At 35.2% G+C, this 72089-nt stretch overlaps 1 protein-coding gene across 1 annotated transcript; it reads left to right on the top strand.

Annotated features, from left to right (window-relative positions):
- Window positions 1-27719: 27719 nt before the first annotated feature.
- On the top strand, window positions 27720-69225 carry LOC150106775 (TWiK family of potassium channels protein 18-like). The gene is made up of 3 exons (XM_090392694.1): window positions 27720-28976; window positions 68142-68344; window positions 68432-69225. Exons 1-3 carry the CDS (start codon window positions 28478-28480, stop codon window positions 69083-69085), a joined length of 1356 nt encoding a protein of 451 aa, XP_090248820.1. The 5' UTR covers window positions 27720-28477; the 3' UTR covers window positions 69086-69225.
- The last annotated feature ends 2864 nt before the right edge of the window (window positions 69226-72089 follow it).

The raw sequence follows: 72089 nt of genomic DNA, 5'->3' as shown, positions 1-72089 counted from the left end.
TGTTGTATAAACTAAGTAGCCAATCTAGGGCTAGGGAAGGAAGATGTTTGATCATAATTCCTTGTATGTTATCTGGTCCACATGATTTATTTATATCTAGTCTCTCCAAAGCATCTTTCAATTCAGAGATTGTACATGGATCTCAGAATAATTTGTTTTTATATTTTGGGAAATTTGCAGCGTTTTTCTGTTGTCGAGCCTATTTTGATATTTGATAGTCTTTCCTAGTATTCTTCTCTAGTTTGCTTATATTTTGAAAATGAAAGGCCAATGTATTTGCGATCTCCCTGTCTCCAATTTTGATATTTCCACCTGGATCTTTTAGCGCGTTAGTCTCACTTGTCTTTGGTAGATCTCTTTGTAACTTAGCAGTCAGTTTACAAAGTTTGGTATCTGAAGTGTTTGGATTTAAGTTGTGACAAAATTCTTGCCACCTAGTTCTTTGTAATATATTATATTTTCGTTTAATTTCAGAATTTATCTTGTTGTACTCGATCCTGGTTTCTGGAGAGCTTCCAATTTTTAAGACGTTAAATAATTCATTTCGTTTAGTTATTTTACTGGCAAGGTCCTAATGAACCTTTGTGTAGTTTGAAATAACTTTTATCCTGTAGCCTTTTGGGATACTTTTCTTTGCTGCATTTAGGATAGTATTCTTCCAAGTTATATAGTCTTTGTCTAAGTCATCATGGTATGTGTGACCTTTCAGCATTTTACTTATTCTTCCTTGTATTTCTCCCAATTTGCCTTCTGGAAGTTATTTTATTTTTTGGGTGGGTCTAGGTCATTTTTGGGTTCAGATTGATTAATATTGGGGTGTGGTCTCTTCCTACTGATTCCAAAACAGACCAAATAGCTTTGTTGTGAAGATCCGGAGACACCACAGTAATATCTAAAGCATCTTTTGTACCATAAGAATGAGACAGATAAGTGGGTTCTCCACTGTTCAGAGTTATTAGTCCTGTTTCATCGAAGAGATTACTCAGATTTTCTCCTCTTGGGTTTATTTCCTCAGAACCCCATAACAGGTGTTTGCTATTCATGTCTACTAAGATAATGGAGTTCTCTTCAATGAGATGGGATTGGCTGAAAAGATTTGGTCCAGGTTTGTCAGGAGGATGATAACAATTGAATATGTATAATAGCTTTTTAATTGGTTCCAGTATTTGGATTCCTTGTATTTCAGTTCCTTCTGCTATTATGTCTAGCTCAACAACTTTATATGACAAGTTTCAGATTAGGGTCAGAAGCCCTCCTCCATTTTGGTCAGTAGGCCTATCTTGTAGTATGATATCATAGTCTTTAATGTTTAGACTGCTGGTTTGTCGAAGTTTGGTTTCCTGGATGCAGATAATATCAGCATCATGTTTGTCATCTAGTAGTAATAGTTCATTTAGTTTTTCTTTGCTTGCTGGGGTAACGATACCATTTAAATTACATTGGATGATATTAACATTTCTTGTAATGGGTGGAATGATTTGCTCATTTCTCAACTGTGACATCATTTCCAAATCAAGAGTCTCCTTTAATTATGCCTACAGCTGCCCCGTACGCAGTACCATAGGTATAATCACTGAAATTTGTCTCCATGACGGGAAAAAAAGAAATGTTTCTGTCGTTAGATCATCCAGAGGGCACCACGAGCCTGGTTTCATTCTATGATTTCATTCAGATAAAAAAAATAAAAGATTATTATTGTTGTTCCTGATAATGTAGAGAATTTTATTAGCTTTTTCTGATGAAAGCTCTCTTTAAAGCAAATTTAAGAACGTCAAGTGTCAGATCTCTGTTTAGATTTTGAATGGCATCCTTGATGTCTTTTATGTTTTCCATTTTTGTTCACCGTGTATTGTTGGAGAATATTCCTGTGTCTGTAGATGAGCTGTAGACTTTAGAGGATCTACTGACAAAAATCCCGAAGATCTTTCGAACTTCCAGCTGAGTCCCATAAACAGACAAATGTGTCTACCAGCAAATCAATATCGAAGTTTAAAATACCCTAATAAGTGGGGAAGGAGTTTCGAGAATTCAATTGGCCACAGGATGAAAGCCTACCTCCCCAGAAAACCATAAATCCCCCACTAGTCCCATCGTGGGTGGAGCCTATACGGCCATCAAACCTGGTACATTTTTCATGCAGAAGGGGAGACAGTAGGAATCAAACTGTATCAGCGCCAGTGCAATGTGAGATTACCGGAAAACCTTCTTTGAAATCTAATCAGGCTGAATCTAAAAGAACACTCTGATCTCGTCAAAAGTCCAAGCGAAAAACCCCAATAAATCGATCAAAACACTGTATAATGCAATCTTATAAGGACTGGCTTAAAGGGGCAAAGCAAGAATGCTTTTCATATTCCCCGTTATCTGTAGAGGACAGTGTAGGGATAAGGTGGTATTGAGCTATTAAAGCTCTGATCATGGCAGGAGGGTAACAGCAATGTAGGGATAAGGTGTTATTGAGCTATTAAAGCTCTGATCATGGCAGGAGGGGTAACGGCAATGTAGGGATAAGGTGTTATTGAACTATATAAAGCTCTGATCATGGCAGGAGGGTAACAGCAATAGCCGAGCCTCAGTTAGAACTCAATTGGCTACAGCATTGCCATCCATTACCCTCCAAGGATTCTTAAAAGAACTGGGAGATGGACTGAGTCCTTGACTCTTTATCCCATCATCTGAATGAAGAAAATCTGTGTGGATGGGGTGTTATTGAATTAAAGGCTCTAGTCATGGCTGGGTAACGGCAATAGCCGAGTCTCAGTTAAAACTTCATTGGCTACAGCATTGCCAATGAAGTTACCCTGGAAATCCTAAAAAGGACTCTTAGTTCTCACCCTCCAAGAGTATTAATATTATTTACTATATGAATAACTACTATTAATAAATGTTATTGGTGTCTTAATTATTATGAAAAACCTTTCGGAAACTTTTCGATTTTTTCTAAAATTTAGAAAACTAAAAAGTAATAATTTTCACTTATTTAAAAATATCTTAAATATTCTTATTATTTTATAGATAGATGCTTGTTGTACTTCTCTTTCATTCGGCATGGCAGATTACTAAAAATATTATTATGTGTTCACTCTAATCGCTGAACTAGAGGAATTTAGACGTTTTTCAGCCAGTTCTGCGTTCTTCTTTGTTCTTCTTGCTCAGAAACTTGTGCATTTAACCCCACAACTCAAACATACATCAAATCACATTTTAAGAATATCATATATCGGAAACTGGCTGTTAATCTCTATCTCTTTTTATGAAATCTTTATCTTGCTGGAGATCATAACAACAACAACAGGTACAAATTAAGAGTGGAGATCGGCTACTTATCGATTTCTGAAAATTAGGTTGGGCTCCCTACTTCCTTTGAGGAATAAAATACGGAGAAATGTTTGCGTTTTATATGAAATATATTCTTAACAATTAATAAAGTTGCGCTTTGTGGGCTAATCTATCTACAGTGAGTTTAAACATCAATATTATGGACGAATCCCGTAACCGGTCTCGTTTAGTAATTCAACAGTAGTTGTCCTCGAAAGGCCAACTATTGTTCTCCATCATGTGGAATCTTCCCGAAATACTGAATCCATTGTTGAATAATATTTGAATATCTTGTTGATTTAGTCGAATAAAACAACAAAAAGAATCTATTTTTTGTGCGATTGTGATATGGAAATATCTAACATCTCCATGGTCGAAGAACATTCTAGACTTAATGGGAAAAACCGAAAAAGAGATTTGCATTTATAACTGGTTAGAACATAATTCGTTGGTTTATTTTTTAGCTTTGGTGAAATAATTATTTTTCAGTTACGTATTATTAATTAAGTACGTAATTCCGTCATAAACCTGAGTAAATAGGCCAGACACAGACACAAGCAAGTAGAGGGATTTCCTCCCTGAAACTCGGATTTTTCGTCCCTTAAAACAAACAAAACCGTCCCCCTGAATACGCATACCTACAAACACAGAATACTAACTGCGAGAGGGAAGAGATTTGAGCCACATCATCTTATTTTTCTACTGCACATTTTGGATCTTAGGTAGAGATCCCTAATAGTCAACCTGTTGGATGGAAACAGGACAGTGGAATCAACATGATCCACAAGCACTACATGAACTTTGATAAACAATTGAAGACACGCACTCGAGATAATAAGACCTAAGAAGAAACAACTCAATGGACTAAGAATTCGTGGAAAAGATTGCTATTTGTGCTTAACGAACGCTCAAAGTTAAAATATTAAGATAGAATCGGTATTTTCTATTGAAATCTTCAGTTTCATTAGCTTTCTGCTCATGGTCCGAATCTATAGACCTGAACCATTCGAATCATTCTTCTGAGTCAGAATTAACTCCATCAAACTCATGATTGATGACGTTGATGGAGTTTAAGATAGTAGGAATCAATTCCATCAGTGTCATGATTGATGGAATTGATCCATACTACCTTAAACTAATAGTTACAAGGGTTCATAAATTTGTACTTGTTTTAATAATAAATAAATTTATAAATTTCAATGTTTTTAAGTCGTCATTTTGTTTATTTAAAAGAGAGCCATGAATATCACAATTTCTACTGATAATGTGAAGTACTCCCTTTGTTACAATTTTCAAGTGTGGCAGATTCTAGGATTAAAGAAGGTATTTCTGTGAAAACAGACGTAAGAAAATCAACTGCACCCAAAGGTTTTAGAGAAAAATGGCAACATCCGAAAAATAAGCAGAAATTATTCTTATTATTTAAAGTGTAATAGCACTCTAAACTTTGTTGAGAACAACAGAGATCCTAATTTCAAAAGCACGCTTGAAAATGTACTCCAATTTTAAAATTTAGCTTGTAATTTCTGAGATTTAAAAGATGATCTGTTATACTTCTCTCACTTAAAGTATTTCGCCGAGGATATTGCTGCAGCGAATAAGTAGAATGAAATTACGAAACTACACTGATGAAAAGAGGTACCAGAAACTCTGGAACTAGAGTACAATGGATGGCATTAAAAAAAAATAGGGGGGTGGGAACTGTGTGCACCACATAAGCAAAATGCCATAAAAAGTAGTTTAAAGACAACAGAACAAAGTTTTCTTCAAAAATGTTAAGGATTTTGAATAGACATTTATATAACTATATTTTTTTTAAATTTCAGTTCATTGTGTTCATAATTTTATAAAGTAACGTTTTTGATAATGTGATTCATAAGGTTAAATTTCAGAAAATAAAGAAATGAATGTTATGTTAAATATTTTCAGGATTTGCGAAAGAATCTTATGTATCCCTTTACACCGTTTTGCAAATCAACGTAACAAATTTAAGCATATCAATATGTTCGAACAAAGATCCTTTACACAAATTGAATTTTGTAGGTCTGCGTAAAAGTACTGAAGTTACATCACTACTTTGTGAGGTCGATACCGGAGTTTTGTTGGAAAACAATTTCTTTTAAATTCTGCAATAACTTGGATTCTGTTCAGTCTGCCGAAGTAAAGAATATAGTCTACTTTTTATTGTTCATTTTATTCAACGATGCTCTTTTATGTGATTTAGAAATCCAGATGAGCCATCTTGGAAGTTTTTCTCAATCCGGTCAAAATATACTTACAGGAAAAAAATATATATTTACGGAAAGATCACTGAAAGTTACGGAGATCAGTTGCACAACACGGTAATGAAAACAAAAGTATACAAAAAATTAAAGAGTAATAAAAATTTGCCGGCCTAATTGGCAGTGTGGATTTATATATCCGCTTTTCAACTAACAGATCGCAGGTTCGAATCCCGTTCATGGGCATCGATGTTTTTGATTTGAGATCCACGCCCGCTTATTGGAGTCCTGCAGTGGCTTGAAAAAGATTCACGTTTGGTGTCTAAAGCAGGATTTACGAACTAAGTAATAGTAAATTTAAACAATACAAAACTAAATAAAATAATACAAAATGATAAAAAGAAAAATTCTTTAGTTGGCCGCGGTACTAAAGGATTACATCATTTCATCGGTGGGAGACACATAAAGAAAAAGAAAACATCAACTTGGGGGGGGAGAATAGCTATTCTTCTTTTTCTCTAAACCACAAACTTAACCATATAAATCATCATATTTAATAATTATGCAGTTTATCTCGTTTATGCATTTTCTAAAGCAATATTTCTCACCGATAATGAGAAAAAAAATAGAAAATTCTACAGCTTGTTAGTCCAGGTGAGAACTACTGTAAAGACAGCCTTCCAAAAAATTAAGTTCAGGATTTGAGGCATCACCTAGTGCGGTACAAAGAGAAGTGAACGAAGGTTTCAAATGCTTCGCGGTATTGGTTAAAGAGGATTCATGTAATAAGATAATAAACATGTGAACCACTAAACTGGAAGATAGGCATAAGCAATCCACTAAGCTTAATACTAATTTAAGGACTCTCTCTCTAATGTTAGTTAAGGTCATGAGAAAACTAGTGCTCAGATCGGGAGATATCGTAGTCTAAAGATCTAAAGAAATGAAATACAGAAAAAATGAAACTATATTAGTTAGGCCTTACTTGCATAAACAAAACCCAATTGTCTATTGACTGCTTTAGCAAATTATACAAGAGAGAGATGTCATCGATTGGCAATTTGTGGATTGGAGATTTTGCTTCCAATCGAAGTTATTCACTGTCTTTTGATTCGATTTCTTCATCTCTAAATAATAAACTGCTATGAGTGCTATAGTTATGATTATTGACAAATTGCAATAATTTCAGGTACGTTCAGCATATTATACAGTCATTCACATTTAAAGTATGTTCCACATATTACTATGTGGAACATTCTTTAAATGTGAATGAGTTTGAGTGAGTGAATAAGTTTTTGAATGAATTGATAAAATTAAAGAAATGCCACAGGAGTGGCATTTCTTAAATTTTATCAATGCTCTCGAATCACATCAATATATATCGAGAGGTTTAGAAAGAATATATTCAGGAAGTTAGGTGGAATCCTTCAGGGATTCCTGTATATTACTACTGACTTAGATAGTCAGTCGTCTTAAGACGTAACTGATGGTTCGTCATGAAGTTTCCGGCAACATCCATGAGAGGTACCTCTCATTAATTACACCAGATGGTCTGAAATGTGGAAATCAAACGTCTTCGTGATATCATCAAGATTCTATACGCTTTCAGACATTTGTAAAGTCCACAATGTTACATAGTTTCATTGTCTTAAACTCCACGTGCGTGGGTAATCTTATCGTTCATTTAATCGTAATTGGCATCCTCGGCATAAGTCAGTTCCATACGATGTAGCAATTATCTGATGAGCAGCCTGAAGGAAACTGTCTAACAAGAATCTCTCGCGCTTTTCGAATGAAACCGATTGATACGAATAAGTTGTGAGAAAGTCTCTCTCTCCATACATTAGTCACCCCCCCCTCAGGCTAAAGCTCTTTGACGTTAATGGTTAATAAGTAAATACTAAAATGCGTTTAGAGCTCAGCTCATACACGTGAACAAATATTCATAAGCATAACTCAACTGATGTTTTGTGAACATCGAACAGCCTACGGATTATAGCTTGCAGAGAAAGTCAAGCAACAGTCGAATTGCGGATTATACTTTCATATATTTCTTTCCGTGTTTGAACACTAATGCACTGCAATATTTTCTCTTATCAAATTCAAAACTATTTAATTACAACTAACTAAAGAACGAAAGGATAATAAACTGGGATGATCCTGTGATCTAGAAATAAACAAGAATCCGAGCTTCCAAACCTCATAGCAGTCGACGACTAGAGACATAAAAACATAAAATAGTTTATCACTCTGATGCATGATGCCGTTAGAGCCTTCCTAGCTCAGTCAGTATGGACGAAGCCGTTTGGTCGGAAACGCCTGGGTTCGTTTCCCGTCCATGACGATAGGAACTTTTATCTGGTCTCTTTCGACTAAAGGTGAGTTAGCCGCTCTCATACGGAAATAAGGGTTTTTCACCCAGGAACTCGGATTTGTTGTCTCTCAAGAACAGGCAAACCGGCCCTGTGACCACACAAAACACGGACTTACAATTATGAGATACATATACGTATTAATCCCACATTAGATGGGCTTCTTTTCCAATGTTTTTATAGACACAGGGCCCGGCTCTACCGACGGTGCAAGACGTGCATTGGCACGCGGCGACAAGTTTCTTGGGGTGACAGAATTCGCATAAACTATACGAAAAATAAGGATTGTAGACGTAAGGGGCGACAAAATTCCCAGGGACGGGAATTTTGTCGCCCATAAATTTCATACTTAGCATATCCGGATAATGATTTTATTGTTTACTAATTTCCAAGTTATTATAGTTTGTAGGAATCAGTAAATTTATTTACATGAAATTTGTAATACAATTTTTCTGTGAAATCAACTACCCTTAAAGGACCAAATAGAAAACAAAATGGCTACCTATTAGGTCATCAAGGAAGCAAGTTAATACCAAGCCGTAATCCAATATAGGATACTAGCGGTTGTAGGCAACCATTCTTCGATATCTTTATCGAATAATGATTGCCTACAACCATATATATATATATATATATATATATATATATATATATATATATATATATATATATATATATATATATATATATATATATATATATATATATATATATATATATATATATATATATATATATAAACGAACCCAATAAAAAAAAAATATATATATATATATTTTTTTTTTTTGAAAAGAAAATTGCGGAATCCAGGGAAATCCTCCTTAATCCTGAACATTTTAACAGCAATTTAAGTTGCAACATCCCTGATAGCCATACTGCAGTTGTTCAATACTGGCGTTCACGAGAACTTGCAAGCACGCATGCAACAAACAATAGCGCGTTAGATAGAACAATTTGAAAAATACAACGTTTTCTGTGTCAATTATGTATTGCATTTTTTGCCTGTAATTCTCAGTTTTTTGTATCTTCAACTTTAATTATTTTGTTCTACCTTTAGTGAATACCTGAAGAAGGCTGTAAAAGGCTGAAACTAGTTGTATCATTCTCATTAAAACTTAATATTTAATCTCGATTTAAAGTCATTAAATATCTATTTTTAATACATATATATACATTTAATTTTCCGATTTGGATTTCAATATCCTCTTAACAAACGAAACTATGTATGGTATACTAAAACAAATAAATATATCCTGGAACTGAAATTAAGTTAACCGACTGACTGCCTGTCTTAAAAAAAAGAAAAAAAGTAGTTTATCAAAGATTGGCGACCACGAATACGACAGTCAGGAAAAGTAGGGAGGAGAATGAACAAATGGTATGTATGGCAGAACGATATTAAAAAGGAAGATATTAAAAAGAAAGAAACTTTACATTTTTAATATTCAAGATCACGTAAGCAGAGCTAATTTAATGTGGTTTGGTCGCTAAACAGAATAAGAGATTAAAGATTAACAAAAACAGGTGTTTCACGGAAGAATGGCAACGAAAAAAATCTAACGGAAAGCCAAGTTATAAATCGATTGATGCAGTTAGGATAATCTTAGACGGCAGAAGAACAAAAGCTCATCAAGTTGGACGTAAAGAATAATAAATGAAGTTTTTTTTTGGGGGGGGGAAGATTATTGATAAGAAACTAGTGCAATCTTAAAGGTTGAACTACCACAACATTCAGCGTATACATAGAAAAGAAGACAAAATTGAAATAGAAATGAAATAGGCAAAATAGAAAATAACACAAAATTGATCATTTTATGATAGTTTTATTTTGTATATAAATAATAAATTCACCTGGATTCCAAGTATTGTAATAAATAATAATAAAAGCATTTGCTTTGCCTTCTGCGCATAAATTTCCTACGTAATAATATTTCTAACATTTCTAACAGAAACACCCATTGAATGTAAACCCAAAGTAGTATTTTATGACTTAAACATTACAATTTATGTAAGCGTAAAATTTAACTTGATTCTAAAATTTATAATAATAATATTCAAGAAAATATAAGGTGTTTTAATTTATTAATATTTATTTATTAAAATATCAAAAAATAATTAATTTTACTTAATATAAAAGCAATTATATATTTTTATAAAATATAAACTATACAATTTTATAAATTTTTAAAAGGAGCGAGATCGGAGAGGCTGTCGTGTCTTTCTATCTTTTTGTTGATGACAAAGTGATTTGAAAATTTACTTAGTTTTCATAACCTTCAAGTGAGTACGTCATCGGCGGCCTAAAAGCTTGCTCTTAAACTTGATTGGTCACTCAGGGATTATTTGCCTCCCAAATGATGTATTTTTCATGCATTTAATATCTTACTTTCATTGCTCATCTAACAAGATATAAATCTGCATTTGCCAAAATGCCATAATTCGCAAGTCACAAATACTTAAAAGCTTTTCTTGGAAACATGCCGAAAAAATAATTAAATTTAACATCGAGAAAATTTAAAACGAGAGCGTTCATGAGCTACAGGATTCCAGCAACTTAGAATAAATTGATTGATTGCTTAAAAAAAAAGAAAAAGAACTCAATGGGCATTTTAATGAAGCCATAAGGAGGGGTGGAGTTAAATTTAAAACCAGGCAATGATAACTATGATTTATAATAAGGAATTCTTAAAATTCTCACGAATAATATCAAAAGAATTGAATTAAAATGAAAGAATAAGAAATGGTTGATTATTACGGATTACTTAATCGGGAAAATCTGCTACGTAGAATTAAGAAACACGCGCGATATTCAACTCCGAACTTTCATAGATTATATTTACTCGGTAAATATTAAGCTAATTAAAGTTGGAACGACTTGAGGATGTCGAAATAGGATAGCCTATGTTAGAACCTTATCAGAAGAGTCCATTTTAGTTAAACATAATACGGATTTTGCTTACGTAAATATTTTATAAGATCGTCGAGTTAAAGTCCGTTTTATTAAGAGCGGCACTTGAATGTCAGAAAGTTGCCTTGATCATTTGAAGAATCGATGCTTTTTAATTAAAGCCAGAGGTAAGGTCAAGGCGGCAATCATAGGTCATGAGGTCATAGATGTTGTTGCTGTATGGGAGTATCCAGGATACCAGTATTGGCATTCGGATCCGAGATAAGGTATTGGTCCCAAATTGGGACCATTGCGAGCTATCATTATTTCCTGAAGTGTTCTGTGTCTGTAGATCTGTGTGAGAGATTAAAAAAAAAAAAAATCGAGTTTCTAAGAGAAAAAACCTCCACCTTCGTATGAGGCAAGCTAACTCACCTTTAGTTGAAAAGACCTGATAAAGAAATACATTAAATTTACAGACATCTCGCAGTGTCACAAACTGAAATATTTAATAAGATCATATGAACAGTTCCATCAAAATCCACAATTTACGCCTAGTGAGGAATACGAATGACGTGTCCCTCCACTTGCAGAATGCTTTTGACTTCAACTTTTATTTATAGAAAACAGTACCTCAAGAAACACATACAGGATTTTCTAATTTAAGCTTGAAGAGAAGAGATTCCCTCTGTTCATTCATGCTCAAACTATCGAACTTTGAAAAAAAAAAAAAAGCAATTTATACGAGAGACTTGACAGATTTTTTGTGTAAACGGGTATGCATCGCTGGCATTGTTAATGAGGTAACAGTTCGAAACAGGAGTTCGTTCGAAATAATAGGAATATGGACTAAACATATTCGTGGACAGCTGGCAGAAGGTTAGGAAATACAGACGAATAAAATGCAAAAACACGTGGGAAAGGTTGGAAAACTGGTTCTGTGGAGACTTAACTCGAAGCCTACCAAGGAAACGTATTTCGATACGATCGCGTTCAGTGTGTGTGGGTGTAATGAGGAGCGTTCTACCTGGCGAGTGCATATTTTATTGATAGGTAGTAACGTCATCGTTAAAAAAGGCGTTTATTCGAATTATTTTGTAACAAACCACACGTGGAATATCAAAACACCTCGTCAGACTTTTACTTCCAATGTGGATTGAAACGGTATTTGAGAGACCTCATTTGTCGAGGATAATAGTACGTCTGTTATTTGTACTTGGGATTTATATGGAATATGCTTCAAGGATTTAGAATAAACAGACATTTCCTGTGGTTCATATTGCTTGTTAACCTTGCCTAAGTTTTCTTTTGGTGGAGTATGGGGGAGGGAATGTTCTAGACTCAGATATGTTGATCTGAGGAGTCTACCAAAGAGTTACGTAGGCTCCTCAGATCACGTATACTGGAGGAAGCAGACCTTTTCTCTTTACTGTTTTTTCGTTTGATCTTCTCTTTTCTATCAATACCAGCCAGACGCATATCTCAGAGGGGAAAAAATCTGATAGTTTTGTTTATAAATTCATTTTCTATAATCATAGTTCGGAAGCATATAACCTTGAAAGAGCCGATATTCAAAATCCAAACAAAGACGCAAAAAGACTTTTATAAGAAGCTCTCTCAGTGGAGGTGTTAATCAGTCATACGGAGAGGGCTACGTAAAGCGTTTTGATTCCACAATACAGACAAACTCGCAGGAGAATATACGCATTGGCAGTCATAACATACCATCTAGACAGGATTAACATGATCTATCAGAGGATTCATTAAGTTTACATGAAACCAACTTACTTGGTCATGACGGGCCAACCGAAGGAAGATAAGATAATAGCTTTCTCATTCTAGATCTAGAAGCTGATTGATTGATTTCTCTCCAGAAAGACAACAGATGTTAAGTGACGTTAAATTCTACACGAGGATTCCAAGTTCACACAAATTTGTATTCAAAGAACAAATAAGTCCTTATAAGGACTAGCTTAAAGGGGCGAAGCAAGAATGCTTTTTTATCTTCCCCGTTATCTGTAGAGGACAGTGTAGGGATAAGATGTTATTGAGCTATTAAAGCTGTGATCATGGCAGGAGGGTAACAGCAATAGCCGAACCTCAGTTAGAACTTCATTGGTTACAGCATTGCCATCCATTACCCTCCAAGGGTATTCAAACACCCACATCAAGAACAAATAAATCTATTAAAAATTAAATATGTATAATTAATATATTAAAACTTTTTAGGTGTACTGTTCAAGCTAATTATTTTTAAACTTTTCTACAATTATTATATAAAATTCACAGTAAATTTATAAATATTTTAAATATCTAATATAAATTTATATAAATTATGCATTTTTTAAAATTAAATGTTTTATTTAATGAATATTTTATTTAATTTTATTTTTAATCCAGCACTAAAACAGTGCCTACGTACTATGATCCCACATGTGGGATCAGAAGAGGCCTGGGCCCCAACAATATCCTGTGTTATCCAACTCCAGACTTGGGTATTCGAGAAGTCATTCTATGTCGCCGGTATGCCCTGCAAGGCACGCAAAGAAGTATCTTAAAAGCAGCCTGAACAGTCCAAAACTAACACTACAGATATCATACTGCTTTAAAAAAATACAGTTGTGGAGATAAATGTTGGTTCGATGTGATGTTCTTCCAGAAGTAGCACTACCAAGTTGTAGAGCTGTCTACTATGGGGGAAACCAAGACTTATTCTTGGTTTTCAGTATAGTAGTCAGCTTTTTCATGATAAAGAGTAGCGAGTGGTCTCCCAGCATCCACAATTTGTACGTCATTGAAGAACGAACATTGGTAACAGAAACAGTACAACCCCAATCCTAAAGTGGGGTTGTACTGTTTCTGTTACCAATGTTCGTTCTTCAATGACCCCCTCACTACTGTCTGTCTTCTGACATTGAGCAACATGAGCCAAAGTTTCTATACTCTGGCAGCCGGCTCTACTCACCACTTCTTCCCAGCTTAAGTCAACAGAGCATTGATTCTTGCCCTAATTAAATCTACATAACCGAAACCAGCGAGTTCTATCTGGTATGTGGTATCTGGAAGGAAATTACTTCGTTGAACTGCTTACTAGTCATAGCGCTTACAAAAATTATCTTAAGGATGTGCTTCTATTCTTCACAAAAATAATATTTACTTATTCTTATGTTTTGCATAGAGACAGCAATCTCTAATATAATATTTATTAATATTCGCACGTAATACAGTCTTTTTTAATTGGATTTAGCGATAGTTTAATATATTGAGAAATATTGAAATAATTTTATTTTTTTTATTTAATTAAAAAATATTTTCCTTTAAAATATTTAATAACATTTTATTTTATTTTATTGCTATCACTGCTGCCGATCTAATTTATGATATATTCATGGAGATGTTTGGAAGAGAGCTAAACCAATACGAATGTGATTATCTTTTGTGATTCTTGTTATGAATATCCCTCAGATGATTATGAAGGATTGATGAAAGATGCATTTCATATCTAGCAGTTTCTGGTTGGGTAACAGCCTACTAATCTATCTACGATATTGAATACAAAAGAAGGGAGACGTCCTCTCTTCATCTGGTTATGAAGAGGCCTAGCAATAAAACATCAAACGTTATGGGATAAATCTGAACTATTACACCGTTGTTATCTTGTATAACTACAGGAAGAATTTGAGAATCCTTACAAATGGCATTGAATACAAACACTAAAATGTAAACCCTAATATCGACTACTGACAATACATCCTACCCATAAATAACCTCACACGTGTACCTTAACGCGTAAACATGCGCACAACAATGTAACGCACAATTAGAAATATATTTTAAAGCATCAGATTCGTTTATCACTACATATATAAATCCGATGTAATTAGGATCAAACGTTGTAGTTTTAGTATGTAACGGACCTACGAGGGAGTCTGGAACGTTTTGATAAACACCTAGAACAAAAATGATATTAAAGCAACTGATATAACCAAAAAGAAAAAAAAAGAACATATCTTAAAACCCTTTAATCCCATCCCCCATGTTTCATCAAATTATAATAATTTGTTCTTTTTCTTTTAGGATGTGGAAGGCATAAAAAGACCACAATTCCTTCATGGTCATTATCACAACTTTTCATCACACCCTCGACTGTATGAACTTCTTATACCTTGCTAAAATAGAATTGTGTATAATAACTTCATATAATCAAACACATCTCACTTATTAATTTTCAGCTGGGAGAGCCGATACTTTGGATTGAAACGTTTTTTACGAGTTTTCTTATAAATATTAAATATTAATATTGAGAAGATGTTTCAACGTGTTCTTGCAATCTTAGTTGGGTTCTATTTAATCCTGGAGATACATATAACAAATGAACGAATTTCAATCTCATCGAAGTAAACAAGAAATTATTATTATTATTATTATTATTATTATTATTATTATTATTATTATGTTTTTTTTAAATATTTTTATTATTATTATTGCATTTGCTAAGCCAAAGTGGAGTGTTTAAAAATAAAATTCTACAAAAAATGAAATTATAAATAAAACCTTCAAAATTATTGAAAATTACGAAATTATAAATTATCAGTTACGAAATTATAATTGAACATTTTCATTACGGGAATGAGATTAAATAAAACCATTGACTTGTCTGAAAAGTGTTATTGTGCCCACTTTATTCCAAATTAATGTACAGCGTTTCAGCAGTTGAATATTCCATTAGCAAACGACACCATCAGTTGAAAAGTGACAGCTTAGTGCTGCCATCTACACGCCGTGATTTACTACTGCAGCATTAAATTACGAAATGGTGTCATATTAACATTTTACTATTTCGGAATCTGATTATGAAAGCAACAATATAAAATTGACACGATTTTATAATACCGTTCTTAAGGGCTGATTACAAAATAAAATGCATTAATAAAGATAAGTGAGGTTAAAAAATGACATAATAAAAGTAATTTTTAACCAAAAATGCTACTGAATTTGATACTTATATATAATTCATAACTATTAATAGCCGTTTGACAAAAAATATATAAAAAATTGTGTTGTCTATAAATGAATAACCATTTTAGTATAAATGATGACATTCAGGTGGCGCCACCATGCAAACCATATCGACCCTAGGCATAATATGAAACGTTTGCATCAAATAATAGTCACAAACTATGCTTTACAGAATTCGCATTTCAGCCGAAGTAAATCGGATTATACATGATTGAAGATATACATAATATCAGAAAAGTTCTGTTGAATGAATAATATCAGAAGGATTTTAAATAATATTAACACAATTCTAAAGAAAACGTTCGTTGATATTCTCCCAGATATCTGTCATCACGTAATACAAATAAGCAAATCCTAAGAAACGATTGAAGCGCCACCACTGTTTTGGTACTTGACTGAGTGTTTTTATTTATTTATTTTATTTATTTATTTTGTGTAATGAATTTTGTGAATCATGCAGGCTACTAGTTTAATATTCTTATATTTTTATTACTGCTTTTCACAAACATTAGTCAACGTTTCTCATTACTGTTAATGAATAAAATATGAATTTTTCTCAACCTCTTTTCAAGTATGCTTGCATAAATCTTATTAATGAATAAAATATGAATACTGTACAGCGTTACGAATTTATAATTTGTCTTAATTAAAAATGATAAATTGACAGTTCTCTTATACACTTACATGAAAAAAAAAAAAAAAGGTTCGTTTTGGGCAATCGCCGGTTAAAAATCCCTGCAATTGGTTGACAGTTGATGTCTGGATGAAAGCCAATGAATTACCCAAATTCATACTTTACACTGAACTACGTGTGAATACTACAAAATATCATCGGAAAGGATTTTGTATTTGATAGAAAAAACTGGAGTAGGCAAACCTGCTCTGCAGTCGGACACCGACTAACACAATGTTGAGGGAGAAGGAGAACCGCAGGCGAACAACATAGTGAGTTCTTGTTGGAATTCTGGCAGACACAACTTCAGATATGAGACCAGCGTTATGTGTGTTAACTGTGTATGTTTTGGATGGTCTGCATAGATGTCCTAATTCTCCTTCAATTCAAATTGTATGATAAAGGTTTTCACGTCCTACATAAGATTCGAACCCAGATCTTTCATTCTAAGGGCATTGTCGATACTGAATCAGCTATGGAGGGTTCTGTATTATTTTATGTGACCCCATGACAGAATCTAAACCTATAGTACGTTTAATACTGTGGGTAGACTAACGCTTTAGTAATTATTATTTTTAATATATATTTTTTTTTATACAATCCTTAATGAAACTCTATTCTCGAGACCAGGTTTTTCAAGTTCCTTCAAAACTCTAGGAAGCAAGGAGATGGTCTGACATCTGGCAATGAAATTTATCTTCCATCACAATCATCCACCACGGAATTCCAACCAGCAGCAGGTTGGTTGGAAAACGAGCATGTTGACTACTCAGCCAACTAGAACGGCGCTTCCTCTGTAATGAGTATTGACCACTGTGATGAAACTGACACTCATACCAGAAAATCCGCCCATGTAGAGGTTTATTCATATTCCTTCATGGATTATTTCTTCCTCTCCTTGAATCTTCTCGCGTGGTGTTTTATATATATTTATTTTTATATATTTATACACAAACATATAACAGTACAGATATACTCAACGTTCTAAATCAGACAATGATTAAACATAATCAAATGAAATGATTAAACATCAACGTTAAGTTTGGTAGTAATAGACATCCTTCGCTTACCATTACTATAAAGTTGATCCTTTATATTTAATATATAAAAATATATACAAACAACAGTCAGAGACAATCTGGAAGGATGGATCTATATCCATGGGAATAAAGTTGAGGATTTTGGATACTGTTGTTTTTTCAATAGCGACTAATGGATATGAGATTTAGCGCCTAAAGAAGTCCGATAAGAAAAGGATAGCTGCTTTTGAAATGTGGTGTCACAAAAGGCTGTTGAGGGTATCATATACTGAAAGGCGTGCAAATGAATGGGTGTTAGAAAAGATCAGTAGAACTTTAAGGCTTCTTAATGATATTGACAGAAGAAAGTTAAAATATTTTGGACATTGAAAGGATGGAAGGAGGACTTCTCAGAACAGTAATAGAAGGTAAAGTTCCTGGAAAAAGAGGAAGGAGAAGACCGTCAATGAGATGGATGGTGTGTGTGTGTGTGTGTGTGTGTGTGTGTGTGTGTGTGTGTGTGTGTGTGTGTGTGTGTGTGTGTGTGTGTGTGTGTGTGTGTGTGTGTGTGTGTGTGTGTGTGTGTGTGTGTGTGTGTGTGTGTGTGTGTGTGTGTGTGTGTGTGTGTGTGTGTGTGTTTTCTGGAGACCTCAACTCTTTGAAGAGCTGAGGTCTCCAGAAAAGCAAACAACAGGGCCACATGGCGAAGAATGGTGTGGCACATGACCGATCATCGGAGTGACCATACGGCATCTGTGGATTCCCAGTGAACAGATGGTGATATTATGATGATGATGTAAAAATCGGGAACTACATGAAACTTTATTTTCTGAATATTCTAAATAAAACACAATCATTACACATAAATGTTAATTAACTTCTCCTTCAATCATGACAACTATTTCATTCTGTGTTATAGTGACATAAATATCAATACTTCTATAAACAGCAACTGAAGACAATTTCTCATATTTCCCTAAGAGTTAAAACGAACTCTGCATATTTTTTAACCTACTACCCCATTGCGTTTTTATTGTTCCTCTAGTATAGTTCAGCAATGTACAGCAAGCTCCCAAATTTATATCATATGCTCTGTACTAATTTATAAGCTAAAATTTAATCTTCTCTCCATCTTCCGATAGGAAACTTCATTGGAATGCATCTATCCAACTGATTATCATAACTATCACGATACAGTCCCTCTACGCACTTAATAATTCTTCTGTGAATACCCTGTTTTCCTAACACCCATTAAAACCTTCAGAGCTATGAAGCACAATCCAAACTTTGCCTCACTAAAGACTTGTATAACGGCATCACTACTTTTTTTTCTCCACGACAGACGCTTCTTTTAATCAAGCACGATCTTCTAATATTTACTGTGATAAAAAGATATCACCAGTGTTCTCTCCGGTGTTACTTCACTAGGTAAAGAAATAGATCGAAAGACGCAAGATTTATACTTATAAAGGTAACTCTTTTACTAACCTAATTATCACCTACCGAACTAATTCTGTCAACGACAATGCCTTTCGAAAATGATGTGATAGGAAAATTTAATTATATTAATCATGTTAATTAAAATTTTAAATTGAACAAAATGCAGTATTATCAAAATATTAACTAAACGTGCGTTTTGCAGGTTTCAGAGAACCGAATTTCATCACATTAAAATTTATAATGACTCTTAATACACATGCCACTCTTAATATTAGCATTAATTCAGCTGTTTCAAGAATGATGGAAAGTTAAATATGGCGTTAGTGAATTTATTTAGAAAATAAACTAGACGAAAAAATGTTTCTAACTACTGCCGGTAGATGGCAGCAAGTATTAATATGTATTCTGAGAAGTTCAATACAATATTTTTCATTTAGAATAGAAAAAGAACTAAGAAAATAAAATAAAAAAGGTGTGCTATTATAATAAATTTTATTATAAAGAATGGAATAATATCATTACTTGATATTTTTTCTCATTTTATAGAATATTCCTTAAACTGTAATATTTTCTTACTATAGGAAAAATATATATATTTCACCTCGTCAGTTAGGGATACTTGTGACAGAAGATTACCCTTGGAGGATAATGCATGGCAATGTTGTAGCCAATGAAGTTCTAACTGAGGCTCGGCTATTGCTGTTACCCTCCTGCCATGATCAGAGCTTTAATTTAATTTAATTTAATAGCTCATAACACCTTATCCCTACACCGTCCTCTACAGATAACGGGGAAGATGAAAAGCATTCTTGCTTCGTCCCTTTAAGCCAGTCCTTATAAGGACTAGGGATACTTGTGACTGTTATTGCATACATATATAAACATATTGCATATACTGCATAAACAAGATGTTTACTTAAATAACAATAAATGTTTTGATGGTATAATTTGTATAAAATGCATTTTGTGATTGCACATATTATATGAAAGTTACGCAACTGGCAACACTGCCTAATTAAAATAAATATTCTAAGAACACCAGAGAACTTTTGATGCGTTTCTGTAGTCGAAGATAGATTGAATCAATTACGGAAAACCTCGAGAAGACTGAAGATCTAATTTTGTACTTCGAACCCCATCCATTCTAATTCAGCGAACATTTATGACCCTCCACGCCCACTGCCAACAATTCGCAGCCTCATCAGACGACACCCAGACTGGCTTTCCCGCCAAATCACCCAGCATGACGGACATTCTGCCTGCCTTATTATCTGAAGGGGATATTTCTCTTTTTCGTTTACTTCTTTGACACTGAATAAAAGGGTGGAGGTTTGATAAGGATGTTCGCTTCTGAGTTGTTGCCAAATAGCAGGCTTGTTATTGTACAATGATCTCTTTGTTTGATGGAGGGAGAAGTTCGATGTAGACAGACAGAGGATGGGACGACGATGACCCCGCATTGAAGCAGGAGAGTCCTTTGATCGAGTTTGAGGGTGCGAGAAGTATAAAATTAGAAGTGATTCAGTTGGATGAGTTCCAATATTAAGAGGATTATTTTCGATCAAGTTTTGAAGATCAAATAATATCTCTATTTATAGAGTGCGGAAACTGCAGATATTACTGCTTGCCAATCACGCAGTTGTAGCCCTTTCTAGAAATATAGGTCCTGTAATGTTAGAAATTAGTACACCAATCTATAAATACTTTTATAAAATAAATTATACATTTGTATAATTTAAAAGACAAATTTCATTTAGATTTCTTTTTATTAAAAATTTCTAAATTATTTCCCACACCTTTTATTTATCTACTATTCTTTTTAATATATATCAAGTGTGGTTGCCGGATTAGGGATGAGGGCGGTGATTGATTCATTCAATCGAATACCCTTGGAGGGTAATGGATGGCAATGCTGTAGCCAGTGAAGTTCTAACTGAGGCTCGGCTATTGCTGTTACCCTCCTGCCATGATCAGAGCTTTAATTGCTCAATAACACATTATCCCTACACTGTCCTCTACAGATAACGGGGAATAAGAAAAGCATTCTTGCTTCGCCCCTTTAAGCCAGTCCTTATAAGGACTATTGAAATTTCAATGAGAATTAGACCTTGATAAACCCTTGGAGGGTAATGGATGGCAATGCTGTACCAATGAAGTTTAACTGAGGTTCGGCTGTTGCTGTTACCCCATTGGGCGCTGAGATTCGAGAGTTATGAGTATGCTCTCTTAAGACGGCTTTACCTTTAAATATGGCAATGCTGCGGCCAGTGAAGTTCTAACTGAGGCTCGGCTATTGCTGTTACCCTCCTGCCATGATATGATCAAAGCTTTAATAGCCCAATAACACCTTATCCCCACACTGTCCTCTACAGATAACGGGGAAGATGAAAAGCATTCTTGCTTTGCCTCTTTAAGCCAATCCTTATAAGGACATCATCTTCAAGCATTTGAGAAGTAATATTTGTTTCACGTATGTTATCATGTAAAGGGTTATAAAATGGCAGAAGAAAAATTTGCCATTTATAATTTTTCGAAATAGTTTTATTTTGACTTAGAAGCAAAACACGTAAATCGCCGTTTTCAATGCTGTCACTGTTTATGTATTTGTCTTATTGTTACACCAAGGTATTCTTATCAAGCGTCTTTATTCAGGATTCTCCTTCAATGAGAAATCACTGGATGCGGACTACGCTATACCATAAATGCCAGCGAATTTTCCATTAAGTATGTTGTCTGTTAATTGCCTAGGTTCTGGCTAGTTTTCCTGTATTGCAATTATTAGATAAACGGTTTTTGTTGTCATGAGATTATTTTTTATCACTAGAAAATGGTAGTGTTAGGTACGTGTATTTGCTTCAAGCTATTATTAGGAATTATTATTTTTAACATTTATTAAGTTTAGAATTGCCTAAGAAATATTTTTATACTTTCATTAGTTAATAAATAAAGTATTTTCGAACACAACGTTAAAAATGTCTTAAAGAAAGACACAATGATGGTATTGTTTCTAATTTTAATTTAATTTTAAAATATTTTAATAAAGAATAGAATTGCTTGTAGAAACATTTCTGGCACTATAATGCTAAAACGTCAGAAAGAAAGAACGTTGGAGGTTCAATTCTAGTCACCAGAGGAACTCCCCCCCCCAACCTAGTATTCTTAAAAACTAGTATTTTAATCCCACAACGTCTAAAATCGAACGCAAAATTCCAGTTATTTCAGACAACAATAGGAGTCTGTGTTTAAGATAATAAGATGATGGCAGTTATCTGACGTACTCTTTCTCCCAGGATATGGTAACTATAGCCATGAGTTCAGCTATCATTGATAGCTAAGTTTTGAGACTGATTGCTTGCTGATTTTTTCCCAAAAAAGTTAGAAAAGCTTCATTTATACGAATCCCCCCCCCCCACACACACACAAAAAAAAAGATTGTGATTATTTCTGTGTGTTGTCAGATGGTAAAAAAGAATGGTAGAACTTGTTGATATGTTTCTTGAACAACTGAAGATTGTGGTTCTTAAGGGAATCTATTGTCGGAGAAAAAATTATTCCACAGCAAACACGTAAATGGAATGAAAAATGCAGACAAGAAGCGGGTTCGATATATTTGGAGTATAAACGTCGACATGTAGCTGCTTGTGTTCTTACAACTTAAGGGAAAAACGAAGAAATAATGACAGCGAACATACCTAAAAGAAAATATCTATGAAAATACGTAAAAGAAGCATGTGCCGGAAACAAAATGCTTGAGAGAATGACTTGAGTAAGTTTGTGAAAGACGCCTTATCAATTAACTAGATTGCCCTCTAGTGGACAGCATAGAGCATTTTTTAAATGGTTCTCATCAGTCCAGACGTGAGAACAATATTCGTGGGTGGAACCCACTTGATATTTATACAAGATTAGAAGCTGCAAAAAAATACACTTAGTTTTTTGGAGGTGGAGGGAGAGGGGGGGGTGAATGTGATGATCGTGTATTAGGAGAGTATAAAGGTATAAGGCAGTCCAAGAGAAGATATCTGTAAGGCACATTTACGAAAGCTCTCATCAATTGGGATATATACGTACTGCAAAGTTTGTCAAACTGTGCACAGGATTTGAGGCTTAGTAACAGAGAGTTTGATGTATGGCTTTTATCTACTTTTTGGGGGATGGTTGAATACAAGCCTGTCTCCATACTGGAGACTAGATTCCGCATGAATACAAAAAAAGTTATAGGATGGGAATTAATTCATAAGCATATGCTTTTAGCAATATTGATAGATACTATACCAGAAAAGACCTCTCGGCTAGAAGAGTACAGACTCCCTGAAAGACATAAAACACTGACCTCAGAGACTTACTTGCTCCGTGTGTAATTCAAAACAACAACAGCTTTCTCTCAATTATACCAAAGCAAACAGTATACAGTCTAAAAATCATACTGACTCTAAATAGAGTACGTGGCGCCATCTATCATTATGGGTTTTTTTGGTTTTTTTTGTTAGAGCCTATGTAGCTCAGTGGAAGTGGCGTTTGCACTCTATAGTACTAGACCACTAGATCAGTTTTCGAGTTAGTCGATCTCTGTCACCAGCTAGTGAATTTTTCTCCCGGAAAATTCTGATTTTGCGTGCTGTAAACTCAAGCAAATAGATCGTAGAACCCAGATTATTCCAGACAATAAATATAGTGTTAGGATTAGTGACCACGAGATGGTGGCGTTTATCAGCCGTCTCTTCACTGAATGCCGTATATAATTAGAGATAGTCTGGCGCTGACTATCTCTGATTGGCTAGCGTTGAAGACTGAATCCCCCCCTCAGTCTCAAAAAGTTAGATCAGACTGAAATGGCCTCACCTATTTATATATTATTAAATATATATTTTATTCTTATTTGCAGTAGAACTGTTTCTGCGTTAATTTGAAATGCATGCGATATTCAAACATATTACAATGCCTTTCAATCTTCAGTTACGTAGTGGTGTATCCGATGATGGTAACTACCTTTCAAGCTTCAGACTCCATTATAAATATTCTTTGCCAAACACGCAATGATATTTCATCAGGAGTGGGAGGGCTGCATTAGCTGTATACTGTTCTTGTGATCTGGATCTCCAAATTAGACTAAAAGCGTAATTCTAATTGAAATACTAAGTATAATGGGTTTTTTATAACTTTTTTTCCTACTTCAAATAACATATAGGGTTATATAAGTGGAGTTCCACTAAGTTGTACACAGAGAGAAAGATAAAGAGAGAGAGAGAAAGAGAAAGAATTGAAAAGCATAGGTTGCCAAATTAGAATGATGTTCTGTCTCTGATCAATCACTGTCACCATGAAGACAATGAAGAATGTCTTATGCCAAACGTCATGCTTGGCAGTGCATGCAACTTCTCTGAAAGACTGGGGTGGCCTCAGTTGAGAAACATAAGCACACACAATTAGGAATACAAAAGCATGTTGTCCAAAAATCATAAGCATCGGTACCAGTTCTTGACCTTTCGTTCAGGCTTTTTCAAGATATTTCGTACATCCTTGGATTAAATTAGTTCACTCCAAACTGACGCGGCAACATCGGCTGGAATGTTGCTGATAAATATGAAGCACGAGACCAAAATAACCGTCGAAAGCAAAACAAATCGAAATGTATGCACACCGAGCAACCCTGGATGAAAGATTAGGATGTTTCTATTTCTAGAAGGGTGTGTTTATTATTGAATTTCAATGGATTCTTATATATTTCGTTACTTTTAATGAAAATTCTTTCTTGAATGTGATAAATGAAGCTAATTTTCTAGTATATTTTATTAATATTCCTCGGTGAATATTATGAAAGTTACACATTTAAAAATTATACCGGCCAAGTGCAATTAGCACTTGCTCCGAACTACACATTTAGAAAACCTATTGGAAAAACACCAGAATATGCTTCAACGCTCAAGTTCAAATGGCCAACTGTGGAATAAAGGCATTTAAAGACAAATAAAAAGTTGCCTTTGTTGGCTCTATAAAAATTATATCATTATCATCATCAAAAACCATGGGTCCAATGCTCGTAGGTGTCTGATGTCATCATGATATGATTCTTCCATTGCATTCTATTTTGTGTAAGATGACTCAGTTTGTGTATAGAGTTTCCACACCATTTGACAATGTCATCGTCCCATTCTCTGTTTGGTCTTCCCTTTTTGTTCTTTCCTTCAATCATTCCAAACAGCAGCATTTTTATTTTCCTCTCATCATTCATTCTACATACGAACAGAGAGACTTAGAGTCAAAGAGACGTAGTTTCCTTTTGATTATTTTCTGGAGCAGATTTTTTTTTTGTTGTATTCATCTATAGATTTACTTATTGTTCACTTTAAAAATTATATAATAACGGTCATTTCGCATTTTAGAAATGCCCCTTAACGACTTTAATTTACCACGATTATTGTCTTCATAATATAGTCTGTAACGAAGAACTGTTTGGTTGAAAAGAACTATCTCGATCCGAATTAAAATCAGATTTAATCCCTTTAAAACAGTAAACTCAAAGAGGTTTTGAAAAATTAAAATGATATTTACATTTAGGGTCCATGGTATAATCGCCTCACAGTATTGCTCGCTATAGCGATTTTTCTAAAAGACCAAAAGCTGTCATGATTGAGTACTCTCTTCTTTAATCTTGATCTTCTCTGATGGAAGGAACTCCGCAATGTTTCCCAACATTTACGATCTTCTGAATTCGTTCTCGATGGATCCCAGCTACTCTGCTGATGACATATTTCATCCTCGTCTTGGCCAACCACTTCACTTCTCTTTGGTACACATCTCGTCCCTTCTTTTGCATTGAAGTTCGAAAGCCAAACTTCAATTCATAAATATGAGGTTTGTTAAATACCAAGCAAAATAGACTGAATAATGTAATAATTAAAGGAAGTTATGTGAAGACGATATTATATAACTTATAAGTATCGTATAATACGTTTGCAAGTTGTCCATTTGTAGTAATGCACCTTAAGGTCATTGAGTAAAATGAACTTTGCAATAGAACCACAGACCAGCTGAACGAATTCTCTCGCTATTTCCTATGGTGTTCTATATTTTGAGGGTGGAACGATGCCCTTAAACAAGCTGAGAGACCAGTGACTGTCTCAGTTTCTCCGCATGAAGCCTGTCATCTTTGGTTCAACTCCAAAGTAAGCCACCCCCTCCCACCTTCTTTTCGCTATCCACCATATAACTTGGAAACTTTCCTAATTGGTAAGGGACCAACTTTTGAGTCACCCTTTCTCTCTCTCTAGGGTTGATTTATGGAACTTTAATACACCACATACATACTTAAGAAATACTGTAACTGGATTCTTCAACCATAACCTTACTAATCACCCACACAAACACTTTAAGTGTATGCTCTACGATAAATAATTGCCTGGAGGATTTTAGAGAGGGGAAATGAAGTAATATAATGACAGCGGTAGTAGTGGTAGTAAATGATGATATTAACATAAAAAGAAATGTTTATAGTAAATAATGTTATGTCATTCTTTTACACAAAGGCCATTTTATTTAAAAAAAAAAATATATGCGAATGTCACCCACAAGGGTGTAGATGAGCTGGATTATTTTCAATTACGACTGAAGCTATGAGACTAGGGCATAAATGTTTTGTTAATTTTCTGTGTGTGTGTGTGTGTGTGAGAGAGAGAGAGAGAGAGAGAGAGAGAGAAAATAGAGCGGCTAACTTACAGTTGAGAAACTTAGAAAATTCAATCTGCTTAGAGATCATTACACATCTTATGGTGGGTAATGATGCTGGTCATTCTTTCACCAACAGATACTGAACTATCTTTCCTGACTGGTCGACTGAGTGGTTAGCGTATCTGTTCTGCAAAAAAGGCCAGGTTCGGATCCCACCGTGGACTTGGATTTCCGTGATTGTTTTCACGTGAGAGATGAAATTTGTCTCCTAGTGTGAGACCACTGATCCGATTGGTGAAGGAGACTTAAAAAGAGGTTCGTGTTTGGTCTCTACAATAGGGTTCCCGGATTATATAGAAATAAATATAACAATCCTTCTTAGGATTGTCGTTAAACACCCGAAGCCCTCTTTGCAATTCTACAGAAAATGACATAAGTGCAATGAAGATCTAGGACTGCATTACTATTATAAGAAAAGACACCATTATACAGTATATACAAATCAAGTAATTGCATTATGCATATTCAATGGAGAACATTGAATATAAATTTGCCTATTTCATATAAATATTTAGACATTTTAATATAGATATTTACTTTCACATAAAATTTATATACGCATATTTCATTTATACTCAAATCAAAAACTAGAATCATTTTATTTATCCCTTTTTTGTTCTGCAAATTTTTCTTTTTGCCAGACTTTTCTCCCAACCCTTTTCTGTAGTTACAAACTACTACAATAAGAATACTCTTTTAAACCCATTTAGGTTACTTTGCCCCGGGCTGGGATAAGACAGTTGACGAGAAGAAAGTGCCAAAATAAACACTTCGTGTTGATCCAAGATAGCAGATCCTCGCATCAGACATTATCCTCCTTCCCCATCCTTTCGCTCTTAGGGACCGCACGCGCTCCCATCACGTTGCCGCTGATGCTCAGGGCTGTCACTCATTAGTCCCTGTTGAGCTTAGGAAAAGTGTCAGGGAAATGTATCCAGAGATAGAAGAACGTGTAGCAATTTGTTTAGTAGCACAATATCCTTGCATCTGACAAAATTGCTTGTTTCGGTATCTCTCCTGTGTATCGTAAAGAATCTAAGCACGCATCTATTTTAAAATGGAGACATTCAATTGTTTCTTTAACCGAACCAATGAAAACAAGACGTAATTCAAAGAAAAACAAATAATAAGACATATTTTCCAAACAATTACTGTTTCATTGATATTTGAAGCCTTCATAAAAGCACGTCATCCACCATCATATACTTTTGATCGATGTGAGTATATATTTAACTCTCTGTATTCTTTTCCGCTTCGGTTAATTAAGAGGGTGGTTTATAAAGGGGGGAAAGAGAATAATGTTCTTATAGTGACACGATGCCAACTCTCTGAGACAAATGCTTTCTTTATAAAAATCTACGAACTGCTGCCGACCCACATTCACCTGGCTCTGTTATTGGACAGACAGAGGGAGGAGCAAACTTGGGACACATTCGGAGTCACGTGATCGAGAGTCTGTAGCGTCGGAAGAATACGAAGAATAACTATAGCAGTTCCGGCAGACACTTAAAACCACGCGAGGCCAAATTGGCGTGCAGTATTGGTGGGGGCATCACTGGCGTGGAATATGCCCAACTGTAACGAACAGGAAACAAACGCAACGAATGACACCAAATAACCCGACACTACTCATGACCTTTGCGCCGACGATTCCGAAAGCTCCTTATTTCTTCTTTCATGTGATCTTTATAGTCTTCCGAAGCGGGATGAAGTCCTTAATAGAGATATCACTTCGTCTAAGAGTGTGCTGATTTATCTTTGCTGATAGAATGCTGTCTGATCCTCAAGTACCTTAAATCATGGCAACCGGAAGACTCCGAAATCCACCCTTCCACCCCTATGAGGTGGAATGGCTTCCTCCTGACCAACCAGAGATTACTGTCGTTAATCCCATGCATATTGTGACCTTGGTGGAAAAGAAACCGACTTTGGGTGTCCGTATAGCTACTCGTATTAAGGAAATCTCCGAGAAATGGTTTTCTCATATTCTCTTGATGGTGATATTGGCGTTGTATGCTGTACTTGGGGCAATCGCTCTTAGAATCATCGAAGCCCCTCAAGAGAGCAAGCATAAGAAGTCGATAATAGATCACAGGGAGGTCATGATGAGAGAATTATGGGACGCCAAAGAAATATACGACAAGAACGGATGGCTCAGTTTTGCTAATGAGAAACTCAAACACTACGAATCGACAGTTCAGTCATCTTGCAGAGAAGGAGTAATTACCGAATCGGACACGGATCAGTGGACTTTTCTAGGGGCCCTTTTCTTTTGTGGTACTGTCTTTACTACCATAGGTAAGTGCCTTACTTACTTTATATAAATACCGATAGAGAGAGGAGTTGTAGTAATTTTTTCCCACTTAACAAGCAAATATTAGTTTTATTTGATTAGTATAATAAGATACAACTTCTTGGAATTAATGTTTCTAATTGGAATTTGAATCCGGAAGGAGGAACTGCACTGTTCGAAAACATCTTGATAAAGAAAGTAGGGAGAGAATTGCCATTTTTAAACCTAAACTTTCGATCTTTGGTCAGCATTTTCTCAAACTACTTAAATGAGACTTTTACGCGTTGCCACAGTAGAGCATGAAAGAGTAATCACTCACATCAAAAATAGAAACTTTGATCTACCTTTCTTGCTTCTCTATCGATACATAAATGGTCATGGGTTTTTGGACCTGACTATTACTTATGAGAATAGAAGAATCAACTTTGTCAAAAACATTAACATACTTCATCAGCATGTCTGAACCACTTTATTCCAGTTTATTCCAAAACTGCATAGAAGTCCAAAGATATAAAATCGGGCTGTACTAGTGAGACCGATTATGAATGCAGTGAGCTCATCAGATTACAAAATCTCATGGGTTCAGGTAGTTAGAATTGTGGCAGAAGAAAATAAGGTTATGAGGATGGTATGTTATGTTTGTTAGCTTCGTTTTCAGGATGGTTTTTTTCTGTTTTCAGTGATGAAAAATCTCAGTTTGCACTAGGAGAAAAATCTCTTCTCGAAATATAAAGAACCACAGAGGAAGAACCGTTCATATTAGAAATTTGAAACATTTCATAACATAAATTCACGATCTCTGTTTGACAAGCTGAGATCGTTTATCACGGCTGAAGAATGACATGCATACTACCATACGCTAGCCCTGCAACATCTATTGAACAAGGAAATCTTTAAGTAAGGAGCTGCCGTCTAATACTGCAAAGTGGATAATTGGAGATTAACCCAAATTAATGGTTAGCGATGCGATCACTGTTGTCACCACTCCACCTTAATTTCTTCTTTTCGAATAACGTTTGTAGTGATATCATTCCTATATCTTAATAACAATCGTCAAAACGTTTGTGCACAAGAACTCGAAATATATATTTTTTTACTTTTCTTTTATTCAATGAAGACCCTTGGCTTTCACTGAGGCACGAAACCAGCTTGAGGTATTAGCTTTCATTTTGTAGGGCACAGTGGAGAACAGAACGACTTGAATCTGAGCAAATGACGTGATCCATAACTCGTAGAGGGCAGACCCTCCCGAGTTCCTGCATTTCCCTAATGGATCTTGATGTTTGTCGTTTAAACATTTTTCCGTTTTAGAAAACTCCACGCATGCCCATAGTGGGCTTGTGTAATTTATAGTTTCAGAGTGAGTCAACCTATAGGGGCCCTCAAGGAAAGAACTTTTATTTCCTTCTGCGTAAGCCCAAGCTGTTTTAAGTCCTTATAACTATCTGCATCCCATGCGCAATGTAAAGAGATGGTGGCTCTGGTAAACCTCGGAGTTGTCCCATGCTCCTCCCGTATCTTACTAACTAGATCTTGGTTATTTTTATAATAATTTACTTTATTATTATGGCTATAGGCTAGTGGGCGCTCTGTTCCCACCACCTGGGCATCAACTACCCAAACGTCACCACCTCTTTTAATTACTAAGTCTGGCTTACGCAAACCCGGGGAGGTCCTATAATGTGGTTCCACCGCAGTCTCCCAACTTTTGTTCTTAAAGCGGTTGTTCAGAATGGAGACCACGGCATCATGCCTCCTCACGCGGACCCCATGGGTGCGGAAGCAACACTGGGCTATATGAGACAATGACTCACTGCAGTGGCAGCCAGCACTACATTTAGCCGTTGGGCTGTGAGGGCTCGAGTAGGCAGGGCATTGATCCTAGTCCTGATAAGGTCAATATACTCGAACCCGGGGAGGAGTCTGGTGCCATCCTTTACCCAATCATGCTGGGGAGGCACCAGATATGACTCTTTTAAAGGAGCACCATCTATAGAACAGTGCAACAGAGATGCCCATCTCTTGTGTTCTGCTGGGTGCTGACTCGATTAAAGTACCTTGATAATGGGCCCAGCCTTTAGCTCGCCTAAAGTCTTCTTGTATTAATGAGCTATAGAAAGCCTCTCTGCAGAGGCTTTCTATAGCTCCTTGCAGACTCAGATCCCCCGTATACCACTTTTTGATATCTATCAGTACCTCCCCACCATGGTTAACATTTCTTTTTTCATTTGTTACTAATGATGAGAATTTTAATTTTATTATTACTCATTTATTACCTTCCTTTAGTGGAAATCTGAGATGGCATAGCAGTACGTGCATTAGCTGATTAAAAATGTGATAGTCTTTAAAAACATACAGGTTTGAAGACTCAAGAATTATATTTACCCAAATGAGAGTACACTCATTTGCAATTCATGAGATAAAATAAACACCCTCTGTAACATGATGCAAGAGGCGAGATTCAAATTGTATATTTCTAAACGAAGGATAAATGTCCCAATGCCCTTGATGTGTGTGTGTTTCAAACCAAACCGTTGGTATTCATCTATCGACTTTAAGAGTTGTGCTCATGAGCTGTCTATCCATACTAAGATGGGACAGTTAAATGCAAATCTCTGTATTTGTCGGTACGCAAATAATAGTCCGTGAGTAGCGTTTGCTGTGAATTTAAGAACATCCCTCGTTACGAAGTCCAAAGAAGTAGCTACTCAGGCAAGTTGCGAGTTGGTATGCTTCTCCGTCCACTTTTCTAGAGGTATTTCAAAAACGTATTGCGTTCAGGAGCTCGGAATTACATATATCATTTTATACTTCGATTATATGTATAAAAATCAAAAATAGGCACACTAATGTAATTTAAGTTATAATTTAATTACCGCATATCTAGATAATTAAACAGATACCTCTAATTTCCCCCCCCACACCCAAACGAAAAGCGAATATTTGGTGTATACATACAAATACAGAAATGATGGTCCTGTTTACCTCTGCGATGTAAACAATAATAGTGGATTTGTCATACTTTAGTAAACTTCTCTTCCACAACTTTCCACAACTTGAAGAATGTCCTGCTATCAGTTTTAGTTACAGGATGTAATCCCATGGAGCAAACTTTGGATGCCTATCTCCATAATAATCATTTGGGTATAGGACCAGTTTTTTGGCCTTTGCGTAGTCTAGTTTCTTTTCATCCTAGCAATTGTTTTGATTTCTATAGTTATCGTATACTATAGATAACGTATAGACATCAAACACAATTACTTGCAAGTGAAGAAAAAAACAAATGAAATATGCGATAACTGCAGTTATATCTGAACTGGCAATGCACTTTGTTACCGGCTGCACAAAGAGCTCGCGTTAGCGTTGTCACCGTTCCTCTAATTGATAAAAAAAAAACCATTTAACGCTTTCATTCTCAAATGAGCAGGTGCAAACTCAGTTAGTCTTAAGAAACGTTTTTTTTTTTTTAATTTGGAGGCAAACCGGTCTCCATCCTTAAAGATCACTAAGAGTTGAGCTCGCTGCAAAGAACTGAAGGCTTCGGTCGCAACAGTTTGGCAGATAACAGCTACCACCACAAGTTCCTAAACCATAACTAGAAAAATTGTCTGAAATTGTAGGGATTATATGGTTCATTATTAACAAGGTGATTTAAAAAATCCCAGTTTCTGGAAAGCACAAAAGATTTCCTGACTCAGGAACCGGCTAAATAATAATAATAATAATAATAATAATAATAATAATAATAATAATAATAATAATAATAATAATAATAATAATAATAATAATAATAATAATAATAATAATAATAATAATGGCTGAATGTTCATCTATATTATTTACAATGTTGTACTTTTACTCAAAATTAATTGGCTACAATGCTTTTACACAAATACATAAATGCCCATGAATTTAATTTTAATTGTTTGATACGACTTAACTGGAAAATGTAGAATGCAGAGAAGCTTTATTTCTAGACTTAAGGATGTACTTATTTCGAATCAAAAATATTGAGACTCGCTTTCTTATTAAATCATCAGCCTTTCCGATATATCATTTACAATTATGTCATAAATGATATAATTCATCTCTCTCTCTCTCTCTCTCTCTCTCTCTCTCTCTCTGGGTTTAATGTTTTAAATATTTTAAGAACTATTTTATAAAAGGAAAATTATCTTAAATATTCCGAGAAGTTTTCATCGCCGCCATTTTCAACTACTTGTGTTCTGCACAGAACACAAGTAGTTGAAAATGGGATTATTGCTGTTATTCAGCAGAACGCAAGTAGTCAGACCACTGACTACTTGCGTTCTGCTGGACCACTCACTGTGGTAGAAATACAAACTGCTCCTGTCCACTCAGTGACATGTAAAGTGTTCTGCAGCGTTCAAATCGAAAGAAAACAAAACAGGAGGCTTTATTTTCTTACTTCATCTCTTATCTTAATCTTAGGAATACGTTTGTTGTTGGTCTGCTCGATATCAAGTCTGGATCTCCCTTCTCGGATTGACACTTAGCCTTTCACTGGCATAATTCCATCACTTGAATAGCATCCTCAATTTCAAAAAGTTAAAAGTTTTTAAGGTAGTATTTTTCCCTCAAAACGTTACTTTTCGTCTGTTATGTTCCTAAAAAAAAAAAAATCAGCTAACGCCTTTTTTTATTCCCGTATACGGGGAGTAGGCGAGGCCATTTAGCCCTATCTAACTTTTGGAGACTGAGTGGGCAGTTCAATCTCCACTGGTACCAATCAGAGATAGATGGCCCAAGGCTATCACTTTGAAACTTTTATCACTAATACTGTGAAAATCACAATTTTTCCCAACACTGTCCTCACATTTTAGATTGTGAATGTAACACTTTCTAAAATTTCTTGACCAGTATCAAGAGGGAGAAACTCTTCTAAAGAGAATCAATATGGAAACTGTCAATGGGCTTTTATTCATATCAATGAGTGTTATTGCTGTTATTCAGCAGAATTTGCATCTATCATATATCCGATTCCTTAACCTATGGGTAAAATGAGCCATAGTTGCTCAGCATCCTTTTAGAATTGAACATGAATCTCTTACTCCCATTCATCTTTCATTTCATCTACCTTTATTTCCAGATGTATTCAGATAAGTTGATACTTGCGTTAATATGTAGATGTTTATGATCTAATGCCATTTCCAAAGACTCAGATTTTTCTCTCTGTTGTATCATAGCAACGGTGTAATAGTTCCGATTTATCTCATGAAAGTGATGTCTCATTTGCGAAACGTCTTGTGGGTCAGCTAAAGAGAGCACATTACAAAGCTGAGGCTTCACTCTTATGGTATTCAATATATCGAACATATTCTTCAATACGTTGCTCGATTGATTTTTCTGTCTGTCCATAGCAAGATGACTGGCAATCACAGCATGGCCTATAAACATCCGGATATAGAAGTGTGGCTATGTCGAAGGTTTTGTGGATCAGATAGCGATGTCATCTTGATAAAGGGGGTAAATACTACTTGGATTTTATATTCCTTCGGTACTTTTACTAGTTTTATGGAAATAGAGCTAATATATGGAAGATGACGAATCCTCTGTTTTCTTCTTGATTAGAAATTTCTCTGGTCTCTTGTCAGTTGAGTTAGTGTGGAGATTGTGTGGTCATTATAATCATTTTGAAGGAAAGTGTTTCTTAAATGGTAAAGTTCTTTGGCTAGTTCGTCCTTGTCAGTGATGAGTCAGCGGGCTCTTGCTTCTAGTGTGGAAATAATAACCAATTTTTGAGGTCTATAATGATGAGATGAGGCATTTAGTTAGCTGTCGGTATGTGTAAGCTTTCAAAATATAGACTTTTAATTTTCCCGATTTCTTAGTTAGTCGAAGGTTCAGAAATGGGAGTGAACCATTAGATTCTAATTTACAGGTGAATTTTATATTACGGTGTTGACGATTCGGGGTACTCGTGAAAAAATATAAGTGATGGTAATCCATGGGTCTAAACTAAGAATATAACGTCAACGTACCTTTTTCATAATTTTCGTTTATGACTATATTCTTCTAGGACCTTTTTTTTTCCAAATTCTTCCATATAAAGATTTGCTAAACTAGCGAAAGAGTACTGGCCATGGTTAGACTGGTGTTCTGTTAGTATATAGTATTTTTATATTTGAAGTATCCAGATGAAATACACTGTTTGAGGAGTGCCATAACCTTCTTAAAGGGTTTTATCTTATAGCAGTGCAAGTAGATCATCAGTAGGAACATTGGTAAACGGATTAACTATATAAAAATTGCTAAAATGTCATGGTCATCAAGGATAATATTGCTGATGTTGGAAACATAATGTGCGAAGTTTTTAACAAAGGATGGTGATTGTCCTATCAAGCCCTTAAGTGGTTTAGATACACATTTGACAAGAAGGTATGTAGGAGAATACTAATCCTTCTGGTAGTGGACGTTAGCGGTTCATCTTCTTTATGAATTTGTGGAGTCTGCTATAGATGTAGGGAAAGAGGTTGAAGGGATAGGAGAGCTAGTTTGTTTCCTCTATTAAACTCATAGATTGTTTTCCAAAGGTTATTGGTGCGATTTTGAAGCTCTTTAGTGGGGTCATGATCCACAACGGACTAAGTGTCAGTATTAAAAAGCGGTTTTGTTTATATCTGAAAAAATCCTGTGCAATTAGAGAATGAAACGTCGTGTTGTCAGTTAAAATAAAGGTTATCATCTTCTTCCGATGTTCTACATTATAAACTTTTAGTGACACACACAAACACACACACACACGTTGGGTTCAAGATGGAAGTCTAGATATTTAATACTACTAAATTCTATATGCTTTTGAAAAGTATTCATAAGCCCACATAAAAGTTCGTTTTTAATTAGATGGAGAATTTTTTTATAGATTTCAGTTAATTAGATGGAACTGTGCATTCTTGCAAAATATTTCTGATACAGTATCCTAGTTATCCTCTCCTAAATAATGTAGCGTTTTAAGGCTCTGACTATGGTTACAAGCTAACAGAAATATTGTAATAACACCAGAGCAGAACCTGTAGCAAACAACACACACACACACACACACACACACACACACACACACACACACACACACACACACACACACACACACACACACACACACACACACACACACACACACACACACACACACACACACTTATTTTGAATAAAGAAGTTAATGAGCGTCGTATAAAAGGGTGCGCAGCCTACAGACGAAGCCCCAAAATAACCATGTTTCTCTGTACACCATAAACGTTAAAAATATCTCGCAATCAATGAGGTTTCCGCAGCTAATGAATCCCTTTTCCGTCCAGAACTTCGCCCCATGTGGGAATAGTGACCTTCTGTTTACAAAGAACACAGAGAGCTGGCCAGGGATATTTTGGAACCCGCGTGTTTAACTGAAGCGTTATGGCATGATGTATAAGGGAAGAGTTTTCTGTGAAGGTAAGAGGGATGAATGTATATTTTCCCAATTAACATGAACCAAAACTCGAAGACAAATTGAACCAAACAAGCTCTAGTAAAAATTTCCACCTTTCCTTCTTGAAAGTATAATGCAGTCGTATTTTACCGTGAATATATTCATTCCATTCATCCCCCCCCACACACACACTTAAACTCTTTCGGAAGTGTTGACAGGAAATTAATTATAGAATAATGAGTTAGCGATGAGCAATGCACTGTTAGTGAATGTTAGTGTAGGAACAACGTTACTAACACTCTGTAAACCTAAACCCAACATTTGGTAACCGAAAACCGTGAGTCCACAAAACGCAGTTTACAAGAATTTTTCTAGAAATCATGGAAATTATATAATTTGTAAAAAGAAAAGCATTTGTCCCATGTGCAATAAAAACGATGAGCGGCAAACCTGCATTTGCCCATCGTAGAAATATGAATTTATGTATGCAGAAATTCTCTGTAGAAAAAAGTATGTGTGTATATATATATATATATATATATACTGTATATATATATATTATATTATATTATATTATATTAGGATAACCAAGTAATTTTATAAGTTTGGTTATTTTTACTCCTAATCCCAAGTAAGCAAACAATTAAGTTTGCGCCTGAAACAAAGTTCAAGTCTAAAGGTGGTAAAGGTGAGTAAAGCTCTGATCACTATTCTTAGTATTTTTTCCCATAATGTAAAATAAAGCACATCTCACTAAAAGATGTATACTGCAATACATTATGGGTAGGGTCACTACCCAGACAGGTTTCAACCTTTTCTGAGGTATCCTTAGTGAGTAGCTAGACCCTAAATACCAATGTTGACAATTGACAATTGACATTTATGACTTTAGGGGTGAAGCAATATGCTTTTCATATTTCCCGCTATCTGTTGTGGTTACAGTGAGGGTTAAATTTATGAGCAGATTGCTCGCCCTGAATGGGCATGGAGATTATGCATCACTAAAGGAGGCTAATATAGCTTTTGGTCTTCTATATTTGAATATGTTCGTTGGATCGTATGCTGCAGCTTGCTGAACCAAATCGTTGGGATGTGTGCACGTCTTTCGGAAAAACTTGGATGCTAAGGATTGCAGAAAAGAGAAAATATAAAGAATATTTGTGTCTCTGTGGAGTTGATTGTTTCTAACATACCACGGGGCGTTCGGAATCATTCTCAAGCACTTATTCTGCACTCGCTGTATTTTGATAATGTTAGCATTAGAGGTGTGGCTCCAGGCTGGAGAGGCATAGGTGATTATAGGACGAATCATCATCTGGTATAGCTGCAATTTCATTCTGTTGCTCAGCTTGCTATTTCTATTAATTAGCGGATAGATCCGAGCTATGGCTTTAGATGCTTTTGTGCACGCAGACTTAGTATGCTGATTGAAAGATAGATTTTTGTCGAGAATCACACCCAGGTAATTTGTTTCTGTCTGCCAGGGAATTTTAGTATTGAATAGTAACACATCTCCTACAGGAGACATTGGCCTTTTTAAGAAAAGAACGGCTGAGCTTTTCTGGGGGTTGACTTCCAATTTCCACTTTGAGAACCAACCCTCCAGCTTTAGAAGGTTTTCTTGAAGCTTTCTGGTAATGAAATGGGGTTTGAGAGATCTGGTTAGTATTGCCGTATCGTCTGCATACAGGGCCAAAATGGAAATCATCGATGTCTGTCTCTATATACATATCAGACATCGATACAGCAATGGAGCCAGTAGAGATCCCTGCGGCACTCCAGCAAAGATGTGGCGCTGGGAGGATGTAGAACCGTTGATTTTTACTTGTATTGATCTATTCTGAAGATATGAATGGATTAAGTGAATCATTTTTAGTGAGGTACCGGCTGAGATAAGTTTGTGCAGGAGTCCAAAATGCCAGATTTTGTCAAATGTTTTGGATAACCTTTTATTTGCTTTTGGGTGTCTCTATTATCGGAGGTCTCCGACTGTGGCCGCTGAGTCTCAGGTTTTGATGACTGAGCCTCTGGTGTTCTTGTACTGAAGGAGGAGGGCTGATTGATTGCCTCCATCCGTCTGTTCTTTGGGTGCTGAGTACATCCTTTGTAGTTCGCAGGATGAGGGCCACTACAGTTGGCATATTTGGCCGAGGTGGTCCTCGTCTTTGTGCAGGTATTGGTTGGGTGGCTGTTTTCACATTTTAAACATCTATATTCTGCTCTGCATAGATTCTGTGCATGGACAAACTTCTGGCACCTGTGGCACTGCCCAGAAGATGATCTTTTACGGAGTGGTTCCGGTGTGACGATGAGACCACAGACTGTTTTTAAGTTGTAAATATCCTTGTATATTTTATGAATCTTAACAAGGACTAATGGCATGGGAGTCTTGTCTGCTTAGATTGGAAAAACAGTTCTATGCCTTACATCGAGAATGACTACAGACACAGAACTTTCAAAGATGCAGCAGTGGCGCTGCGCACAGGCAATAATTTAAATTGAAATCAAGGTGCTATTCTTAACCCCTTAACATAACAATTAAAAATCAGAAAGCGGTCGCTTTTCTGCCAAATTTTGGGCGAGTTTCGGGCGAGGGTGATTTACTGGATCAAATTCAGCATTATTTGAAAAATAATGATGAATGTTTGCAAACGCAAACGAAAAAGCCGATGCACGCCGTTGGGAACTGTTCTCGGCTGAAAGGAAATGGGCATAAGATTGTCTGGCGTCTATATTTGATTGTATTGATATGTGAAACCAAAATTGAAAATCAATTTTGGTGCAATAAACAAAAGACGTGTCACGGACGTCTTTGTATGTTAAGGGGTTAAAGACATATAAAAATATCTCATCAATTCTCTCAGCTTAACAGAACTACAATATGCGAAAAACTGCACAACACGGTGGTCATGTAGAGAATTCTGACTGAAGCATTTGAATGCATGCACTCCATCAAACACGAATTATCAAATGTAAAGGCCTAGCAGTTACTAAAGTGTATGTTTTCATGTAACTTGAAAATGCTTGACAGTAGCTAGTGAAACTTGTTGGTGGCTCTTTGTATTTGTAATCATTAAATTTATGGTCTTTTAACAATAAAAGTCTTAGAGATGTTATTTGTTTATAATTTGCAGTAACCTATGGTCTGAAACGCACTTACTTCATCTTTATCGCTATAAATTTGAACTTTTATTGAAAGAAAGCACTGAAATCTTGCTTCCCCGTTAGAACTTAAGGGAGAGCCTTATTCTAATCATATATCCTTATTTTCTTAATATAGCTGCTACTAAAGATTCTGTTATTTAAAAATAAAGGATACTACTTTTGTGGTGCATCTGTTATCAAACAAGAGGCTCTGGTGACCAAGTATCGGCGGTAGAACCGAAAATCTGCATCAAAGCAGAAACTTGTGCTTAACACCAGACACCAGAACAGGAACAATGCGGGCTAATAGCTCACAAGTTTCAAAATATGTAGATATTGTTTTCAAGTCAGATAAATGGAGAAATCGGAACAATTTCTTGATTACAACTAAAGCTTATATGAGGAATAAAATCGGCCAATGAAATATTTAAAATATACGCTCTATTAAACAGAAACTATAAAAAAGAGATGGAACAATATAAGATTAGATTGCGTGTTTAGTGAAGTAAGATGGAATGATATTCGTAGAATAAATTGTCCCCATGGGAATGTATTTCTTTATCCTGGGATGCCAAATATAAGGGATCCACATGAATACGAACTTGAAATTCTCGTAAGTAAAAAGTGTAGTTGAACAGTGATCTGATGTGAGCCAATTTCAAAAAGAATAATAACTGCAAAGCTTAAAATTAAATTTGGAAGTCTATGCCCTGTTGTACTATGCTCCAAATGAGAATGCATACTTAGAAGAAAAAGAAGGGGAAATCTTTTATAGTTCATTTGATAAGACTTCGATGATGACTCTTGGTAAAGACTGCATTTTTCTTGAGAGACTTTAATTCTAAAGTTTGTGAAGTACTGGTGGAACTAGGTGGTAAATATAATTTGGTAATAGACAGCACAATCGTTCAGCATAAGCATTTACATAACGTGATATGGTGTCACTGGATGGCAAAGCACGGATTCAAATACACGATATTGTTATTTGCCAAAGTGCAGAAAAAATTTATTAGATGTCCAATATAAAATAAATGTTGATATTGGATCACGTTATCATCTAATAATTAGACATATGCAGTTATGTATTCGAAAAAATAAGCAGGGACAAGCAGGTAATGGACAGAAATTTGATGTTGCCAAATTACAAAATGCTGAAGTGTGTAAGGAGTTTAAAATAAAGTAAAAAAAAAAACAATTGGTAGGTTTGAATGGGCAAGAGAATGAAACTTGATAGTATAAAGGCTAACAGATGAAAAACAACAACAAGAACAACTGAAAAACAGTACAAAGAATCACTGAAAGTTGGCTTAAAAATAAATACAAACAAAACGAAAGCAATGGGAATTCAGTTGGAGGAATAAACGTGGTAGATTATGGAGAATGAGCATTAATTATACATTATATAAATTTATATGAATGTGAAATTTGCTTGATTTCAAAGGAAATACAAACGTTCATTAACCAATATTTATGGAGTACATGTTGAATCCGGTGGGCTCAAAGTAATGACGAGTTTTGGGAAAGAAAATCCATAAAAAGTCAACATGGAAATTAGAAACCAAAATTCAACGGAGTGGGAATGGTACCTACAAACTACGGGAAAACTTAGCCATCATACAAGGACACTAGAACTGGCTAAACAGAATGTGAAAAGATAATTTCAAGTTTCTGATGTTATCATACTACAACGTGGAGGAAAGAAACAGAATCACGCGTATAAATTTAAGGTGTATGCTAACTCTGTTTATTTTTGAAAACAAAAACAAATTAATTATTTTTACTTAATTTATATAATGTTTTAAAAAGTATATTATATCCTTAAGAAAATAATTCTTTATCCTTAGATCTATCTAAATCACTTTATTTAATTCAAATTTATTTTGTCATTACACGTGGTTGGGGCTCTATTCGTTTGGAAAGCTTTCGTAAAGAAATACTATGAAGTATTGAAGAAACTACCATGAAGTATTGAAGAAAGTACTGTCATTACTGTTTTCCAGTATCTTTCACTCTACAGTTGAAATTAAACAGTTTTTCTTTTGAATGTTGTAAGTATCACAATTATGTTCCTTGGTGCTTTCCAAAAATAAATCCAAAGCTACGTCCTTGGTATGAAGATCTGGATATTATCAGAGATGAGGAAAGGTGAAAGGTTTTGCCTTCTTTTTTCTGAACAAATTTATATCTTAGCTTCTAAAGTTAGGGTTTTTGTTTTTTAGTTGACTGTCATAGTAAGACGTGTGGGATGGTTTTATGTATCTTAAGATGACTTATTAACATTGGGAAAGTTTCGGAACGAGTTGTCATTGATAAGTGGTTGAATGAAACTAATATCAGCTACTGGAAATGTTTTCTCGGAATCTTCTTTTAACAAATGATACAATAATGCTAAATTCTCCCTCCTATGACGTCAATGTCACTTTCTTAGTTGAGCATTACGTCATTCAGGTAATTCCACTTTAGTCTGATTTCATCTTTTCTCACACCTCCGGAGAAAGGGAAATCCAATTCTTTGCCAGAAGAACGACTTTCATCAATCTTCAACTGTATTTTGGACATCTTCCAGAAAGGACGATTCGACAGACACACACACACACACACGTGGGTGGTTCAACGATACGTAAGTCTCTTTCTGTCGGAAGTGGACCTGCGGAGACGATGTGGAAACGAAATATCGGACGACTATTGCCGAAAATATGAAAAAAAAAAAAAAAAAAAAGACGAAGGAGAAATTTCTTTGCAATCACCAGCTGTTGACTTAAGTGAGTCATCCAGAACTTAATATAATCGTGAACTGTTTCTATTTCCGTAAACAGGTTTTACCATTTTGCTGTACAGTCGACAACGTATGGAGGAATATTAGGAATATGTTAATACAAGATTCCAGAGGAAACGGATCTGTAAAGTGGATGTTGAAAGACAAATGGAATCACTTTGTTTTTGGAGGTGGAGGGAAGCATTTATTCATTTAGAAAGAAGCCTGTAGGATATCTTTCTCGACAGAAGCTATGTTGCCATCTTGGGCAGAATGGCTAACACTGCATGGGATGTTGCACTTTTCCCTTTTGGAAATAAAATCATGCGCTAGTGTCTGCAAATTTATTAGAAAATACAAAATCTAGTAGTAGTAATACAGTTTTATACGTATATATAGATAAAATACCATATTGATAAATTCCTATTAGGTTTTTTTTTTTTTATCATTTACTTGCATAGATAGTAATCTTCAAAGACAGTCTTTAGCCTTTTAATTATTCAGTAACTCTAATATTTTCATTTTCATGAATTTTAAAATGGAGGTTTTCATATGATTAGTATTATTTATTATTGCAACTATTATGATTTATTTAAATTAAATAGATTGATTTACAATTCTTTAATACTATTTTAAAAATTAAAATTAAATGAGACACTGTTCAGATTTTTATGTGAATATACATAATAATTGCAAAGATATAATACTGAGTATATAGATATATAGAGGGAGTGCTTTCCGAATCGACCGTGAGATGCAGTGATTAATACCCTTGGAGGGTAATGGATGGCAATGCTGTAGCCAATGAAGTTCTAACTGAGGCTCGGTTATTGCTGTTACCCTCCTGCCGTGATCAGAGCTTTAATAACTCATTAACCTTATCCCTACACTGTCCTCTACAGATAACGGGGAAGATGAAAAGCATTCTTTGCTTATATATATATATATATATATATGGGGGTGATTAATACCCTTGTATGGGGGGGTGATTAATATCCTTGGAGGGTAATGGGAAGGTCCAAACATGGTAGAACATTTGGTTAACAAGACTGTTCAGAATATCCAACCATTTTAGCAATAGCTCTCGTACGAAAAGGCAGGCAAATTACTAATATCGCCATCATCTGTTGTTCTGCTTATACAGCCATGCATGATGCGCCGAAAGATCGCAAAATTTGTGCTGTTTGAGTTTCCAAAGACCTCATAAATAACCACAAACAAGCGTGTTGAGTTTATACAACTTCCTGTCGAAAACGAAAAATAGATGCACCATATGGTTCTGTCTGGATGAGTTTTATATTGTAGAATAGCTATATTATTTGCATGGAGATGTACATAATTGATTTGTATTTATTTTTGTAAATTGGTCATATGCATTTTAGTATTAAAAGAGCCTTACTCTTAACGAATTTCTTAACTCATTCAACAAGATTGGCATTTGTTTACACTTAGTACACTTGTACAGCAATGTTAATACTTCGCATCTTCTGGTACAGTCCTTTCATTTCATTCATTGTTATCAACGATCATGTGGCACCTATCAAAGAAACCGTTTTTTGTTTACCAAGTTCCCCATTGTTAGCTGCACACAATTTGCACGAAAAGAAAGTCTTCCTGTCTCGAGCACCAACACACCGCTCGTATTGCGTGCAGTGTCGACTTTAGAAACAAACAGAGACGGTACAGAAAAATAGAGTTATATTTAGCACTCTGACAACCTATTTGGATTGCCTTCAGGCCATTTTCACGCTTTCCTCGTCCAATTATCCGGTGACTTGAGAGTGAAACTATTGTCATGTTATATTTGAAGAGAATGATAACAGCCACGGCATGTTTGACCCAGCTGTATACCCTTAATAAGTACAACTTGATAAACAGAGCTCATGGGAACTACAATATACACTTACATCTTTTGGCAACAAACTGACATCTGGGTATACATTTTTGGTGAGGAGCTTCTGCCAAAAAAAGACTCCTTGTGTGAACATTGCAAGCATTACAACAAGAGACACCCTTTCATTACATTATTTGCGTTCTTTTCCGGCTTCTGGAATTGTTGGTTTTAATATTTAAATGACCATCGACTTTCGAGATAAATAAATAAATACACAAATAAATTTTTATTCATTTATTCACACGATATATATTTATTTATATTCAGTTTTATCAGTATTTATATGATTGAAAATTTCATCAATTATAAGACCACTTCCTGTTTCAGCGGTAACCGGAAATGACGTTTCCATGATGTAACAGTTAAACTTTTAGGATAGAAAAAATTAAAATTTCATCAATTATAAGCCCACTTCCTGTTTCAGCGGTAACCGGAAATGACGTTTCCATGATGTAACAGTAAAACTTTGAGGATAGAAAAAATTGCGCCTGTATAGCTTTTGTATAATTAATGATGAAATGTTCCTTCCTTTAGGATGATATTTTAGGAAAGCGTTTAGGGAAGGTTTCACACAAACAGTGCTAGTCATTTAATCTTCAATTACTTTTTTTAATGAATTTTTTTGTTTAACATGGCAGCTTCATTCGGCTGACATCTCTAGCAGAAAGTTGATGACGTAAATTAGAAACAAGAAGCAAGCTTGTAATTACATTGAAATTGAACACTAGGAATGAACATTTAGCAACTCCTTTTAAACTTGTCAGCTCATAAAATCTTTCTTGCATCGTCGCAATCCAAACTTGCTTTATGAAAATTGTTAATTCAAATGTTAGCTTGTTTAGATTGGCTAAACAAACATTGAAAAATAATAATGAAGCCTACTAAGGTAATTATAATTACTCATGGAGTAATTAATTAATTTATTAATTATTAACACTTCACAGAATACTAAGACTACTTTAAAGCTTTAAAGATACCAAGCAATTTTATAAACTTGGTTTTAATTCTGTTTCCCAAGTAAGCAAACAAGCAGGTAAGTCAAGTTTGCGACTGAAGTATTTTCAGGTCTGAGACAACTAGTGGTGAAGGTGGAGTAAGCTCTGATTACTTTCCTTAGTATCTCTGATAATGCAAAGCACATCTCCTTCCGGACATGTATGATGCTATACATTAAGGGAAGGGCCACTACCCAGACTGGTTTCGACCTTTATTGTGGTCTCGTCAGTGGGAGCCAAACCCTGAGATGCCAAGGTTGAAGTAATGCAGAACTTATAAATTTTACTTATACAAGTTGCCACAAGGTGCTTTGACCTTATTAAATAAAAAAAAAACCTGTTTGTTTGCTTACTTGGGAAAAAGGATTAAAACCAAGTTTATAAAATTGCTTGGTATCTTTAACGTATAGTATATCCAAGGTAAATAACTTTCTACATACCATGAGTACTGTTTATTTGTTGCATCAGCTGAGCTTTCCAATATTATACATATTAGTTGAGGCATTCAGCTTTTGATGGTTGTTGTTGTGTGGTTTTTCTGGTTATCGTTATTTATGGCTCTGCAGAAACTGATTTTTCCGAATTTTGACAGTTGTCAAGGTTTTGTGATGCGGCCTGTATTTGACAATTTATGACTTCGATAAGCATCTGTATGCGTAGTAGTTGCTGGCCTTATGATGTACGTTCTAATAGGCCAACTACAGAATAAACAGAATGAATACCCGATCATATTCCAGATTCTCCCTTTAAAAATACTGTAAAATCCGTTACTATAATACTTTTCAAAGAATAATCTGCAAACAGTTTCCAGTCTGACATTGAATCGCTGGTTTCCAGTAAAATGAATTAACAGCATAACGAAAAAACACGTTATACATAGAAATTTATTCAAAAAATTAGTAAGTATTCTAAAAAACGTAATTTATTTCTAACGTAACTAAAACATTTTCTGTTTCGGTCTTCAGTTGTATTTTGTTTCATTAAGTCTATCGAATGTTTTAATTTGAGATTTTTTACTGGTTAGAAAAACTTTGCCAAAATTTGTCAAAAGTCAATTCTTATATATTTTACAAATATATAGTCAACTAATAAACCCAAGATAAAAATTCAGTTACAATATTCAAGAAGTGACCAAAAACAACACAGAGATGGACAGACTCGATGGCTACACTAAGCATAAGGTACGTTACTTTGAAAAACTCAAAGGAGCTGCGTTTTACATTATGAGAAACCGGTCTGGCAATGCTGTAGGCAATGAAGTTTAACTGAGGCTCAGCTATTGCTAATATGAGTTCGCTCTCTTAAGGTTTAGCTTTAAGGGAGCAATTTGAGTCCCCGGAGAAAGTGTTTTCCGGTACGGCCCGGCGAGGGGCTTTATCGGTGAATGCCTTTCTCCGGAATATGAGCGGTTCTGCTCGGTGGTGGTGGTGGGTGGAAGGCCATCACTTAGTGGAGCCAACGCTGAGATGAGATGGACGGTCTTTCTCCCACAGTTGAGTGGCCTAGGGATCGTCCGAATTTTTAGAGACGGCTTTACTTATTCATAAGATCGAAACCGGTGTGGGAAAGGACCTCTTGCCTTTAATACAAAGCATCATACATCTCCTCCAAGAGATGTGCTTTGCATTAAGGGTAAATATTAAGATTAGTGATCAGAGCTTATTCAACTTTTACCATGAGTTGCCTTGGTCTTGCACTACGAGCAGGGTCAGCTAGACTTGCAAAACTTGCAGGCGCAAACTTGACTTGCTTGTCTGTTTGCTTACTTGGGAAATGGAGTAAAACCAGGTTAAAAATAGCTTGGAATCTTTAACATTTATTATACCCAAAGTAAAATACTTTCTACATATATATATAGTAGGGGGATCTTCCCCCTACGCGCCAAACCCCCGGAGTTCCGGGCTGGTAAGCCGGTTCTCCATTGTTTTGAAACGTCCAACAAATTGCTGTTTCATGAAGGCAAACACATTGTTGGACGTTTGGAAACAATGAAGAGACAAAAACGTGACATAAAAACGTTTCGAATTTCGGCTATCAAATATAAGATACCAAGAAATTTTATACTTGGTTTTAATCGTTTTCCCAAGTAAGCAAAAACAAAGTTTTGCGCATGAAATATAATCACGTCTGAGCTACTTGTATATAGAGACTAATGACATCATATCACTTGCCTTAGTATGTATCCTATGATTCAAAGCACACCCCCTTTTAGTCTTGTATAATGCGATGCATAATGTGAAGGCCCACTATCCAGACCGGTTTCGACCTTTATTGAAGTCTCTTCAGTGGGAGCCAAATCCGGGAGAGATACCAAGGTTGAAATAATGCAGAAGTCATATACAGTATATCTCATATATATGACTCATATATTTCCAATTATGCATTGCATTATACACGCCTGAAAGGGGGGGGGGGTGCTTTGCATTGTGGTACTAAGGCAAGGTATATGAAGTCATTAGCTTCTACAGGGTGGTTTTCCATGTACAAACTTTGAGGGAAGATAGAGAATATCAAATTAACCACATTCACATAGTAAAGCATGACCCGAAACGCCACCGGAAGGTTCTAACAGGGACACAAAGATACAGAAATAACACAAGGCAGTTTGCAGTGTAGAAAACTTTATTAGGCGTAACTGAACAGTTTAATAGTAGTTGGATACATAATATGGTAAAGGAATTGCATGTCTGCAATCTTAGCGTTCGTAAAACGATGCATGTTATTCGTACGACGTCGAAAGCTTGAATGAGGAAGCCCAATTGCTCAACTGGAGCGCTGGCGAACAGCGCTACCTATCACTTTCGGGTGGCGTTTCCGGTCATGCTTTCCTATGTGAATATCGTTGATTTTTAGAATAGGTTCTCTACCTCCCCTCAAATTTTGTACTTGGAATTTTGACCCACCTTGTATATACAAGTAGCTCAGACGTGAATATATTTCATGCGCAAAACTTTGTTTTTGCTTACTTGGATAAAGGATGAAAACCAACTATAAAATTTCTTGGTATCTTTAACATATATTACACCCAAGGTAAAAAAAAAATTTTCTACATACACACACACACACACACACACACACACACGCATATAATATATATATATATATATATATATATATATGGGAATAAATATCTTTAGACTTGAACTTTGTTTCAGGCGCAAACTTAATTGTTTGCATACTTGGGATTAGGAGCTAAAATGACCAAGCATATAAAATTGCTTGGTTATCCTAATATATATATATATATATATATATATATATATATATATATATATATATATATATATATATATATATATATATATAGTACTGTTAAAATCAGCGAGATTGTATTTTATTTTCTTTGCAATTATGTTTGCTTCGTTTTATTGTCAATTTCATAATTTATTATTATTATTATTATTATGATATTTTAAGTTGCAAAGTAGATCTTTTCTTGTGAATTAAAATTTAAAGTACATCAGTGAATTCCGTTCTTCAAGACGAACATATTGATGTAAAAACTGTATCTGTTAAGTAATAAGTAAAATATAAGTATTCAAAGTTCGAAGTATACGTTGGTCAACTACGCGAGAAGAGAACAAAGGAAGTCGCCATATTAGAAATTACAACAAGATCGTCAAACAAGAAATATGAACTGCTACAAATGCCAAAAAGACTTAACGGGGGAAGAAAGCCACGTAACATGTAGGAACTGCCAGAGAAACATGCATTTTCTATGTTCGGGATTGTCCGAGGCTACTTGGCAGAGAAAATTAAACAAGAATTGTGACGAGTGGAAGTGTCCCCATTGCAGAGACAACAAAGGAATGTCGCCTTCGACCGCAGGCGACATTCCTTTGCTGAAAACAGTACATGCAGAAAACAACCGCAGGCAGTAAACAGCTATCAACAACAGAGAGAACCCAGGTGAGCCAACTTTAAATGCATTACTTGAAAATAGATTACAAAACCTAAAAGACTGTTTAATCGATTTTGTTGGAGAACTATTTAAAAAACATACCGCACAAATTACAGAAAAATTCAACCAATATGAGGAATTTATTAAATTTAATAATAACTGGGTAGAAGGTGTATTACAGACCGTTAGAGAAATTAAAAACTGCGTTAAACAGCTAACGGAAAGACAGCATAATTTAATTAAAGAGATAACGGAACTACGTCAAGAACTAAACTCTTTAAAGCAACAGTACGAACTCTCAAACCAACAGCAGCACATAAATGATCTCCTCATAAATGGTCTCCCAGAAATAGCTACGGAACATCTAAGAGACACAGTAATACAAGTAAGCCAAAAAATTGGCTCTCTCATTCAATCAAGAGACATCCAGTCAGTGCATCGGTTACCACAAAAAAGGAAAAGAGAAAATAAGACCCGTCCTTCTCCCGTCGTAGTGCGACTCACTAACAGCCCTACAAAAACTACACTCATAAAAGCTAGCAGGATTAAAAAAACCAGTAGTCAAGGATCTGAAAGGAGACCACGACAATACCCCAATATACTTGTCCGAATACCTAACGCCATATTATCAGAAAATATTCTACCAAGCAAGGAAAGTAAAAAGAGAAAACAATTACCAGTTTATATGGATAAGAGACAGCAAAATATTCCTTAGAAAGACACAAGACGCAAAACCAATCGAAATAAAATCCGTAGACGACTTCAACAAGCTGCCACATTGAAAGGAATATTGACAACTCATAAAGAAGGAACAGCACACCAACCAACATGAATGCAGACCATCAAGCAGACGTAATCACCCCGGAACATGATAATTGCCACATTCTGAAATCAATAATAGAAGAGAAAAAGTGACAATTCCCCAAAAAAGGACTATCTATTCTCCACATCAACATCAGAAGCATTCAAAAATACTGGCTGAACATGCAAGCTTATCTGAAGGAAGATATAGACGAAATAGACATTGTAATACTGACTGAAGTACCTACGACAAACGAAGAGGCAACCTCCTACCAAATGCCACACTTCCAACAACACAAACACTGCAGACAAACAAAACGAGGCGGTGGTATAATAATATTTACCAAACATAAACTAGAAGTAACAGAAATAAACTATAAATTAGAATACGCAGAAAACATATGCATCGAAATTAAAAACATCAAACAAGAAAACTCCCTGATATTAAACTTAATATACGGACCACCCAACTTAAGCACCACAAAATTCTTAGACGAACTAAACAGATGGCTTTCAGCCATGGAAGTAGGCGCCTCAGAATACTTGATAATAATAGGAGACATTAATATAAACATTAGAAACATAAATAACAACACAGAACAATACCTAGACCTATTATCGGCATATAACATTACCCCATCCATACAGTCGTATACACGAGAAGAGATAGTCGGAAACACAACAACCTCATCCTGCATTGATCATATAAATATAAGGGCCCCTCCAAACAGCCACACAGCAGCCGTCATAACATGCAAACTGGCAGACCATTATTTCACAGCATTGAAATTACACACTGAACCAGAACCCATAAAAATCACTGAGACTACAAAACAGTATCATAGCATTGTAAACGAAGCAATAGTGAACGATGAAATCAGAAAAACAGACTGAATGCAGATAGTATCTTTAGACTCTGCTGAAGCTGTATATAATAATCTTAAACTTGCATTTAACAAAATATATAACAAAGCATTAACAAAAATAAAAATACGCCCCCAAACGAAACAAAATCCATGGATAACAGACAACATACTAACAGACATACAAAGAAAATATGCCCTATGGAAACAACTTAGGAAGTTACCGAACAATATCACTTTAAAAGCTGAACACAAAAGAAAACGGAATATCTTAACAACACAGATTAGAACGGCAAAAAGAAACTATTACAGCAACAAATTAACAACAGCTCAGAATGCCATAAAGGAAACCTAGCACCTGATTAATGGAATTCTGGACAATATACACAGAACCACTGCCTCAGAAGCAATAAAACACAGCTTTGCCTGCGACCCCAAATCCCTCAAACAGTTGGCAAACAACTTTAATCATCACTTCGTGAACTCTGTCCAAAAGCTACAAGAAACAACCTTTCCTCACACAAACGAACATTCTCCACTAGGTCCACGAGCAACTCAGTCGATGTGGTTCTGCACAGTAACAAAAGAAGAACTATCACTGGCAATTCAACAAACTAACCCTAACAAAGGACCGGGGATAGACGGAATCAGGCCGAAAGACATCAAGAAACACTCAACCAACCTACTTCCAGTTATACAAAAACTGTTAATTAAAATCTTCGAAATGGGACACATACCTGAAACACCGAAGACTGCATTAATCACACCCATACACAAACAAGGAATAAGAAACATTATAAGTAATTACAGACCCATCGCCACGCTGTCTGTAGTCAACCAAATCATGGAGCGCATCGTGCATCAGAAACTCTCCACATACGTTGAAAAATTTCAAATCATTCCCAAACACAATATGGCTTTCAAAAAAATAAAGGAACCGCAACACTCCTGGAAAATTTCACAGATCCAATAAACGCTGCATTGGATAAAAACAGAATAACTGATATTCATTGACCTAACAAAAGCATTTGACACACTAACACACAAAACCTCCAGTGGTTTAAAGCATACAGGAAAAACAGAAAGCACACCACACGTATAGCATACGTGTGGTGTGCTATATATCAGCATACAGCAAAGAGGTACATGTAACCTGTGGAGTACCGCAAGGAGCTGTCCTATCTCCCATTCTATTTAACATATACACACACAACATAAGCCAACTCCCCCTAAAAAGTAAAATCTTCCAGTACGCAGACGACACGGCCATAGTATCCATTCACAACAATTCCGCTTACACAAATATGCACGATGACATCAATCAAATCACTAACTGGTTAACCGAAAACGGCATATATATATAAACCCTGGAAAAACAAAGCTAATGGTATTCAAAAACCCCCAAACCCTGCCCATAGAAACTAAACATCTCACTATCCAACATTCATCCTCCTATACACAAAGCGCAGAACCTAAAATCACAACCATCACACAGGTGAAAACAACACTATCTCGGACTTCACTTCGATGCTGATCAAAGTTGGAATAGCCATACAAACTACCTACATACCAAGCTTAGGATAATAGCAAGCAAACTATACAGATTAAAAGACATTGCCCCAACCCACATAAAAATACTAATCTAAAGCATTATGTGAAAACATTTTAAGATATGCAATCACATCATACTCATTCTGCGCAGACTACAGACTTAACAGGCTACAATGGTTGCAAGATAAAATGATAAAACTGATATTCTGGGAACAACCCACTCTTATGCAGGAAGCACGGACAAAACACAAAATGTTTAAGGTAAAACACTTATGCCACTACACAGGCATGTTAAAACATTACTACAGCCCAACATATAGAGTAACCAGAACAACATATCAAATAACAAAACCACAGTCAACAAACTACATAACATATAAGTACAACAATCAGTACAGCAAAGCCACCCGATACTTCTACGCACCTGACATGATAAACAAACTGCCGTTCGACAACAGAAACCTGGAAACATACAGAGAGCTGAAACAGGCGCTGTATAAATATTATAGCGAGAATGAAAATTAGAGCAATTCCTGTTTCTCTCCCCCCACACACACGCACACACACACACACACACAAACCTAGGACAAACCCCCTCTCAAAAACCATCACTACAAGAACACAAAGAAACAAACACACCATGTCTAAATCCAACCCTATTTGCGCAAAACAAAAGAAAAAAAAAGTTAAACTGTAATAGCAGTCGAAGTCTTCCAAGCACGTACCAACAAACAGTAAAATCAAAACCTGGCTTGTGACCAGTACATAACCATGAAACCACCACCATCTATCATCTATTATCTTCCTCAGATAAGCTCTGCTAAGCTTCGAGGAAGAAAATTATTAACTTGCAAGTATCTGTTAATCACAGTTGTAATGTGCTATAAATATTATATACTGTATATATATATAATTATTACAGCATCTATGTATGCAATTTATCTGAGACATAAAATAAACAAATAAATAAAATAAATAAATAAATAAAATAAATAAATAAATAAAATAAATAAATAAATCACCATCATCATCATTATTATTATTATTATTATTATTATTATTATTATTATTATTATTATTATTATTATTATTATTATTATTATTATTATTATTATTATTATTATGTATATTCTATATTCAAAAATTCTGTATAATCTTTATTGTCAATATTAGAAGAATATGTGTTGTAAATACATAATACAGAGGCAAAAAGTATTTTTAAAAATTTTAATTGAAATCCAATGTAGAAAATGTAGCACTTTGTGCTGAATTCTCTAAAATTATAAGTTGCAATGTCACTCAAGATGTTTATTGTATGTGTAAATATTTTAGCAGATCAATAAAAATATTATCATATAAAAAAATATTATTAAGAGAGACCTCCTGGGAATCAGAGACTCATCCAGTGAGGTCACACACACACACACACACACACACACACACACACACACACACACACACCAGCTATCATACTTATTCTTGAATTCATTCACACTGCTTGCACTCACAACATCCAATGGCAATCCATTCCAATCACGCACCGCCCTAGGAGAGAAAAATCTAGTCCTCACCCCTTTTTAGCAGCCTTCATTCTCAGCTTCCAAGGATGCCTTCTTATCATTTCCCCACTCCTCCATAAGTTGAAAAATTCCATCAATTTAAATCCTGTATGACTCTTTCAGAAGTTTGTAAGTCTCAATCATATCACCCCTCTTTCTCCTGTTTGCTAGTCTGCAGTTTACAAATTCTCAGTCTCTCTTCATAATCAGTATTCCACAATCCTGATATCAATTTTAACACACACTCTCTCTCTCTCTCTCTCTCTCTCTCTCTCTCTCTCTCTCTCTCTCTCTCTCTCTCTCTCTCTCTCTCTCTCTCCAATATGTGAAAATCACAACGGAAACCAGGAGACCTGTGCAAAATAGTCCAAGTGAGATCTTATCAAGGCCTTCTGAAGGGCAAAATGACATCCTTATCTTTACATATGAAAGTTCGTTTCTACATTGCAATTATCTTTTGAGTTGCAATTGCAATCTTTGCCACATGGCCCCTGAACTTCAACTTCCTATTTACTAACACTCTGAGATCCCTTGCTTCATCAGTTTCTTCAAGCAAATCCCACCAATATAATACGACATTGGATATCTAATCACGCCGAAGTGAATAACTTTACATTTACTGACATTGAAAACTGACATCCATTTTCCCATGCCCACAATTCCAGCCTATTCAAATCAATCTGCAAAGACTGAATATCAGCAGCATTCCTGATTACCCTACCTATGTTTGCATCATCAGCAAATAACTGTATGTCGTTGTCAAATCCTTCCCAATATCATTAGAGTACAGATTGAGCAGTGGACCAAGCACTGATCCTTGTGGTACGCCACTTGTTACCTTAAAACTTGCAGACTCAGTTCCCCCGTATACCACATTTTGATATCTGTAATTCAGCCATCCTCGTATCCACTCTAATATTCTAAAGCCCAAACCCATTTTCCCCAATTTATGCAAAAGTCTACCATGCTGTATTCTATCAAAAGCCTTAGCAAAATCCAAAAGTATCATGGATTATCCATCCCCCCTGCTAGTTCAATGATATTATTATTATTATAGAATGTTAGCAAGTTGATAAAACATTATTATTATTATTATTATTATTATTATTATTATTATTATTATTATTATTATTATTATTATTATTATTATTATTATTATTATTATTATTATTATTATATAACAAACGTACCTTCATGGGGTTCAAGACTCATCATAAGAGATCCACTCGACACGACGTCGTCATCAGTTAATGTACACCATATCTACACTTAAAATCTAAAATAACAAAACCAGTTCAAAACCAAAATAACAAATACAACTCCTTAAACTCATTCGCTGATGTTGCACTCACCACTTCCTCTAGCAACATATCCCATTCGCTCACTGCTTGCTGTGAGCAAAATCTACTTCTCACTCTCTCCTATTTACTGAACTCTTGTTCAACTTCCCTAAATGATCTCTTCTTCTTTCCCTTCCTAAATTGTTTCGAAAACTTTTTTCTGTATTATCTATGCTATAAAACACGCTCACCAATTTATGTCTCTATCATATACCCGACTTCCTTATTTGACAGACTTCAGACCTGCTGTTCTCAATCTGTTCTTATGATTAACATCCCAGTCCTGCAATTATCTTAGTATCATTAGCACTGGAACCAGTTTAATGTTTCTTCATCATTCTTAAAGCCAAGAGACCGAATCTATGCACAGAATTCCAAATAGAGTCGAATCAATGTTCTATATAATAGCACAACCATCTCTTTTTCACGATTTACTGATATCTCTTTCCTTATCTCGACAACCTCACTATCTTTACAATGCATCCCCCTAAACATCAATATTCCATCCACGATCATCCAAAATTCCTTGTTTCCTCTACGTTTTGCAGTGCATTTCCACCAATACTGTATTCCATCTTCTCTGTCTCTTAAATGCAAAACCTTATACGTGTGGACATTGAAGAGACATCCTCCACTCTTCTGCATAGAGGGCCAGCCTATACAAATCTCCTTGAAGTAATCAAACATGAGAATTAGTTTTCATAACCATGGGGACACCGCTCCTCCATACTCAACACGCTATCTATAACTTAGCCGGTCTCCAATCCATGCCACCAGTCAATTATCAATCCACATTCGTTGCAATTTCAAAATTAATTTATCGCGTGGTACTTTATCAAATGCCTTCGCAAAATCAAGAAATATTACAATATATCTTCACCCTTATGCAGTACTATCGTCACCTTATTGTAAAATGTCATCAGATTACTAAACAAGATCTTTTACAAATCCACGTTGACTATCCCGGTGATCTTCTATCGTCAATCCAATTTTGTAGTTTCTCCCTGATTAACTACTTTAAGACCCTCACTATGCTCCCAGAAACAGACTAATCTGGAGTTTGATACCTTGGTTTAGAACCATCTTTATGTACCTTACCTTCCTTCTCTCAATTCCGGGATGTTTTTCGTTGCAAGCCTTCCATTCAACAACCAATCAGAGGTCAAGTTAACGGCTTTGCACATTATCTTAAAATAAGATGATGACACTTTATCCAATTTATTGACATCAAGTTTGCTCAATATAGCAAACACTTCACATTCTTCTACTTTCATGCTGTTGTAATTTCCTTTTAGTATTATTTGAATTTGTATTTTATAGTTATTTTTTCTTTCAAAATCAAAATTTTATTGTAAGTGAACTATTAGATAAGGTGTGCATGTCAGTGAGTGGTTTGTTTATTAAATTGCAGAATGCTCGTTTTTTTTTTGTTGTTGTTGTTATTCTTTCTTTCGTGCGGGACTTCACAAATGCCTTCGCAACGCCTTTGCCTCTGTCTTTAAAATTGTTAATTCTCATAGGTAATAGAAAGATCTGCTCCTCCCTATCTTTTTTTTACCGTTCCTGAGATTCAAAAATGTTAACGTGATTAAAGTGATTAGTCAGCGGCTCAGCCATTTAAAAACAAAAATGAACTGATAGAATAAAAGCAACCACTCTGCATAAAGAACTAGATAACTGCATAAGCAACCATTCTGCATCATAAATAGCATTTCAGAATCATTTAAATGATTCTGAAATAGCATTTATATGGCGAGTTTCTATCATGTGTGGGTCATCTAGACCAGTGCTTCCCAAACTTCTGGATGTCAGGGCCCCCTTTGCAAAAATTAAAATATTTCACGGTCCCCCTTGAAAAAAAAATCGTAATAGAGAGATATATTATTATTATATTTATTGTATTTATATTCAATACAAAACATACACTGCGAATATTGCAAAAATCAAATGCATGTATTACATTTTTTGCCTCTTACCGTTTGGTTCTGAAGACGATGCGGGCTGTTCTGGTAAAATATGAAATACTGTCCTTTTTTTTTTTTTTGAGTCTGTTTCTGCTTCTGATTGTTCGCGGGAATTTTTTATTTTTTATCAGCCACTTCTCCATCTCAGGGTTAAATTTTTTAACGTAGAATAGGTCAAATAATATCACCACTTACCGATACTGGCACACCACAGACTGATAACATGAAATTAGTGAATATTACCTGAATAAGGGAATTCCCGGACCAGGAACATTTTTCTCTTTTGTGACTTTTTTTTAAATACTGTCCTTTTTTTTTTTGAGTCTGTTTCTGCTTCTGATTGTTCGCGGGAATTTTTTATTTTTTATCAGCCACTTCTCCATCTCAGGGTTAAATTTTTTAACGTAGAATAGGTCAAATAATATCACCACTTACCGATACTGGCACACCACAGACTGATAACATGAAATTAGTGAATATTACCTGAATAAGGGAATCCCCGGACCAGGAACATTTTTCTCTTTTGTGACTTTTCTCCCTTTAAGGTAATTAATCCTAACGCGAAACAGACAGCAAAGGCAGGTTATTAAAGCGTGCACATGATTGGTGCGATATTAACAAAAGATCGCGCAACCGAAAGATAAAAGCATAGCTGACAATTGAGTTGAAATGCTAACTCTCTTCAACCGAATTCCATATATATATATATATATATATATATATATATATGGAATTGCTTAGTTTGAACACTTTTACGAATTTTAACACGTTCGGTTGAATTTTATTGTTGCCTTGGGAAATCGAACTCACACACACATCTAATTAATAACAATAATTTTTAGTTAGATACCGTGTTTGCCCATGCAACATATGGTTTTGTTTCAGTCTATACAGCATAGTTTCTGTATGCGGGGACATGTGATTCATTAATTAGTGTGTTTTTATCCCAGTTGTCTGTAATTGCACTATTTGTTGAGAAATATATTACACAGACTCCTCATACCTTATTCACTGGCATAATAAACGTACTTGTTTTTATTGCCTCTGCAGTATAGTGGTTGTTAGGGAGGGGTGCTGTTTATCACTGGAAGCGAGTTACTATCCCCACATGAATTTATTATTATTATTATTATTATTATTATTATTATTATTTGACACCTCCAGGGAGTCCAAAGACTCATCGAGGGAGAGTGTGCCAACAGCATCGAACGATTTGTCCCTTCCAACTACTAACCGCGCTCAAACTTACTTAACTGAGCCATTAGTAGCAGAGGCTCTACCAATCGACCAACCTTTGCCGGCTGTTTAAGCTTTTTTTGTGAAGTATATGCAAAACTTTTATTGGTAACAGAAAACTAGCTCTGATGACAGTGATAATATAAAACGACTTTTGATATGTATATAAAGTCAATATCAACAGTCCCTGATTACGAACGCGTGATGAAAGGGACAGGAAGATTTGGAGCTTCCCTGGAGAGCATTCGAAGTAAATAAATTAACCACTGCTTTGAAATGAAACATATGAATAAGCAATATTTACTAATATTTATTAAGCGCCGAAATACGCAGGAAGCAAAGTTTGTGAACCAACACCAATGTGTGAATTTTTGCATTAAAATATAAAAAAATAACAAAAAAGAAATAATAAATAATAAAAGTTAAATACGTTTCTTTTAAAATAAAAAAAAATCTACTTAGTCTTAAAATATTTTAAATTTGTTTTCATTATTTCACGGCCCCCTGAACAAAACCTAAGGCCACAAGGGGGCCGCGGCCGACAGTTTGGGAAGCGCTGATCTAGACCAACGCTTCCCAAACTGTGGCACGTCGGTTTTGTTGAGGGGGGCCGTGAAATAATGAAAACAAATTTAAAATGTTTTAAGACTATACAGAAACTATGCTGTATAGACTGAAACAAAACCATATTCAACCGAACGTGTTAAAATTCGTAAAAGTGTTAAAACTAAGTAATATATATATATATATATATATATTTTTCGGTTGCGCGATCTTTTGTTAATACCGCACCAATCATCTGCACGCTTTAATACCCTGCCTTTGCTGTCTGTTTCGCGTTAGGCTTAAATACTGTAAAGGGAGAAAAGTCACAAAAGAGAAAAATGTTCCTGGTGCGGGGATTCCCTTATTCAGGTAATATTCACTAATTTCATGTTATCAGTCTGTGGTGTGCCAGTATCGGTAAGTGGTGATATTATTTGACCTATTCTACGTTAAAAAATTTAACCCTGAGATGGATAAGTGGCTAATAAAAAATAAAAAAAAATTCCCGCGAACAATCAGAAGAAGCAGAAACAGACTAAAAAAAAAAAAAAGGACAGTATTTCATATTTTAAGAACAGCCAGCATCGTCTTCAGAACCAAACGGTAAGAGGCAAAAAATGTAATATGTACATTTGATTTTTGTAATATTCGCTGTGTATGTTTTGTATTGAATATAAATACAATAAATATTATAATAACATATCTCTCTATTATGATTTTTTTTCGAGGGACGCCGTGAAATATTTTAATTTTTGCAAAGGGGGCCCTGACATCCAGAAGTTTGGGAAACACTGATCTAGACGATCTAGAGAAGGAAAAACACACACCATTCCTTCATATTCTCTGAAATATGTGAATCCAGAAATGAACAACGCGATTTTGATCGGATTTGTTTTTAACTACAGTTCCACTCGCGAAATAATAATAAAGATAGAAACTTTAAAGTCATATGAAGCGCAGTTGTGATCTCGAAACGGATGATGAATATCTTCAAACAACTAAAAACTTTCACAGACATCTATGTTCACAATTGTACAGGAACTCAGAGCTTGTAGGTTTAAGAGCAGAATGCTCTTCATTCCTCCTGCAAAATGTATGTGTCCCGTTTGTCAGTTTTGTTTCTAATCCTTTGTGAGAGCAACTGGAACATTTTAATGACACACCCTATTGTTTATGGTATACAAATAATCATTGATTAGTTGTTAGGTATTTATTTATAGTCCTTATAAGGACTGGCTTAAAGGGGCGAAGCAAGAATGCTTTTCATCTTCCCCGTTATCTGTAGAGGACAGTGTAGGGATAAGGTGTTACTGAGCTATTAAAGCTCTGATCACGGCAGGAGGGTAACAGCAATAGCCGAACCTCAGTTAGAACTTCATTGGCTACAGCATTGTCATCCATTACCCTCCAAGGGTATTAATCACCGCATCTCACGGTCGATTAATTCTTTCAATTCTTTATTTTTCGATCATACAAATAATTTAAAAGTGTTATAATGATTTTTGGTATTAAGATTTCATTTTTGCTTAATAATTTAAAAGTTTCAGTTATTTCATCTATATTTATTTTATTTAGTAGTTTATTTATATTTTATGTAAATAATTTAAATATATTCAATGTTTTATGTTCTGTATAGTACTGAATCCAGTATATAATGTTTAGTCTTTCTCTGGTACAATTGTTTTTTTTTTTTAAATATACTGAATTATTATATTTTTGTTTTTATCATTAATACACACCCAAGTTATTCTCTTATATTTATTATATTCAATTACGAAATTATTAATTAAATAAATTATGTTTTTGTCTCGGATTAAATATTTGTATTTTATGCAAAAATAAGTTCAAGGTGTTGCAGTAATTTTTATTTGAAATCTTCTAAGACGTTTTATTTCTCAAAGGAAGTAGGCAAAGGTCCTTTAGCATTTTCAAGCTATCAATGAATCAAAGCTTTTCTGGAGAAAAGATTACGGCAGACAACACTCAACAGTTTCTAGGTTTAAACCGTAAAACACGCATTATTGTCTCTATACGTGTAAGTTCTCCTGTCAGTTTTTGAGCTGTAGGGTTCACAACCCATTTCCTTCCAAAAACCCTACTTTCCCCATGCTACAAATCGACTAACCCAGGAACGAGTCAAAGAAAGGTTAAAAGAACAAAAATCTTCTAGTCGGTAACCAGAATCGAACTTACATCAGTTTTCTCTGGGCAGATTTAGCGCTATTGATATAAATGCTATTTCCAGAGTGCTTCTCACGCACGCTATGATTTCTTATTATTTTTTAAATAAAAATTTAAATTTTATAGGGTAGAGTAGTTTCAAAATACACACATATAACATTTTATATTATATATTTTAAAAAATTAGAATTTTAATTTGAAAAACAAGAAGAAAAATGGTCCATTATTAAAATCAAATGCGATAGCAGTCATCGTACCAGTGCAAAAGCTATTGAATTCATTCATGACCAATAAAAACATAGGTTCATCAAGTTCTCATGGGGAAGTCTTTAGAAAATATAACAATTTGGAAGAAGAATCAAATAAAAAATTCAATAACTAAATGAAATATTTACACGCTGCTCTCTTTCTCTAGCTGATGTTAGCATTATGTAACACTAAAAATGTACACTCAAATGAATGACCATCTTAACAAGAACAGTGACGTGTTTGTAGATGGAGATGACAGTTTGTGCACCCTCGTGGCACTTGTATAATTACTACGAACTGAAGATAAGGAGAACTTCCCAAAATGTTTTGTTTCACTTCTTTATGCATCAGTTATCAGGGTCTGAAGAACTTGAACTATTTCCAAGAACATTTTCTTTACGATTTGAAATGAGATTTGTTATTTTCTTTGGATTCTTGGCATTCTTTCATCATAATTTGCATATATTTATGCAAATTATATTTGCATTAAGGTGTTTTTGTATTATCCGCACTGTATATATTTTGTTATTTTTCTGAATTTCGGTGAGTGTGGTGGGGCGTCCACTGCGGGTGGCACTTGCAGTTGACTCCCTGCGCTTTCCTATCGGTATGATATCACTGACTGTTGACCTGGAATGGTCCAATTTGTCAACAATTTTTATTAATATTTTGAGGATTGTACGGAATGCAGTAGGGATGTATTCGTGTCAGGAAACAGTCGCTGTGTAGGTCAGCCCAAGAAGAGAAAAGATTTTTCCTGTCTAACGATCTCAGTTTTATCCAGGATAAGCCGAGATCACTTGAAATTTTTCTTGTAAGGATAAAACCAAGAACTATGTTTTGTTGATACTGACAGTGGAAAATAGAAGAGTTCTACATTGTCCTAGAGAATGACCAGAAAATCACCATTTAAGACGCTGGCTATGGAAGATCCAGAATCAATCTTAGTATGCTTGTTCAGTTCAATGGGTTTAGTTCTATAGTGATATAAGGAGTATTACTATTGATTTTTCTTTGAGAATCCGAAACCCCTGCTCCGGAGGCCAAACATGGAACTTTTTCGAGCCAATTCAGGTCTCCAATAAGCGGGAAGTGGCCTTTACACGGGACTAAAATTCCCACCTAAAGGCAATCACTAACACCATGTCAAAAGACGGGATTCGAACCCATACGTTGCGGAGTGAGTACGCTATTTACTTGACCAATTAGTCTGCCGATCTAATAAACAAATGGCTATCATCTGTTTTTAATATATATATATAATCATATGATTGTAATATTATATAAACATGCAGCATTACAATTACGAAATTTCCATGTATCATACAAGTACACCAGCTGAATATAAACTTCCATTACATAGATTTTGTAAGATGAGTAATACTTTATCTTTAAATAGGCATGGAACTCTAAACAAACAATTAATAAGTTGGTATATTAAAACTGTATTATACTCATGTATGTGGTCACAGAAAATTAATACTATTGAGGGGAACTTTAAATATGAAATCCACGATATTGTGTTACTATAACAACTATATGTGAAGACCACATAATTCTAAAATTAAAATGTATTCGTTTATCTTATAACTTTTTCGTGCACGTCTTCGGAAGAACAAGTTTTTTAGATATCAGTTAAACGACAGGACATTTATTGTAAAGATTTCTTCTCGTGCTTTTAATTTTTATTTTAAATGTTTCACTCTGGACATTTTAGAGACTACAGCTACACCAAAACACACATTCTAAAATATCTTATAAACATCGGAGAATCCGTGAACAAAACGCTACACGAAGCTAGTAGAGCAGTGAAACTAATAAAGTTTTATCTTAGAATCGTGTTTGTTTTTATACGAAACTCTGAGAAAACAAAATTTAACATAATCTCAAAGGCTCGTCCAGAATAATTAAATGCGTGTTTCCATAAACGATATTTTAAAATATTCGTTTTGACAGAATAAGAGATAAAAAGTATCAATTTGATTCTTTTTATTGTTTTCATTCAGTTATGAAAAATTATTTTAGATTGATAATTAAAAGTTCACAAATTAATTTATGATTTCTGAAATAAAAAGAAAAAAACATCCACAAAGACACAAACAAACAAAGCAACAACAACACCAAAAAAAAAAACATAATTCATTTTGTCGTTTGTAAGTGGTGACGCTTTTGTACCACGAGTTTCTATGGCAACATATTTCAGAACGTCTGTTATGCAATTGCTGTGGTTGTCCAATACATGGGTTTTCATAAACAATATTTTAAAATATTGCAGTTTTGACAATGAGATAAAAGATTGAATTTGTCTTTTTTTTTTGTTGTTGTTTCAATTCAGTTATGAAAAATTATTTTAGGTCGATAATTCAAAGTTCACAAATTAGTTTATTAAGTTTTCTGAAATTAAAAAAAAATCAACAAAGAAACGAAAAAAAAACATACCTAATTTATTTTGTCGTTTGTAAGTGGTAGCACTTTTGTACCACGAGTTTCTATGGCAACGTATTTAAGAATGTCTATTAGGCTGTTGCTGTGGTTATCCAATATCCAGCGAGTAAACGTTTTTGCTCTGTTTTTTCATCACGTTTCTGTGTTTCTTTATGTTTGCTTTCATAGCGTTGAATACTTCTGTATAATTGTATATGATCACCAGAATAAAACTGGCAAAATTTATTCTAAAACAATCTCTCTCTCTCATTCATTTATAAATAGATTACCTGCACTCTGTTGCTTTATAGAATACCTGAATGTCGCAATTAATCTTTCCTATCATTATTACAATCACATTTGGCTGTATTTTTATTTTATTATGCTGTTAACGCTTCATTTAGCAATGAACAATTATCTCGAGTCTTTTAATGTGTTTTTAATTGACTAGTTCTTAAGAATTTACTCAGATAAACAGCAGAAGCGCAAAAATAGTATCTTTTGAATAGAACAGTTGCGGATTGGGACAGAAATAATGACTGCGGTTACCTAATGAACTACGTCGAATTATTTTGCATTTAACTGTTGTGTGTTCTGCCAACTTATTTTGGTGTCAAATGTCAATGACGTTCACATTGTTATAGAAGATTGCAATTAAATGTTGCTTAATGACTTAATGGGAGCTATTAAAGAGTTGACTGGGTTCCTTGCATTCCCTCTACATTAAATGAACAGTGAAATACCGATGTGATTTCTATTTGTTTATAAAGGAGGTAATGAAATGGTAAATGCGTTAAATGATCTAAAATCGGATAGTAATTACTCAAACGAACTTCATTTGAAATAGTTATTGATATATTTATTATTTAAATATTAATTTTACTTGTTTTCAATATAGTATCTCCTCAATATTTATCAAATAAAAAAATGAAGGCATATAATGAACTACAAATTATTTTATAATTCATTAATTTTACATAATAATGTATCTTATTTTAAATAATTAATTAATTAAAATAGCGTCTTGATTTTCAGCAATATTAACTTGTAATTACTGCCATCTATCGAGAATAAAAATTACGATAAAATCTTCACTTCACTAACAAATTAAAACCAAGATTCTGAATTTTCTTTCTTTATTTTATTTTGTTTTTGTTTTTTCTAAAAAGTTGCAGTATTTGAATAAGTTTTTCGAGTCCTATTAGGTAGAGGTAGAGATAATCAAAATCAACCATATTCACATAGGAAAGAATGACTGGAAACGCCATCTGAAAGTGATAGGTGGCACTGTTCGCCAGCCTTCCAGGTGAGCAATTGGGGCTTCCTCATTCAAGCTTTCGACGTCGTACGAAGAACATACGTTGTTTTACGAACGCTGAGATGGCAGACGTACACCTCGTTTATGGGTTAGCTGACAGTAATGGACAAGCCGCTGTACGAATGTATCGCAAAAGGTACCCAAACAGACGTGTACCGCATCACCAAATATTTGCGCATTTGCATCAGAATTTGTGCGACCAACACACCGAGGCTCCAGCTCATTTTGGTATTTCTGTGTGTCAGTATTTGGACAGGTCCTTTGGATCTCGATGGATTGGGCGTGGTGGACCCGTCGCATGCTTCCCCACAGTCACCTGATTTATCGAGCATTGATTTCTCTCTGTGGGGGATCCTTAAAGCCATGGTATACGAAACGCCTGTTGCCTCTGATATGGACCTCGTGGCAAGAATCGTCATCGCCGCTGCTCGTATCTGGAAAATACCAGGTATTTTCGAAAATGTATGGCAATCAATGGGTCATCGGTGTCAGGCATGCATCACTGCTAATAGTCGTAACTTTGAGCACCTGATGTGAAACCGTATTATGTATCCAACTACTATTAGGCGTAACTGAACTGTTCAGTTACGCCTAATAAAGTTTTTTACACTACTTACTGCCTTGTGTTATTTCTGTATCTCTGTGTCCCTGTTAGTACTTCCGGTGGCGTTTCCGGTCATGCTTTCCTATGTGAATATGGTTGATTTTGATGTTCTCTACCTCCCCACAAAGTTTGTACGTGGAACCCTGTATATTTTGGTGTAAGAATAACCACCTTTATAATGAAATTGTGGTTACGAAAGCCAGTCTGGGCAGGACGTGGGTCTTAAAGGCTGCGAATTATAATTTGTTGTTACTATTATCTGTTTGCCGGTCTCATACGGAGGTAGAGGGTTATTTTTCTCAGAAACTCGTGTTTTTTTCTCTCAGAACAGGCAAACCCGCCCCGTCAACACACGCTGCTACAGTCAAAAATATCCCCCCCCCTCTCCTCCCAGCAACAGACTGCGATAGGCCGGTTGGGGTTGTACTAACAAAGTCGCATCTAATGTAACACGCGGACCCTGCATTAGAAGCAGGATAAACATACTTATACGGTGTTATTGCCATAACACAGTACTGCATAAAAATGTAGATATTAGCGTGTTTCTTTATAAAATGAGCAGCACTAATAGCTATTCGATATAATGTATAACTAATACAATGACAGAGATAGAGAACCACCAAATTTTTTAGTCTACAGAGTAAGCAAACTCATCTTTAATCATATCCCTTCAATCGCTTTGCCATAGACGCATTTCCAAGTACGCTGCTCCACTGAACTGCTCGTTATTGTTCCTCTACTTCCCTCTAACCATACACGACTACAGGCAGCTGCATCCACTTCTTCTTCTTCTTCTTCTTCTTATTATTATTATTATTAGTAGTAGTAGTAGTAGTAGTAGTAATAGTATTACGATTACTACTACTATTATGATTCGTTTTTGCAACTCTCCGCTTATAAACAAGAACAACTGTAAGCCTATAGTACATTTTACTGTGAGTGGGCTTTTTATTTTCCATTTATTCATTATTTTTTTCCATATTTTTATTTATTTCTTACATAATCGCAACACCTGCTCTGGAGACTAGCACAGAATGTTTTTAAGCTACTTCAGGCCTCCAATAAGCGAGACGGTAGTCATATACCTAGCGATGAAATTAATCGCCCACTTTATGACATTTACACACATCCAGGCTCAAAGTGAGATTCAAAATGACATCCTGTTCAACGAAGAGTGGATGAGCTAATCACTCGACCAACAAAGTCGGCGAGTCATGATAGATGAGAACTCGCTTTATATCGACAAAGTCATTTGGTTGAATAGATCTGAGTTTCAATCCTATGCATGACACTAGAAATGCTCCAAATGTATTTTCTAATAAAGGTGAATTGGCTTATCTCATAAGAAAGCGGAAGTATTTTTCTTACAGAAGCTCGGGTTTTGTATTCCTTAAAACAACGCAATCTATCCAGAGACCACTTGCTGAAGGATAAACGATCCTATTATGACTTTAATCTACTTATAAGAACACTCTGTTAATGAACTCGATAGATCATTGAGCATAACGTCTTTTAAGACCTAAATTTCAGAAATTTCGGGGGGGGGGGGGGAAAGCCCAGCTAACCTGTCTGAAAAACAGTCTGAAATTGGATATCTTTTATGGTGTCGAACGCGTGTCTTGGGAGTCTATTGAATAAAGAGGATGAGTATATAGAATTTTTCTGCTTATTATAGATTTCATTTTTCCCCGTATTTGAACCCCTGTTCTTGAATATCGGGTATTTTGAACATGCCACAACGCCGCCTAGCATACAGAAGGGTATATTAAAAGCAGAAAATGGTAGTTTATTCTCGTGACTTTTAAACGTCTATAAATGTTAACTGTTAACAAACTTTAGCAAATATAGTATATAGGCTATTTCTATTTGGGTTTAAAACGAGTGAATAATTAGTATAGCCATGTTACAAAAAATGCATACAAAATGTAAGTTCTATAGCTTGCCTTAATACATTTATGTATACGTAATCCGTGCTATGCTCAGTATATTCGACAGACATTGCAGTCATATTTAAAAAGAAGTAATTAATACAAGTCACAAAGCTGCATAATAGAAAAAAAAATGTTGAATGAAATTTAGCAAATGTGGGTTAATATTTATGTGGCCAAATGATTCAACGCAATATTGCACTTTACCTATATTTCATTCAATGATCAATCCCATTTTAATATCAGTTCATATTTCGTTTAGAGTTACTGTTCTATTTTTATAATTTTTACCCGAGACTGCAATTTATACCACAGCAACACCTAGAGGAAAAACTTTACAGTAGTGCATATTATACAGAAAATACGATCACTTATAATCTTGTAGTTTACAATCATATAGCGCATGGACTCTCTGTATTAACATTTTAAGATAATCAGATTTGAAAACTTGTCCATCTTGAACGATGAACTAATTTCCTGAATTCTTTCAGGTTATGGCAATATCGTCCCTAGCAGTACAGCAGGTCGAGCTGTTACAATCATTTACGCATTTCTTGGCATCCCTTTGATGTTGATGGTGCTGGCCGACTTGGGCAAACTATTAACTCGTGCAATCAAAGCCATCTTTTGCTGCATCCGTTCTTGCTATCGTAGAAACGGTGATGGAAGAAAGACAGTTCACTATCCTGTGCGGGTAAGGATGGGTCAATCTCTTTTGAATTTCGTTGAAATTATTCTATTTATGGCAATCCCTTAATATATGATTTTCCTTCTTTTTTAGTATCTAAACCGAAACTGGAGAGCGAAGCGCACTTCAATGTCTTGCAAAACCGATCATCCCCATTTGCAGACAGGAAGTGAAGATGAAGATAAGGAGCACCTCACCAGTAATGCATCCCACCGCTGTAGTCTCACCGACGGTGGCGTCATCCTTCCTCCCGTGTATAGCCATGTGCAGTTGTCAACCACGGAGGAATCCGATGAAGATTTCAACATCCCGGTTTCATTAGCGTTAGTGATTCTCTTCATCTATATGATGGTTGGAGCCTCTTTGTTTACTCTTTGGGAAAACTGGACATTTTTCGAAGCCTTTTACTTCATTTTTGTTTCAATGAGTACCATTGGATTTGGTGATTACGTTCCCAAAGATCCGCTGTATATGATGGCTTGCTTTGTATATCTTCTTATTGGGCTCACTCTCACCTCAATGTGCATCAACGTAATCCAAGAGGAACTATCAGCAACTTTCCAAAAAGCCAAAGTGCGCATAGGAACTACCATGGGGTTCGATGCCCAACATCTTGTAGATGAAGACAGACCACGAACGCCTAGATCTGATTCCTGTGCAATTCAACCTCCAAGATCTCCAAAACTTGAAGATCCTCACCGACTGTCAGTTGCAGAAAATAGCATGGAATTTAAGGGAAAGGTTTGAAGGAATCAAAAAAGTATACCTTCATCAAAATATAGAAAGATAATCATTGACTAGTGATAGTCCCAAGAAGAAGCAGAGAATATAAAGTGCAAGATATCCACTTCCTTGCATTAAAACAATAAATAAATTAATTAAAATATGAAAAATACTCTTTTGTTGTCATAATATACATTTATAAAAAATCAATATGACAAGGACACATAGTAATTTCATTAGTTGGAAAGAATCATGCCTTTTTTTTAGTAACTTCATTATCCTAAACGTTTGATTCGAATTGAAAATGAATCGTTATATTTTCAGTGTTCCTGATCAGAGCAGGCATTAGAATTCGAAAATTAGTGTATCTGCACCAGACACTAGACTCCGAGGTAGTATACTTTGCGCAGTAGAATTTAATATAATTATTTTTTTTTAAATCTTTCTCATCTCACAAATTCCAGTTTGACTTTATCTCTGTAGTCTTCTTTGGTCTATAGTTCCTTCCTTAGTCGAATATCTTATGATCGCACCTAACGTGTATTGAGTTTCTTTTCTAATGTAGGTGTCTTTGAGATGACTACGAAACACCTTGGGAGTAAAAAATGTCTTCGCAGCAGAATTTGTGAGGAAAACGAACAGCTATTTATAAGAGTAACAAAGTCACAACTACATTAATTGTAGAATACCCTGGATTGTATCAAATGGTTGATTCGTAAACCAGATAAGAGAAATTGAAAAGATTACTACAGAAAGTTTTAGCCCGTTTTGAGCGATGTATATAATTTAAAAGCAATACTATTTCCTCATAAAACATACTAATAAAACATTTAATTAGGAGTAATCACAACATTCTCGAAAAAGAATCTTATTTCCATAATTTATTTTCAGCTTATCTAACATGGATCATAATACAGGAAAGTCTTTACGTATTTAATTAATATTAGATACATAAATATTCATTTAGTTAATACTAAAGAACAAGAGCAGATGCTGGTCAACACCAATTGTCATTCAAACTCAAACTTACCGAACCAACATCTGCAATCCTCTTTCATTCCATCTACTCCTCCCTCAGTCTTCCTGTTTCCAAATATAATCAATCGATTCCTACTCTCTTTTCGTTGTTAGGCGAGAAGAAAGAAGAAATAATAAAAAATGCCGCACTTAAACACCATTTTGTGTTTTTAATGTTTTTATTGTGGGATTCATATGAAGTATTTTACAGTATCATCGCATTGCTACTTCCTTCTTCATCTCTTCCATCCTATAGTGGATTGAATCCTCTAGTTAGGGATGATTTAAAGCAGCTGGTTTGCCATTCCTCAGATGCATCGCCTAAAAACAGATTGACTGATTCAGTTAAAAAGTACTTACACAGGTTAATCATGTCATTGACAGACATCGATCATATATATATATATATATATATATATATATATATATATATATATATATATATGATCGATGTTTCGTAAATGAGACTCGACTGTAATTTAAAATTAGCTTGCATTAATTATTTAGGTGGCGCCTTTTGGAATTGTCAGTTATTATTTAATTAGCTTTATACATGTACTGAAGATGCCTGTGATACTCAGGCGAATATTATACTAATAAATAATATTTTATGTGAGTTAATTCCGTTGTTATAATTTTAATTATTATGTCTACTCACGGTATTTCCTTAATGAAACATATTTCGAGACTTTACGGAGAGTCTACTTCCAAACAATGTGCTAGATATGGTAAAGTATCGGTAAAGAAGGCTAAATGCATTCTTCTTCTTCCTCTTCTTCTTCTGCAGCTTCTCCCACTTAAGTGAGGTCACTGTTTATTATGAGTCTCCTCCACACCTTCCTGTCTTGGGCTGTCACCACATCCAAGTTCTTCATCTTCAAGTCCTCTTCTACCAGCTCCCTCCATCTCTTCTTTGGCCTCCCACGCTTCCGCCTTCCTTGCACATCCATCTGCATGACCCTTCTTCCCACATATTCGTCCTCCCTCCTCATCACATGACCAAACCATCTCAACCTTGCCTCCTGTATTTTCGCTCCTAAGTTCGTAACTTTCACTGTTCCCTTGATATAGTCATTTCTCAGATGATCCTTTCTGGTCACACCGCACATCCACCTAAGCATTCTCATCTCTGCTACTTCCATCCTGCTAATGTTATTTTTCCTCAGGGCCACAGTTTCTATAGCATATGTCATAGCTGGCCTCACTACTGTCCTATAAATTTTGCCTTTCAGATTGATCGGCACCCTCTTTTCACATAACACTCCAGCCATCTCCCTCCAGTTCCTCCAACCTGCATTGTATCCTGCATCCCACTTCCTTCTCACCTCCTCCATCTTCTTCCACTGTCGAACCTAAGTATCTAAAGTCTCTCACCTTCCTGATGACATTTCCTTCCAGCTCCAGGTCTGTCTCCTGGCTCCAGGTCTGTCCACTGCGCAACACATATACTCTGTCTTACTTCTGCTCAGTCTCATACCTCTCTCTTCCAGTACTTTTCTCCATCTTTCCAGTTTAGTTTCCGCTTCTTCTCTTGAATCTACACACAGCAAGATGTCATCTGCATACAATATTGTCCAAGGTGCATCTTCTCTCACCTCCTCTGTTACCACCTCCATCACAATATTAAACAGAAACGGACTTAATGCTGACCCTTGATGCAAGCCAACTGTTACTTGAAAACTTTCTGTCTGTCCCAAACAGGTCCGAACACTTGTCTTCACATTTCTGTACATTTCTAAATGCATTAACAGAATAATATTCCTGAAGCGATGTAAGATGGCTCAGGTTATTCCTACCTTCTTTTATTTTACGGCATTTAAAATAAAAGAAGTTTTTAGGATCCAAAGAGCCTCATGGGATCTATTTAAAGGCCAATAGGTCACTTTTAAATTATTAGCTGCACGAAGCTAAATAATCTCTCGCCCTCTTAAACAGAGAAATTGTTGATATCAAGTACGCTCTGGAATCTGTATTAGTGGCTGAAACTTCTAACACTATTTTACGTACATCT

This window comes from Typopeltis vanoorti, chromosome 5 (genome assembly GCF_054136105.1).
Source record: "Typopeltis vanoorti isolate ZY-2024b chromosome 5, IOZ_Tvanoo_1.0, whole genome shotgun sequence".
NCBI classification, from domain to species: Eukaryota; Metazoa; Arthropoda; class Arachnida; order Uropygi; family Thelyphonidae; genus Typopeltis; species Typopeltis vanoorti.
Note: the sequence above shows the minus strand (reverse complement) of the source record. Positions and strands in the feature narration are given on the sequence as shown.

Excerpts from the sequence above, each read along its gene's own strand:
- LOC150106775 (XM_090392694.1), top strand. The coding sequence starts at position 28,478 with ATGGCAACCGGAAGACTCCGAAATCCACCCTTCCACCCCTATGAGGTG. Across the intron at positions 28,977-68,141 it reads TACTGTCTTTACTACCATAG|GTTATGGCAATATCGTCCCT; the intron begins GTAAGTGCCTTA and ends GAATTCTTTCAG. Across the intron at positions 68,345-68,431 it reads CAGTTCACTATCCTGTGCGG|TATCTAAACCGAAACTGGAG; the intron begins GTAAGGATGGGT and ends CTTCTTTTTTAG.